The sequence below is a fragment of the Raphanus sativus genome, chromosome 8 (genome assembly GCF_000801105.2).
Source record: "Raphanus sativus cultivar WK10039 chromosome 8, ASM80110v3, whole genome shotgun sequence".
Lineage (NCBI taxonomy): Eukaryota > Viridiplantae > Streptophyta > Magnoliopsida > Brassicales > Brassicaceae > Raphanus > Raphanus sativus.
Window position 1 is genome coordinate 18,765,240 of NC_079518.1, and position 62,421 is coordinate 18,827,660.

Below are 62,421 nucleotides of genomic sequence, written 5' to 3' on the forward strand. Positions count from 1 at the left end.
TGAAAAATGTATAGTTTTACATTTTTGTTATTTACAAATATTTTTATAATTAAATTACAATATAAAAAACCAAGCATACATTATAAAAAGAAAATATTTCATTAAACATCTATTATAATATTATTATTTAATATAAAATTAAGAAAGTTAGAATAAAAAAATATACAATAGAAGAAAAAATAAACAGTAAGTAAATATACAATTAAGAAATAAAAACTAAATTAAAAATCTATCTGAAAAATGTATAGAAAATTAATGATAAGTAAATATACATTATTAGAAATACAAAAAAATATATTCAACATATATCATAATATTAGAATAATTAAATATACAATATATGAAAAACTAAAAAGTGAGTAAATATAATATAAGAAACAGAAATATTACACTAAAAATTTAATGGAATATTATCATTTGATATAAAGTAAAAGAGAAAAATTAGATTAATTAAATATATAATATCAAACAAAGAAAAACTAAATTAAACATTTATCTGAAAATATATAGTAAATAAATAATTAGTAAATATAGAATATATGAAATAAAAATATTACACTAAACTTCTATCATAATATTAGAACTAAAAATAAGTAAATATATAATCTAAGAAGCCCATTCCTTTACAGTATACTCTAAAATAAAGTTACCTTTTTCGCTACATTCGCTTCTCTCAACGCAAATAACATTTTCTTTCACTTTACTCATTCAAATATTGGTTTAAAGGTCAAATTTGGATCACCCCCTTTCATCGTTACTTGAGATGAGATGTAAATCTTTTGTTTTCATAAATAATAATTTTACATTTCTAAGCCACTAAAGATATTCTGTTCGAATTTATTACTATTGTTTATAGGTCCACTAGTGATCAACCTGCCCTATGGGCGGGGTATGCAAATAGATAGAAAATAATATATTTGAAATATATAGTTATTTTAACTAAAAATAAAATTATTTTCATATAAATTTTTATTTCTTATTCATTTCAAATATATATATTTAAACTGAAATGGATATATGTTTATTCGGAAAAAAAATTAGGGATGTAACCTTCGATTATTTGGTTTATTTTGTATATTCAATTTAGTTAGTTGATATGTTCTGAAAAATCGGTCATTGTTTGCCAAAGAAACCATAAGTCGATTAAAATTTTAATATTGACCGATTATTTTATATTTATAATCAGATGCTAAAAGAGAAATGATACAAATTATACAAAGTTATTCTTAATTTGTTTTCTAGTATATTTCAGTTATTCATGTATATTTAGTTCTATAAATATTTGGAAATAATAAAAATGTTAAACTATACATTTTCAAATATCTGTTTAATATAGTTTTTCATTCTTATATTGTATATTTATTTTCGTATTTGTATATTTACGTATTCTAATTATTTTGCTTTTATATCAAATGCTAATATTACGATAGATTTTTTTAATAATATTTCTATTTCGTATATTGTATATTTACTAAGTATTTATTTTAATATAATTTTTCCAGATAGATATTTAATATAGTTTTCTGTCTGTAGTTTTTAACATTTTACCCAAAAAAAACTGTAAAAGAATAATTCACCGAGAAATGGAAAAAAAAATAATATGAAGGCGTCGATTATAAAATAAAGCCAATTTGTTAGAAATTTATGTATATCTTGTGGAGCCATTGATTTAAGATGCATGATAAAGGGCGCCACAAGATTAAAGTTAAAAATCTTATATATTAAAAGATAACATGCAAGATTAAAGGCCGCCTAAGATTAAAGTTAAAAATCTTATATATTAATAGAGAAATATTACAACATTTTAACTATGACATCTATAATTATTAGAATACTTTTAAAAGTCTCCCATAATATGTTGGTCTGTTACATATATAATATAGTTTTCATTAAACTAATCATAAAACTAAATAATATTGTGAAATTAATTATTTTTTCTTTGCTTAAATAAAAGATACGAGATTACCTAATATGGTTAAAGTATATATGAAAATTAATAATTTTAATAATAAAAATTTGATAACAAAATGTATATCATCCATCACTTATGTTTAGTTTTATATTATTAGCAGAAAAAGCATATTAACCATATAATAGTATGAAATTTGTAGCAATGAATATAAATTACTAAAACTGTTAAAAGTCTCATCTTTAATTTTTGATCAATGGTTTAAAATTATTATTATAAAAATATAAATGATCATAAAACCATATGAATAAAAATTCTCGTTTAATATATATATATATAATTCATAAAAATACACAAATAAATTAATTTCAAAATTTTCATTGAACAAGAATTGAGAACTAAAATTTCAATTTATAAATTTGAATTGAATTTTTAAGAACAATTATAAATTATTAAGCTATTAAAATTCCCACACACTGGAAATTTTGTTATCACAGGTTTACAATTTTTTTAATAAACAAATACATATAATTAGAAAACATATGATTAAGAAGAATTATTTTATATATATATATATATATATATATATATATACTAAATATATTACATACCTGTTTTATCATCATTTAAATTCAATTGATCCATATACAAAATATATAAAAGTAATTATTTAAATTTATTTACCATATAATAATTATAAATAAACAAAAGTGATTGTTTGATGTGTCTAGGCAAATTTAATTATATATATATAATGTTTAATTATTTTAAATTATTTAATATATATTTATAATTTTATTAGTTTTATAATATGTAAAAACCTAATAATGATGTGTATTTAAAAATAATCTGTAATATACAATCCTCATCTTGCGCAAGGCGCAGATCTTAAGCTAGTTATTTAGTATTTATGTAACTTTAATAGTAACTTCAAATTTAATATGTATATTTATATATTAATTTCATATTTCTAAGGATATAGTATAATGGGTCCAAAGAAATTTAAGATCACTTTCATATTTCTAAGGATATAGTATAATGGGTCCAAAATTAAATTATTGAACTAAGTAAAGTTAAATGCTAATCTTAGCTACACTTCAATTTCGTTTAGGTAATTTTATATAACTATTCTAGGGCTATATAATCATAAGTCATTATTATGATTAAAAGTATAGGTGAAAAACATCTGAAACTATTTTGGTTAATTTTAATTTTAAATTTAAATTTAATACAAGTTTAAGTGAGAATGCCCCTTTTCACATTGAGCATAAGATCATTATATTGTGAAACTTTTTCCTTTCATTTATATATAGTATATTTTCCAATAAATGTTGAAATGTATATCATTAACAAAATATAAACTAGATACAAACTAAAAGAAAGCAAACAAAATTGTTATATTCAGAAGAAAAAAGAAATTATAGTATTGTTTATCTGTTTTTAACAACTTTTTAAACATAGTATTTTTGGTCAAAATAGGTTATCATTACAATTTTTGGGAGATTTGGCTTAATATCATTAAAACAGGTTCATATTAGGAAAGTAACAAGTGAGTGACCGACAAGGCCCAAACATTGCCCTCGGTGTAGGGATGAGATGAAATTACCCCATCCGTTTGATACACGATCCATGCTTTGTCAAAAACTATCATTGTCAATAATCATGTCACAAATTTTATAAAAATTACCAAATCTTTGAAGTTTATGGTTTATAAAAATAATTTTTAAAATGGTGATATATTGAAACTCATTGATTTGTCATAAAACTCCGCCTTTGAATTTAGATATTTGGATTTTTTTAAATTCCAACACGTCAATATTGATAATGACGATTTCCGACATAGCGGTGATGATGGCAAATTTAACCATATCACGTCAATAAGGTATCACGATATATAGTAATATTTTTAAATATTTTAATTGAATATTAAAGTTTAATTTTTAAAAATCTTAGGTTTTTTTTGAATTTTTAGAAAATGTATTTTCATTTTTAATTTTTTTGGATTTTTTTGAAAATTGCTTGATTTTTTTTTATATTTTCATTTTAATTTTTTTAATTTTTTTTTATTTTTTTTCCTGACTTTTTTCTCAAATTTAAGTCGATTTTAAAAATTTATCTTGAATTTTTATCTAATTTTATTTTTTATTTTATTTTATTAATTAAATATTTATATATATGTATGTATATATATATATATATATATATATATTAAAAAAATACATCGCCACATCATTTATTTTTACGTCCTAATGAACAGTTAGTCATAATTTTGACATGTCATACGATAATGTTGACGTGTCATACAAGTTTCAATGTTTCACATGTTCTTAATTTTTTTTTTTTTTATTTCAATAATATTTGTGTTTAATATTGATTTAATTTTGTAGTCCCTTAAATAAATGAAATACATACAGTTGGAAATAATCTCCTTCTTATTAATCAAGAAGCATTTTTAAAGAGTAACCTTTGGTTTGTAAGTTATTTACGGGTGTGCCATGCTGACGTGTCGGCACCATATTCATTCTCAGCCGATTTGTATATTTGCCCTCAACTCACTAGAATAATTACATAAGTCTCCCATTGTCATATAATATACTTTCATCGTCAAACATTAATATAATTCATCGAATTATTTAGCATTCAACTCCGATTTATCCGTTTATGGCAACGTTCATATAATTGTGTGTATGACTTACATGTTTGAATTTATTGTGTTTTGTTTCATTTGTTTATATATGGAAAACTCGGCTGGTGGACTTTAATTTGGTGTCAGATTTGGTGAGTACTATGATTTGCAATTTATGATCCTTCTATAATGATTATGCAATTTATGATCCTTCCATATATAAGGGAAATTACCAAAAATACCATTTTCATGATGCCACTTTTCAAGTTTACACTAATCAACTTTACCATTAAAAATTTAATAGGTAAAATACTATTATACCCCTAACTTATTAAACTTAAAAATATCTTTTCTACGATTTCTTCAGGTCTCAGATCCGTTTATCCGATGATCAAATCCGACGATTGGCCGATTCCGACGAGTACTCCGGCGAGATTCAACGACGCTGGTGAGTTCTTCGGTGAGATTTGACGACAACGACGAGTTCCTTAGCTAGTTCTCCGGCAAGATTTGATGAGGATTACAACCTCAAATGGTTTTCCGAATCAAACCGTTCTGGACCTTTCTTAGGGTTTGCTCGAGCTCAATCCGCACTCGAAGGATGCGACTCTAAATTGGTTTCAGTCTTTGTGAAAAGCTTTGGGTTTTTGATTCGTATCAGTTACGAACAGAAATGTGGGGATTGGAAGTTTAATTTGACTGAGAATCATCTGTTTGAAGCTTTTGTGTATAGATGTGGAAGGTGGGGATTGGAAGTTTAATTGGTTCTTGTCTTTGTGAAAATCTTATGCAGTTTTATAGATGTGGAACTTTGCATCCGAAAGGCTTTGAATTTGAAGCTTCTGTGTATTAAACTGACTAACTAGTTGATTTGTGGGTTTGCAGAGAACGAAGTTGTATCAGTGTTTGCTGTGAGATAAAAAGGTGCGATGGCGAGGATAAAACATCAGGCTCTGCTTAATCAAAGCAAGAAGAAGAAGGGTACTAGCCACATAAGACATCCAGACTATTGTCGTGTGTAATCTCGTATTGTCGTGTGTTTTATCCTCGACAATTGTCGTGTGTAATCTCGTAGTTGTTGTAGTTGTACTCTCCTTGGTTAAAACTTATCGTCATTGGTCCCAGAGGTTTTCTTTTTTTTCTTTCTTTCTTTCTTTCCATCTTTGTTTAGAAATTTATATCTATCAACGTTTAATAGGATCTTGGTTTATCTCTCAGGTCAAGAAACACACTTGAAACCAGAGTCATAGTTTTGAGGTACTGTTTTTGAGATGTTCTTTTCAGTGCTTTGTGGTTTGATTCCAGTGAACTTCTAAGCACTCTGTGTTTGTGTTGCAGGACACAAATGCTGTAGCACAACAAAATTATCACTATCTTATCTTCCTGTCCCTGGTTATGCCGTAAGTTAATCTATATCCTTGTTTACTTGCTTAGATTTCTTGTTTAATCATTGTTCTTATTTCTCACCTTGGTTATTATTTTTCTGTTTGTAGCCGTACAGTAAAAGTAGAACATCATCTGTCTTAACTCCTGGATATACACTTTTTGATAATATCTTGCTTCTATCTTCTATCTTATTTCTCACCTTGGTTATTATTTTTCTGTTTGTAGACGTACAGTAAAAGTAGAACATCATCTGTCTTAACTCTTGGATATACATTTTTTCAATAATATCTTGCTTCTATCTTCTTCTTATCTCATGTAATTTTGATTGTGAAATTGTGTCCACTAGACTGCAATTAAACTCACAAATCGTTATTTACCTATTATTAGTAGTATTCCCACATAAGAAATGGTATAGTAAGGTATGAACGTTTCTGTGTCTTACAATGAAAGGCATTGATTATTTACCTGTTTGATTTGGGGAGGCTCTTGTTGTAGTCTTGAGAAGACCTAACCTTTGTGTTCTTTCTTTTGTCTGCTAAAATGCAGCAGAGCTATGAAAACAGAAGAGATTCTAACAATCGGAGTGAGACCAGGATGGAAAGAAATGTTTAATATACAAAAATAAATGCAGACAAAATGTGAGCAATTTGCTTGCAAGACCATTGCTAATATGAAGCTTGTAAATAAAGAAGGGAAGTGAGTATAATGCATCACCTGACTGGTCAGCCAAATATTGTTGAGTTTAAAAGAGCTTTTGAGGTAAGCATTTTGTGGTAATGGGGCTTTACGCAGGTGGAGAGTTGTTCAATAGGATTATTGCTACATGAAATTATGTGCATTTTATATGATTTATAAACTCTTATAAATCTGTTGTAACAATGTTATAAATCTTTTAAAATGAGGTATACACTCTTACTATTACACATATGTACATGATGCTTTTAAATTTTCTTAAGCAATTAAATGGTTTTGTACACCCTTCTAATTTTTTATAAACTCTTACAAAACTCTTAAAATGATTATATAAACACTTATAAATTGATTTACAAACCCTTATAAACTAATTTATAAACCCTTATAAACTGACTTATAAGCCTTTATAAATGACTTATAAATTTATAAATAGTTTATATAATTTTATAAATGATATATAGAATCTTATAACGATATATAAATCTCTTATAATGATTATAAACTCTTATAAGCAACCAAATTGGTGGAGAGTTGGTTAATTTGTTGAATATCTTGTGGTTTCAGAGAAGAATAATTTATAAACCAATGAAATAGTTTGTATGGTCTTATAAACAGTTTATATAATTTACAAATGATATATAAACCTTTATATATTAGTTTATATATATTCTTATAAATGTTTTATTAACCCTTATAAACAAGTTTATGTGTTTTAGAAAAAAAATTCACAAATCCTTATATATGATTTATAAGCCTCTATAAAATGTTATAAGAATACTTCATAAACGAATTACCTTTTGAAATTCTAAAAATCCTTATAAATGATTTTATAAGCCTTTGTAAATAATTTTAAATATTATTATAAATGATTTATATATATACCCTTATAAAAAGTTTCTATATATTCATATTTCAAGACTTTATAAATGAATTGCCTTTATAAATTTTTACAAATATTTATAAATTACTGTATAAAACCTTATAAATATTTGGTATATTCTTATAAGTGATTTTATAAAGGTTTATAAGTCATTTATATGATATATATATATATATATATATATATATATATAAACTATTGATTTTTTTTGTAACGAATATATAAACTATTGATAAAGGTTTATAAATGATTTCTAAATTTACAGAGTTTTCCTGAGCATCTGATGATGTAACAGTATATGTTTTGCAAAGCCTTTTTGTGTTGATTGTATTTTTGAGCGATTTTTGAAAAATAAACTTATAATCCATTATACAGTTTATAAACATTTATAAATTATTTGTAATCCTTATAAAGCCTTATAGACTGAATTTATAATCTCTTATAAATAAAGTATACGTTAATAATTTATTTAGATATAAATTAATTTTATAAACTCTTATAATAGATACAGTAAAATTATATCATCATAACAAACATTCGATCTTCTTGGCCAGTGACCACAAACATTTTGTATTAAAGCAAGAAAGTAATTCCATCAACAGAGATATTGAATTCACTACAACAGAGTAACGTGAAATTTCGAGGACACAAGCAACACGAGGATCAAGTCCTTGTTAAAGGAATATGGTGAGCCAATAGAAGTATGCATCATATCTTAGACTATATATTCTATATAATAGGGGTGTATGTGATTTGAAGTCTAACACAAGAGGTCAAATCTGAGACAACTCAAAAGCTTCTGCATGCTCAAGTAAACATGACAAATCCACCTGGTCAATACACACAAGAAGGAAGAACAAGGATGCAAATATACAGTAAAACTCTATCTTGGATAGGCTTAAAGAACTATTCACTGTTGTCTACTTATTGAAGATCAAACAAATGGGCAGTAGATAGATGTAACCTGCACAAGTCATAACAACTTTGTGACTCTTTCAAGTGGAAAAAAATGAGATGTTTAACAAACTAGATCTAAACCTTTAACCACACAAATCTACTCTCTCAAACTAGTCTGCAGCCCAAACCATCGAAGACAGAGTGAATATCTGCAAGACTAAGAACACAGAAGATCAGGATTGCTCCCATATAAGTTGTCTTATAAGCCTTTCTAAATGGTTATAGACTCTTATAAATGTTCTAAAGACTTTCTAACTGATTCATTTTATAAGCATTTATAAACTGTTTATAGACTTCTTTATAAACGTTTATAAATGGTTTATAGACTTCTTTATAAGCCTTTATAAATGGTTTATATACTCTTACAAATAATTTATAAACATTATAAATAATTTATAAACATTATAAATGATTTATAAACATTATAAATGATTTACAAACATTATAAATGATTTACAAACATTATAAATGATTTACAAACATTATAAATGATTTACAAACTATTTAAACTGTTTTTAATAAACTTTACAAAAGCTTTATAAACCCTTATAAACTCTTATTGATTATTTAAATATTCTTGTAAACCCTTTAAATTATATTACAAACTCTTATAAATTGTGTTATAAGCCTTTCTAAATGGTAATAGATTTTTATGAATGATTTAGAGACTCTATAGAGGCATGAAAAAACAAATTGTTTACATACCTTTTATAAAAGGTTTCTAGACTTTTATAAATGATTAATAAGCCGATTTTAATGGCTTCTAAACCTTATAAAAGCTTTTATAAACTTTATGAATGTTTTATAAACCTTTTTAAATTATTTACATATCTTTATAAACCTTATAAATTATTTTACAAACCATAAAATTGTTTTATAAGTCTTTCTAAATTATTATAGGCTTTTATAAATGATTTAAAGATCTTCTAACTATCTTTTATAAACATTTATAAACCGTTTATAGACTTTATAAACTTCTTAAAAATTTATCTTCATCACTGTTAGAAAGTAAAATTTCCATTGGTCTGCCAAAAAAAAAGAAGATATGCAAGTCAAACTGAAACTTCAACTAGCCTGAAAACAAATCCTCGATTGACAAGAAGTTTGTCCAACCTCTGAGAAAAGAATGTTCTTTTCTTTGATTTGCATAACCCCAGCTTTGAGTTTGCACTCCCACTTGTTCTTTCACAGTATCTTGGAGAAACTTTGCATACTCCATCCTTGCATTCAGCCTTCTTTTTAGTGCCTCCTGAAAAAGAAACGTTCCAAGAATTTTAGTATCTAACTTAGCAAACATGAAAGAATAACTGTGAGACGACAAAGGATCAAACAAAATCATACTTTCCAGATATATATAGCTCAAAACAGTAAAGTATAAAAATGATTAGTGTTTCTTTTAGCATTATAAACTGAACTTCTTTGCTCTGCTCTTCCTAACTTTGTACAGTAGTTTACTATCAGCATTGAGTAGCCTTAGACTCTAAATAAGTTTCAAACAAAATAAATTTCAGTACTCAGACGTAAGCACGTGCTCAAATGATTTCAGTTCTTCTAGGGAAAAAGATCAAGGGCTAAACATCTACATCAAACGTGGGGCTATGACTATGTTCAGGATAATTTCAGCCACTACAAATTTCAAAACAGTCACAGCCCTATATTAATGTTCAAACTAGATCTTTTACTAACAAGAAGGGGAAAACAAGAACTCTATATGGCGAAAAGAGAAACATACCGTGGATGGAAACTGAGCATCAGTATCAATCCCACTCTGATTCTGAGCATATCCAGGCAAAGGATTTGGATTTTGAATCTGCATCAAAGGTGTGGTGGTAGGAGACGAAGGAGGAGAAGATGGTTCTATCGTTCCTTTTATGAGGTCGTTTCGAGTCTTGGTCAATAACGAGGTCGTTTCGGGACTTGGTCAATAACATCGTTGCTGATACTGATGTAGGCGTCACTTGTATGGCTCGCGTCCATTTCGAAACCGACTTGACCCTGAGGAATGCTCTGTGGATGAAGACGAAGAAGAACGAGATGGGGAAAGATCGAGATGCCAGCGAACGGTTACAGGGTAAGGAGTGAGAGGTAAGAGAAGGATTGTCGTAGTCGTCCGATCTCTGATCTCGTCGCCGTCGTCCGATCTCCGATCTCGTCGCCATCTTCGTCCGATCTCTGATCTCGCCGTCGTCCGATCTCCGATCTCCGATCTCGTTACTATAGGAGTACAAAGAGACGAGTAATTAGTTTAGAATTATGAAAGGTTATTTTTGTCTTTTGTTTGTTAATGATTTATGTATTTTTGAAAATGCAGTTCTTCTAAGTGTATATATGAAAAGTGGTACTTAAGAAAGTGTATATATGAAATTTCCCCCATATATAATGATATTGGTCTGTCCGAAAATATGAATATTTTAAATATAAATGTAAGTGGTTCATTTTATAGTTTTGGTTCATTTTAGGAGACATCCTTCATTTTATAGTTTTGTTTAGATTGCAATTATATCCTACTTATAATAATTGTTTTCAAAAATCTATACTCGGATTACTATTGGATATATCCCCTTCTTATTAATCAATGAGCAATTTTTGAGAGTAACATTTGTTTTGTAAGTTATTTACATGTGTACCATACTGACGTGGCGGCACCATATTCATTCTCAGCCCATTTTTAGATTTACCCTCAATTTACTAGAATAATTACATATGAATGTCATTGTGATACATGTGAATAATCGACTTATATAATGTAGTCTCATAACCGAATTATTCGCATTCAATTAATGATGCATCCGTTTATAACAACCTTAATTTACTGCCTTTAATTTCGTGTATTAATTTAATGCTACTAATTTATTGTCTTTAGTTTCGTGTGTACATTTATAGCAACCTTTGTAGAGCGATTTTAATTTGGTTTCGATTTTGGAAACTACTATGATTGGCAATTATGATCCGTCCATAATGATTAAACAATCATTCCTTATATTATTTATTCATTTTCAAAATAGACAATTATGCTGTCATTCAAGGAGTAGCAATTATGAGTAAAAAAATATCGGATATTAATTGCATAATACTAACGGAAATTTAAACTTGGTGCACAAGATCTAAAAATATATATAATAATAGTGGAGGTCATTCCGAACAAAATAAGTCGTGTACATGTAGGTGTGATTATATAAGGTTTCTATTACTTTTATTGCCTTATAATTCGTGTACATGTTGCTCCTTTTTTTTGTCTGATAGCAATTCGTCTAATGGTTTTCCGGGTTTTAACCAGAGCATTTTCAAGCGAGAGACTAAGAATCGAAGTGGAGCTTTATTTTTCCAATTCACAGGTTTTTGTAATTCACATTTTTTTTAATGTTTACTTTTAAGTATATTACTTTTATCTTTACCTTTCTAATTCACAGGTTTTTCTGCGAGAGACTAAGAATCGAGTTCAGACTAAGAATCGAATTTGAGCTTTACCTTTCTAATTCACAGCTTTACCTTTCTAAGTCGGTAAAAAAATACTGACTTGCTTTACTTTTCTAAGTCGATAGGTTTTTTTTTTCAAATTAGGCCACAAGTATCTTTCCTTATTTCTTTTATGTTTACTTTTAAGAATATTATATGCAGCTGTTTGTTACTCTTTGTTATTTTAATATTTTTGATTAGCAGTTGTATAATTTCGGTAAATGAATAGACTTGATTTTTTTTGAATTGTTGTTTATTGATTATTAGCTAATAATCAAGAAGTTGATAATAGTCTCATTCATGGAAGACCAACTCAGAGAAAGCAGCCATACAAGATATGTTTTATTATATGATTTATATTTGGTGTTCATATTTTCATATACAAATATGTGGACTGGCCACATATTTATTTAATTTATTATAATTGTCACACATATAAATAATATGGAGAATATATATATAGAGATTATGAAATTTAATATAAGTAGGGAACTATATATCTAGCATATTGTAAAGTCGGAAATATAGAAATTTATATCAAAGTATTTTTTCTCTATATGGAATTTCGGTTACCGTATAATTAAGCTTATCTTACTTGGTAAAACAATATATTTAAATCTTCTTCACACAAGTTTGTCAACATTAATTGGATTTTTAATTTATGGAAATATATGAATATATGGTGGAGCATTGATAGTAATACATTTACTACTCAAAATATTCTCACGAGTTTATATCTTTCTTTTTTTTAATATAAAACGAATAAATTCAATATTGGACTAACAATCTAACATATAATTATTTTTCCTTTATTGATTAATAGGTGAATACATTTATGAACAAATTCAAATTAATAAATATGTATCATCCCTTTCTTATTAATAGGGAAGAAAAGTAAAAAATAATCTTTTAGTTAATACTTATTTACCCTAATACCATGCTGACATGTCTGTTCCACAATTCTCTTCAAACCATATTTAGAAATATCCTTAACTTACTAAATATATTACAGGTTTTGCCATTGGTCTCACTTCTCTCAAATATTGGTTTAGACTATAGTTACGCATATAAATCATTTTTTCCTATTTATGACAGTGTTTCGAACACCATAAATAAGAAATATGAATCCTTGCATTACGCAATAAGAAAATTGGAAATAAGCAGTGATTAATTACTCTATATATTTGACTATATTAATAAAGAGAATAATTTAGTTTCTTATTCTGTACAAAGTAAGTTACTTATTAGCAACATTTATGTGAGATTTTCCTAATCAAAATATGAAAATTTATTTTTGCATTTAAAGTAAAGATACGCGTATTAAGTATGATTATTTAATTTGACCAAAAAGTATGATTATCTTCTATATATTAATAAATAAACATTTAAAAAGTTGTAACCTTAAGTTTGTATTAACTAAAAAAATCTTGCTTAAGTGTCACTTAATTATGATGTTAATTTTGTTTACGTGGCACCATAAAAATTAATTAAAAATTAGTAAGTTCAAAATCCAATTTCTAGGAAATATTATATTAATCCAAACATAAATGTATATGATATGATAAACTTAATACTCGACGATCTCATTAAACTAATACTCGGCGATCTCACTAAATTAATACTCAACGATCTCATTAAATGATACTTTCTTTAAATGGCTCAAGGTTGATTTATATTGTGATTCAACATAATATTTTTTTTTTTAAAAAATGTGTAAGATATAATCTTACTCCATATTACTAAAACAGAAATTTAAATCAAAATTTACTATATATTATGGTCTAAGTATTGCATGCTTTTGGTATAAAACAGAAACTAATGATTTTCTAAGTGTTGTTTTTTTTAATTAATAACAAAGAGACGCTTTGATAAAATAATAGCAAAAGAGACGCAGCTATTCAAAGTTGTTTTGTTAATAAAAGAAAAAATATTTTATAGCAAAGAGACACAATTTTAGTTTAGTTTTCAAACTTGTAATTGTCTTTTCTAATATTTTAATTTTCCATCTTATATTTTCAAAACGAAAGTAAAAATCTGATATTTTGAAAATTAGTATAACTTCAAAATCGAAAAATATTTAAATTTTATTTACTGACAAGTTAGTAAAAGAAAATATCCATATGTATCAGCCCAACATATAAATGATTATATAAACAAACAAAAATTGTAAAAAAATTCAATCATATATAAATCTTAAATTTGTCAATACAATATGTTTAATTAGAAAATAACTATTTATTTCGGATTATCTATAATCAATGTCGTTTAAATGTTCTTTTTAATTTTAATTGAGTCGAAATAGGATCAATCGTAAACTGCCGATATTATGATCATTAGAAGACAGTAAAAATCCTAATATTTGAACCAAATTTTCCTGATACACAATTTATGTATCAAACTCTTTTGGTAAGATTAAATTAATTGTTTTTATACCATATTGTTTGAATAGTTGAGAAACGTTTTGACCAAGTTAATGATTCTACCAAATTTTTAAGCTTGGTACAAAATTTTGAAGAAGTTCTATATGGTAGGTTTAATTTAAGATAATAATATACTTTGTCACCAAGTCTAAAATTTTGACAACTTAAAACAACTTTGCTAAATATGTTTGTGGTAGTTATTGAAAATTTACGTAAATATTGGTTCAATATATCACATTAAAATATGGTTTTTAGATAATTAATGCTAATTATTTTAACTTTCCAAACAATCCGAAAACCTATCTATGCCTACTATATATATATATACGGTTGAGTTTTTCCTTATAAATACCATCAAATGTTTTCATAACCCTTAATCTATGATTATAAGAATATCAATGATATCTCATTTTAATTGTTTGATTTGAGCTTCTATATTTTTTTATGTGTACCAAATATTTATACTTAATTAATTATTCTACATTGAAAAAACATAAATATCAAATATATTTTAAACACAAAAACACATGTATTCAGAAATCATGAAAGTTTACAATATGAAAACATAAATTTTAAAATAAATATTTTACCCTGCGCAAGGCGCAGGTCTTATCCTAGTATTTATTAATAGAGATATCCGTTTTTAATAGAATAAGATTAAATGAATTTTCACTATTTAAAATATTAAAGTAAATACTTATACTAACTTCATCATTTAAAATGCAATTTTCACTTATTTTTAATATGGTGTTTCTGGTTAAAAATCTGTATGTATTTGCCTCTGGATATGAAGATATGTAGTAGGAAAAGCATAGATAAGAACAATCCAACTCATAGATATTGGCTTACGTGTTTTCTACTGTATTTTCAGTGGTGTATCTATTCGGAGCGGCACATCTGGTGAGAATTCAATATTGTAATGATGTGGCACCGAAGGGATCATGTCGTAAAATCTTAGTGTATTGCTTACGTGGCGTATCTACCTCTAGTGGCCTGTGAGAACATCACGTGTTGCGCTTACAATTGCCACTGACTATATGGCTTTGCTCTTGTTTTCAGGACCTTTAAATAACAAATTTAAATAACAAGTTCAAAGTCTAACGAAAAAAAGAAAGTCAACAACAGAGAAAGGAAAATAAACATTGAATTTTTTTTGGCCAACTTAGTGTAAATACAAGTGGACATCGTCCCAGCCATTTTCATAGATTAAGAATGATTTCCAACGGTCTGTCATTGTTTGCCGATTTTAATACACATATATGTAATCGTTGATTCAGTTTAGATAATTGAGTCTTTCAGAAAACACCATAGAGTTCGCCACATATACATAGACTAAATTTAAAACTCAACACTATAAGAAAAACGATCGGAATCAAACTGTAACGACCCGGACATTGGTTTCGGAATTTGTTAGCAAACTAAGGTCCGTGCACATTCCCGAAAGCCCATTAACTTTTGTATAAATACCCAGCACATCAATTATTTGTTTCCAAAACCATTAATAAAAGAATGTTATGAAATGAGAGAAGTATTGCTGTGAAAGTTGTGTCTTTTTCATTAGCTCTTGCCACTTATATATAGTGGTTGTCACATAAGGTTTTACATCAATGGAGAATCTACACAATGAATACACTTTGACTATATTCAATACAATATCAAGACTTGGTCAAAGCTCATAGATGTTTAGGTTAAATGGGTCTTCATCTTGATGTAAACCTCCTTGGTCTTGGTTATAGGTAATCCACACAAACCATACTATGGTTTATAACACTCCCCCTTGGATGCTATAACCATATGAGTTCATAATATGCTTAATGTTGCCTCATTAAAACCTTACTAGGAAAACCCATTGGGATAAAACCATAGTTAAGGAAAAAGAGTACAACACATATTACTCCCCCTGATTTGAACATCACTTGTTGAATAGATGTTCATGGATTCTTACTTGAACAATCTTGTAATGTTCGGACATATCATGTCTCTTAGAATCCTGATGGTACTTTAGAAAATGTACCACTTTGATATCGACCACTTTAGTACTTTAGATAAAATGTACTATTTTATACTCTGGTCGTTTGATTATGGTCCTTGACCAAATCAGTCTTATATGCCTATCCACAATATTGGTCGGCTAGTACTTTAGATCCTTTATATAATATGGATCATCATTATATCAAGTATGAGCTACTTAGCTCTTTAGGACTTATGGACATGCCTTAGCTTTATGAGTATAATATTATTTGCCATAGGCAACTTTATACATAGGTCATGTCTGTTAGATCAATGATCCTTATATCCATAGTTTATCTATGATCGATCTAAGACATTTTGCAGTCTTAGTGTGCCGGCAATTCGTACACACATATATATATATATATATATATATATATATATATGGACGATTGAACTGATCTAGACCGGACACGGTCATGACATAGAATTGATCTAATTGATCCTCAAATTTATGTCTAATGACATCCATGATCTACAGCTTTATCATGGACCAAATCTTATAATATGGTCGGACCCGTTGGGTCGCATATGGACGCATAATGCGGTCCTACACTTTTTTGTTCAAAGATGAACTTTGATCTTATAGCTTATCTTTATGATAGCTTATTCATTCATACCACAGCTTGGTTGGTTCATGCTGAGAATTTTGACCAACCATAAGTATTACCAAAATTTGGCTAATTTGTGGTGATGGTCTATAACCTTTCTAAGGTTTGATGAATAACCATTTAACCTATCTTAGGCTGGTTAGTATATCACAAGAAATTTAAAAATTCCTCTATGGACTGATTTGAATTGTTCTTATAGAACCTTTTCATTTGCTTACATGTAGCAATTTAATTCAATCCATGGACAGCTTTAGGAAAATGCTGTTCATGAGAACTTCTTTTCTCATTTTATGATTCTGAGCTCAGTATATTTTGGTAAACCTTTTAGGTACCAATAATATTATTATCATCCAGTGAGTCATATATAACATACTACATCTTTTGAATTTCTTCCAGACATTATATGTAGTGACATATGTAGTATTATCCACCACTTTGGATTATATAGACCTCCCTTGGTCTGTCTCACGGTTTTATCCTTCTTTCAGGATTTATCTATTCACTGGGCATCATATGGCGTTTACATATTCATGGCCAATTCAATACGCCTTTAATTTGTCACTTTAGAAACCCCACGTTTCTTTCTTTATTCATTATTATGAGTACTCTTGCGTGGGTTCATGATCCTCGATTCATTATTCATGTGCTACATATTCGCGCTTTTTCTTATGAATGTATTGTGTCGACACATTTATATATATATGGTTTCCTTCCAACATTAAATAATTCATTGAGATCTCATCATTATCAATGCCTTCAGTACCATGAGGCCCGGCGTCCCGAACCCCAAGTGTTGATACTGACGGCATAGCCATTTCGGCCTTGTCTGGAAAGTCTATGACCTCGGTTTTTTTTTTTTGCACCTTTCTTTAATTTCCGAGGTTCCTTTTGGAACATATATTCGGTCTTATATTAGACTCTGTAGCAACTTGGTTGTGTCTTTAAGACATCAAAACCGTGTGGTGCTAAGCTGGGATGACATAGTCATTCTTTCTCGGGTCAATGTGTCTGGTATTTTATTTTGCTATCATTGTAGCATATGGACGTCTATAAATCTTTTCTAGTCCGAGGATCTTTGCCAAGACAATGATGGTTGATACCATTCTTTACCAGCTTACTACTTCTCCTTTCAAATGTTGAATATTGGGATTCATAAACCCTATGTAATCCTTGTTCCTTGGCCTATGATTAAATCACCCATTTTGGCTCAAGGTTTCTTTTAAACTTATGGAGAAAGTATATTCATAATATATATCCAACATATATTCCCAATCCTCCTTATGAGATTCTAAGATCATATAATCTTTAGATGGCACATATATTTGTGGTGGATTCATTCATAATATCTTAATTCATAATATCTTAATATGATATATGTCTGGACTCATGACCCGTATTAGTCTGAGGTGGGAATATTTATTATCACTTATATGGCCTGATATAATATCAATGGCCTGATGCAAGTTAATCTTTTATAACTCATGATGTCCCCAAGCATATGGACTTTTAGATTTTGAACCTTATAGGTAATGGTCATATCCTCATAAATTCAACCAATATGTAATATGGTTGTGGACCATGTTTCACGGATTTTAGTATGGTCATGTATCATGGGATTTGTCCTCACTCCCCCTCATGAACATACTCTAATTCGTGGTGCTTGGGTCAATAAATTCCCTTGTGCATAGATATAAATTGCACAAACGTGAGATCTTATGGGATAGCTTTTGTGCCTTTTTTAAATCTTTGCATCATAATTCAGATGACTAAGTATGGTAATGCCATCTAAGTGATAATTTTCGTGGGTCAATCAAACATGATTATGATTGCCCTGGCTATTTGCCTAATATCATATTGATCTCTAGATCAATAGATAATGTAGTCTCGACCATTTAGGCGATTTTAATTTAGGTAATTTTATTCGCTTTTGCCCATTGTTGGAAACCATATTTTCTTCTTAATTCAATGGGTCTTATAGGGTGAATATAATGCCTTTTAGGCAATGCCTTGGTCGGACCATTTTTCTTTTCTTTCAAGGAATGTCCAGTTGAGTTCAAGAGTATATTATGCATCATAATAGAGCCTAGATGGCCGAGCATGTCGTGCCATATGTTAAAGGCTTCTCTGAACTCTTTGGAAAGTGATTTGGGGTATTAACCCACAATCATATTTATCTTGGCTCAAAGAAGGCCTATAGATATAGTAGGCATAGTCTCTAGGACTTTCCTTTGGCCTTGGGCATTTTCATAAATCATAAGGAATTCTTTCTTTCCTTTGCCCATAGTTTCAATATATAGACCATTCATATGAATGTCTTTGAAACTTTGATAAATTCCACTTTGATTTATGGGGAATGTAATGCATCAGAGATTTTTCAGATGTGTGCCTTTAGGCATTATGAGGTTGGACTAGCCATGACCTTGAAAAATATCTTTTGTCTCTTAAATTAATGTGGCTTGGTCCACTATAGAGAAAAAGACAAAATAAAATGATGTCGAAATCTAATTGGCCTTTTTAAGGCAATATGAAGTCTCGTATTCAAGTTGATCATCATTCTTATGGTCGAAATTATTCTCACCATCTAGATGGACCCAATGGGCCATAGGGTTCTATCCCTTTATGCTCTCCTGGTAGAGTTCAATAAGGTGTTTGGGAGTTCTACATTGGTTGGCCCAATGGTTGTTCAGCCCACACCGATGGCAAGCAAATTTTTGTCGAGGCATGGGTTTTTAAAATCGGACTTATACCCACGGCTAGGTTGATAACCTTGGCCTCGGCCTCGACTATGGAGTGACTGTGGGTGATATCCACGCACACCCTTGCCATATTCCATGGCCTTTTACATGGCCATGGTTTGACTCTTTCATATGGCTCTTTGGCCGTATATGCCTTAGGAAATGCCTTAAAATCCAGGAGGCCTCATCTCACTATTCCTCATGAGTAACTTATTGTTTTGCTTAGCAAGCAACAAACAAGAGATTAAATTTGCATATGTGGAGGAACCCTTTTCTCGGTATTATTGCTGAAGCAAAACATTGCTTGTGGAATGTAGAGAATTTATTCTCTAACATGTCAGCATATGTGATAGTCTCTCCACACAGTTTCAACTATGAGACTATCATGAATAGAGCCGAGTTATACTCATCCACAGACTTATAGTCTTGGGTCTTTAGGTCCCTCAAATCATATAGGACCTTTGGTAATAGCACCGTATTATGGTGATCATTTCTGGATTTAAGATTTATCCAAAGGTCGAGAGGATTCTCAATAGTGAGATATTGATCATTGAGACTTTCAGTAAGGTGATGGCTTATGATTAAGAAAATCGCCTTGTATCTATCTCAAAAGTGAGAAATTTAGATTCAATCACCAAGATTTAGATTTCAAGATGATTTTCAACATCTGAATATTTAACATTGCTTTCAAGCATCAAAAATTTATATAAGCAATAGAAGCCTTAATTTATATGATTTAATTTATATGATTTAATAATGATTTAATAAGGCTTCCCCCAAATCATATAATATATTTGCTTTAAGCATTTCTAGTATGATAATGATCAATTGATCACTGCATCTAGTGATCCTTTTAATTATAATTCATATTTGGATTGATTATATATGTATATAATTTCATATAGGGTTTCCAAGCCCTTTAGAATTTTGAATAAGGATCAATCATAATTTTAAATGAGATCAAGCAATATGGATGAAAATCAATCACAATGGTCGAATGATTAATGCATGGCTCAAGAACTAATCGGATGTTCTGTCCTAAGCATTGGACCAAAAATAATATAAATGTGATTCTTAATGCATGAGGATATTTGGTTTTCAAAAAATCATAAAATAATAACCGATTCCTTCCCCCCTTTACCGGGTAAACCAAGACAAGAAAATTTATAATTTTCAGCAAATGTCTAAATCAAATTCAATTAGATTTTCTATCAATTGGTTTCAAAGCTGGTTATATTTTAATAAAGACAAGCATGCTTAGTTCTTAATAAAACTATATGACAGGAAGATGCATGGAAATGATCAGTTCATGATATGTGAATGATCTAACAATTTACTTATCCATGTTTGATCGGTTTAAACAGGTTTATAATTTCAATCAAAGCAAACATGCTAAGTTTAAATAAAAACCGATTTGGTCTAATTATATGCAAGCAGTGTGAATCATTTAGATGCAAGCAATATGAACCAATTTTAATTTATATGAACTATTATCAGGATTGTCAATGATATGCAAATAAAAAAATCAGTTTTAGCAATATGACAATTATGTATGGTCAGATTTTTAAACAATATGACAATTGCATTCAAAGTTGGTTCAAGATGATTCAAGATGATACAATTTTTTTTTTTTTACTAAACTTATGCTATCAAGTATGCAACAAGATTACTATATAATTTTAATCATCAATTTCAGGCATATGGTAAAAGATCAAGATTAACTATCAACTTATGTGATCAATATTCAATATGATATGAAATCTATTCAAGGTTGGTTCAATTATTTAGCTATCAACCTATATGATCAAATGATTTCATGCATATTTATTCTATCTTATGACATATCAATTTAAAATCAAGACTATATGTTATAAAACTTTTATAAACATTTTCAGTCAAAGATATGCAATTAATAAAATCAAGCAAGCATTTATAAAATCGATTTTCAGTTTATAAAATCTGATTTTGCATTTAGAAAAGTTTTAAAATTCTTGACAGATACAAAATAAAAATTATTGGTCAAGGATATGCAATGAATGATTTTAATTTCGATTTTATAGATGTGTTGACTGAATTTGGGAGATCTGGCCGAAAGTGGCACAGAAAAGGATTCATGGATTTTTGTTTTGGCCAGATTATACATACATGTTTATCACATCTGGTAAATTGGCCAAAGCATCCATAGGTTTAAGCTATCTCAAATAGTTTATGGTTCATAAGTTTTTATAAACAAGATTCATATAGATCTTTAGGTATTTTAATCTATTTTTGAGATACTTAAAACCTTTAGAGAATTATAACTTTTATGGATTCAACATAATTCAGAATCAAGTTTCTTATGGATCAATGGATCATAGAAACAAGATTAATATTATGGATTCATATAGATCCTTAGATTTCTTTTCAAATATAATGGTGTTCTTAGATTTTATGGATAGATTAGTTTACCCTTTTACACCACAAGAATCTGAATGGACCACCATGAGAGAGAGCTAATCCACAGATGAGCTGGTTGAGAGAGAGGTGGAGGAGCTGGCCGGAAAAACCATGAGTCGGCGACGCGGATAGTTTATGCGATTGACGACGCGTCAGAGATCGGATCGACAAGCCGTCTTCGGCAACGGATTCCTCTCGTCTTGGGCTTCAGTTTGATAGGTGAATCGTCATCTGGCTCCACAGGGTTTGAGAGATACGGCGGTTTAAAGTTACGCCTGAATTTAAGATTTTCTGGCCGGAAAAGATGGCCGGAAAAGAGAGCTCAGGTGGAGAGCACTATCGTGCTGATAACGTGTTATGAAATGAGAGAAGTGTTGCTGTGAAAGTTGTGTCTTTTTCATTAGCTCTTGCCACTTATATATAGTGGTTGTCACATAAGGTTTTACATCAATGGAGAATCTACACAATGAATACACTTTGACTATATTCAATACAATATCAAGACTTGGTTAAAGCTCATAGATGCTTAGGTTGAATGGGTCTTCATCTTGATGTAAACCTCCTTGGTCTTGGTTATAGGCAATCCACACAAACCATACTATGGTTTATAACAAAGAAAAGAAAAAAAAAGAAATCAGAAGTTAGAGAGAGAGAAAGAAAGAGAGAGAAGAAGTGAAGATTGCATGGAAAACCCAAGCTTTTGGAAAGCTCTGAGGCTGTCGCCGGAGCCACTGCATCCGGAGCCACTGCATCCGGAGCCACTGCATCCAGAGACCGTCCAGCTTCTCGCCACCGTTCACAACCACCATGGTAACCCGGGAACCGCCATGCAATGAGCTTTGTTTCCTCCGCTTAGTAAATCGTTGGTAACTCTCTAACCATGGCGAAATTCGTGCATGCAAAGCCACCATCGTGTTCCTCTAGTCGAGACGAAGCCATAGCCGCCGATAACCCCTCAATTGGAGTCCGGGTGAAGCCGCACACTCCTCTGGAAGTTTTGCCATGCACGCGCGTGGATTACACGCGTCGCCGCTAGAAATCGTCTCCACCGCTGCTCCGCCGCCGGCAGTCACCATCCTCCGTTGTCGTTGGCCGTCGTAGCCGCCGAACTTTCCGGTAAACCGTCGCCACCCTCCAATCGATTTTAATTAGATGCGGTGAGTCAACTCGGTGACTCTGTAAACTAGTGATTTAACTTTTATAAATTGATTTAGGGTTGGTTAGGTTAATCCGGTCGGTTAAAATCAATTGGAATTTGGTTTGGATTAACCGGTTATTTAAATTAACTATTTGATTAATTAATTTTGGTTAAGTAAACCGGATAGTCCAATTAGAATTGATTTCGGTTAAGGAATATCGGTTGGTTTAAATCAATTCTAATCTGGTCAAGGGTTGACTAGTTTGAATCAGAGTTGACCGGGTTGATCTTTGACTAGTGGGTCACTTTTCCATAGTAACCCGTTTTTGACCGTTCAAAGGACGTTATGATTCGAAATTTCGATCTGATTTCAGATTTGAAGTCTATTTGAGCAGCTGGAGTTCATAGACCACTTGTCTTCACTGCTAAGTTGAGGGTCTATTCCTAAACTTCTCGTACACGGCTTAGGACCTCGAATAAGTATAATTTATTTTTAATATGTTTCATCTGTGTGAAATCGAGTCTGTCATTGCTTGTTTAGCTTTTAGGTTCTTTGCTTAAACCGAAACTAGGGTGTTAGAGGATTCAATATTGATTTCTTCACATAATTGTAAATTCTTAGTTAGAATTGTTTGAGGCGGATACATAGACTGATTTTGGTATGCCGGATTGTATGGAGGTTACGGCCAACTTTAGTCGATCAGTTAAGCCGTAGCCTGGTAGCGTCGATAAATCGTCTACGGGCGGTGTCCGAGCACAAACTCGAGATGAGTTTTGTTGTTGGCCTGTTAGTGGGCAGCGAGTGTGCACACTCCCTAGAACCATTGTTTGTTGCTCGGGTAGTTTAGGTACTCTGTTTGACGTGTATTGGATTTATATTATATTTATTAAGAGTGTTATGACTGGGGCCACGGACTTCGAGGTAGCATCTCATACTTCACTGGGCGATTCTCATGTCGCTTGATATCACTCAAATTATCCCAAGGAGTGAATTACTCTCTCAAATAAGAGGTCGAGTTGTAGTACTTAGGGATCGAATTCACAGCGAGCTAGGGAACTTAATATATCTAATAGTTATATGATTAAATTAGGCTAATAGTTTATAAAGCACTAACTATAGCAATCAATAAATAAAACAGTAAACAAGATGAACAAAGCAATTGTTCAGCTTGGCAGAGAGTTGTTTGATGGAATGATGGTTTGCTAGATCTAGAGTTTCTATTCAGGTAATCAGGATTATAATGATATATAAGCTAATTGTTGTTTGCAAGATATTATAGAACTCAACATGAATTACAAATCTAACAACTTATGGTATAGACAGTCTAATATCTAGATCTTGGATCTCATCCTCCATTTATTGATCACAAGAAAGTGTCGATCGATTAATATATAGGAATATTGATCGATACACCTTTCAGAAATATCGATCGATTAATTTATTGGATCATCGGACCGATATCGAGAAAGCTTTACGATCGCGTTGAACACATGTTCACTAGGGTTCCTAAATAAACTTTCATATGCACCTAGCAATCCTAGCTCAGAGAAGACAAGTCAGATAAAAAGCCAAGCTTCCGCTTGTGTCTAATGATTCTAAGATCATGGTTCTAGTTCATGACTCTAGAACACAAGCAATAAGAATAGTCTCAATGATGAATATCACAACTTAGCAATTCTATATTTTTGGTTAATCCCTCATGACCTATCTGAACCCTAAACCTAACAGGTGGATCTATTCAGACATGAAATTTGTCACAAAAATCGTAGATGAATAGATGAAATGCATAAATAATATAAAACCAAAACCAATGGAATTCCAGGAGGACTCTGAAGGAGTTCCTCCCTTCTCACTACAAGAAAACAGGTCTTTAACGACTACAACATTAGTTGTTCATTGGTCGTAAAAGGGGTATTACGACCAATGAACAACTAATAACAATTGGTCGTAATATGCTGGTCGTAATCACTAATTGGATGGGCATTGGTCGTAAATTTACGATTAAATATATTAGTCGTAACGGAGTCGTACACTTACGATTAAAACAATTGGTCGTAAACTAGATGTAATAAATGTAGTTGTACACGGGACGTAAACAATTAGTCGTAAAGTAGATGTAATTAATGTAGTCGTAAGTGGGTCATAAATGATTAGTCGTAAAGTAGATATTAAATATTAGTTGTAACTTAGTCGTAAAGACTTTTTCTAGTAGAGGTAAAGTAGTCGTAATATAACGACTAACTTACATCGAATCTTTAATTTTAATAATTCGATTTTAAATATTTAAATTAATTTTAATAATTATATTTTACAAAAAAAAAGATTTTTTTAAAAAATAAAATATTTTATGAATTTGATTTAAATTCATAAAAACATAATAATATAACATTCATAAATTTAAAGTTTTCAAAATACAAAATAATTAAAACCGAAAACTAAGCATTAAGGTCATAAAAGAGCTCAGAACTCCTCTCTTCGGCACGCCGAGTCAAATCGTCATGCTCTTCCGGAGTCGGGTTGGGGACGAAGGTCGGACGCAGGTTCTTCCACGATGCTGTAACCGACGGATCGACGTTTGGAGTTGTCTCTAGAAGCATATCGAACATGTTAGCCATCGAACATATCATACAGTTGTCTATACACACATCAATCATCTCCGAAGGTAAGCCAAGACTATGAACAAGTTTCTGAATCTCATAATAAGATTCAACACACAAGTTATCTTCAGGCAAATACTCTTTAAACAACTCAGCCCATGCATCCATACAAACTTCAGGTAAGTTATGATCAGTTTTGATATTCATCATCCTAGCTGCCAAAGATAATTTAGAAATACCTTCTCTACAACTTTCATAGATTGGCTCATTTGCTGCTGCTAGCATTTCATAAAATCTTTTTGCATCCAAATTAGGCCCCTCTACATTTTCAACCTCCTCTATTACTGATGTTGTTTCACGAAATGCATCGGTAACCATATCATGCATTCTATCATGATCTAACATATGATTTTCTTGAATAACACTTTCAGAAGGCAAATGTGGTTCATCTCTGTTACGAACATTTTCAACATGATTACTACCACTAGCTTCATTCCTATTATCACCCTCTCCATGGTTAAACCAAATATAGTAATGTGGAGTAAATCCTCTATTTACTATATGTTTCCAAACGGTTTCACTAGCAGCAAACTTCGTATTTTTGCATTTACGACATGGACAGAACATTTTACCCGTTTCCTTTGTGAGAGGCGTCTGTCCGGCCTGGTACATGAATATCTCTGCTCCGTTCAGAAATTCGTCTGTTACTTTTCCTGTTGAATCTTTATGCGCATACATCCAACTCCGAAGAGCATAAATATTTTCAGACATTTTTTAACTATTTCCCGTTTTCCTTTTTTTGTTTTTTTTTGTGCATCATAGAATGAGGGAGAAGATCATATTTATAGAGAAATTTCGATTTTGGTACGTACAAAGTTACAACTAATTTACGTTTAAATTATAACTTAACTACCAAAGTGCAACTTTGTGCTCGTAAATCAGTTGTTAATTAGATGTAAACTATTTTGATGTACCTAAGTCGTAATATTACAACTAATTTATGACTCCATTAGTCGTTAATTAGATGTAAAATATTTAGATGTAAGTTAGTCGTAAAGTTACATCTAATGTACGACTACATAAAAATTTAGTCGTACATTAGATGTAACTTTACGACTAACGTACGACTCAACTTTTAGTTGTAAACTGACGTCGACATTACGACTAATGTTTACTTTGTCGTAACTGAGTCGTACTACAGTCCGTAATTTACGACCACCTTTTCGTAGTCGTAATGTTTGGTCGTTAGGCATGCGTTTTCTTGTAGTGTCTCTCCTAACTAAGAACAATGAATAAAAGAAAGCGTAGAAAGCGTAGCGTCAACAATGGCTTAGAAATAACATAAGTAGGTTTCGTGCATGGGCATCTTGGTAATTTTAGGTATCTTATGGGCTTTAGTCGGTCATAAAATATACTCGGTCCGCGTTATGGCATCACCGTCAATCGACACTAAGGTTTCATCATTGATCGACATTCCTTCAACTTCTCGGCAGCTTCCTCTCGCGAGGCAGACTGACCACTCTTCAGTAAAACGAGCATAGCTTCTGATCTAACTGTTATATTGATCGAGCATTGATTTTACCCATTTTTACCCATTCTTTGTTCCATTGTTTCTCTTAGGAGAGAACGGAGGAACTCCTTCAGAGTCCTCCTGGAACTCCATTGGTTTTAGTTTTATTTAGATTTATGTTCTTTATCTATTCATCTATGATTTCTGTGACAAACTTCATGTCTGAATATATCCACATGTTAGGTTTAGGATTCAGATAGGTTATGTGAGATTAGCCCCAACTATAGATTGCTAAGTTGTGATATTCATTGTTAAGATGTTTTTCAAAGCTTTTTTCTAGAGTCATGAACTATAACCTTGATCTTAGGATTGTTTATTTACTTAACATCATCATGAATCCATCATATTCATTCTAAGATTATTAGAGAAAGGTGAGAGCTGATCTAAGAACTTAGTGAACATATATTCAACTCGCGCTTAAAGCTTGGCTAGAGCTGTATCGATCGATACTCCTATAGAGTAATCGATCGACGTATCTGAAGGTGTATCGATCTATATTCCTATCGAATAATCGATCCATACTATCGGTGCCTACTGACCGCAAACATCATTTAGCATCTAATCAATAAATGAGTCTAAATATGCGACAACTGATCGATTCATTCATCAAAGTGTTGAGCTCTTTAATATCATGCATACAACTTGTTAGGCATCTATAGGATTATAATCCTGATTACCTGAATAGAAATCCTAGATCTAGCAACCATCCTTCCATCAAACAACTCTTGGATACATAAGAGCAACTACCTTGCTCGCCCCTGAAATTTACTATATTTACAGATTTATAATATATTTACTGCTTTACAATTTATTAGCCTTGCTTAATAACTATTAGATCTATTTGGTTTCCTAGCTCCTTGTGGATTCGATCCCTAAGTACTACAATTGAACCTCTTATTTGAGAGAGTACCAATCACTCCTTAGATAATTTGAGTGATATCAAATTTGGCGCCGTTACCGGGAGCTTTGATCGGCATTAGATCTTGTTTAGTTAGATTTAGTCTAGGTTTTGTTACATAGATCTAGTACCGGGAAGCAAGGAGATGAGGATTTTTGGGTTTTTCAAAGAAGGAGTCTGCTGATTCACACACGATCCGTAAGTCTACGAGGGAAGAATCGATCGACACCTTCCAAGCAACAGCAGTCGATAGCGTACATCATAAATCGATCGACATCATACACCACCAATCGATCGATAAGCTACAAGCAGCAGTAACCGACAGAGCCAACCAATCGTCAAATACTGTTCACCCGAAGTTGGTCGACACTATTCATCTTGTGTCGAACAACACTGTTCATCCAGCTACTGTTCCTCGCGGTACTGTTCATCGCGGTACTGTTCATCGCGAAACTATTCACCTCAGCACTGTTTACCCAAAATCGACCGACAATATTCATCCGAGATTGATAGACACTTTTCATCGAGGTACTGTTCATCAAGGCACTGTTCACCCGACGTTGATCGACACTATTCATCTGACGTTGATCAAAACTATTCATCCGACGTCTATCGAAACTGTTCATCAGAGTACTGTTCATCTGAGTATTATTCATCGTGGTGCTGTTCACGTCGGCACTATTCATTCGCCATCAATCGACACTGTTCATTCGAAGTTGATAGACACTAATCATTCGACGACAATCGACACGGTTCACCGAGGTAGTATTTATGGAGGTACTGTTCATTGAGGCACTGTTCATCTGACGTCGATCGACACTGTTTATCACCCGTCGATTGACACTGTTCATCCCGCATCGATCGAAACTGTTCACCGTGAAACTGTTCATCAAAACACTGTTCATCGTGACACTGTTAATCCGACGACCGACACCGCTTGTGTGGAGACAGAGAAGGTCGAAGTGCTTATACTTGAGGTCGATGAGAATGAGATGTTACGAGAAGAAGAAGGTCGCCTTCGCAACAGCACATGACAATTGATTTATGCAGAGGGTGATGTAATCGTTGATGTGATTGATGTTGCGAAGTGGGAGGACTTTGAGCTGAAAGATATATATACTCTTATGGAACAGCATCCCTTTTATGCCTTTCCTCACGAGCAAGCAATGGATCACATTAACATGTTTGAGGAATTGGTATAGTTTATCTTCAATGGAGTCAATAAAGATCACTACTTCTGCAAACTCTTCCCATACACCCTTACCGGAGATGCAACTAACTGGTTCAAGAAGCTACCACCAGGATCTCTCACTACCTGGAATGACATGAGAGACGCCTTCCTCAGCAAATTTCTCTTTGGAGCTGCAGCAAACCTATGGATTGAGATGAAATCTACGAGGATATATATGGTACAGGATGATGAACAACATGGATCTAAAGAGATGAGCAGAGTAGAAGAAGCTGATACTAGTGATCTGACCTCAACATCGATTGACACCACGAGCTCAGCATCGATCGACACCCTTACCTCAACATCGATCGGCACCATGGCCTCAATATCGACCACCACCACACCACCACCTCATCGTCGATCGACACCAGCACCTCAGCATCGATCGATACAGACTTCTGTCATCGATCGATACCACTTGAAATCCCTGACAGTTCGGGTTCTCCTCAGGATATTGCAGACTCGACATAGAAGAGAAATCACCATAGAAGATTTCTTGGAGCTGAAAGAATTCTTAGATTTAGAGGAGGGAGAAAAGCTTGAAGATTTGGATACTAATAAGGAAGCAATATGGAAGACTTTTTGGAGCTGGAGGAATGGCTTGACTCGGAGCAGAAGCTTGATGACGAACGAAACACTAAGAGAAAAGATCTGGAGACTTCATCAAAAAGGCTAGCATTGATCGACACCAATCTGATGAGATCTATCAACACCTGCCCTTCATCTTTGATCTTCACCCACCTTACGCCATTGATCGACAGCCTCCATACATCATCGATCTACATACACCGGACTGCATCGATCAACACCCGCCTACATCATCGATCGACACCCACCCTACATCATCGATCGCCACCCAACAGATAAGATTGAGCTCCACCCACTCTATTACATCGATCAATACCCATGGTTGGATGAACTTCCAGGATACATAGTCGAGCTGGAACAAGTTGAGGAGAGAGTGCACAAACCTGGGACCTCACGCCCTTCTGTCCACGAACATCAGAGACAACCTATATGTGCAGAAGGATCAGCTGGGTTTCACAAGACGGTAAAAAGAATACATGACCCTGTGAAGTTTTTGGTTCCTTGCGCATTATTTGAAGTTGAATCTCCTATCCCACCAGATAGAAGTGTGCATCTAGGTTCCTACAGTGAGTTATTTGATGAACAGGCTTCTCAGACAAGAGGGTTGAGATTTTGTGAAGCTGCTAGGTTTCATAAAAGGGTGAAGAGGATACATGATCCTGTGAAGAGTATTGTTCCATGCACATTGTTTGAAGCTGAATCTCATGTTCCACCAGATAAAGGTGCACGTCTGATTTCTTATATTGAGGTGTTGGATGATCATCAGCACGTAGAAGCTTCACAGAGAGGGTTGAGATTTAGAGATGAAGTCGATAAAGCCCCAACAGAAGAAACATCGATCGACACCGATCAGAAAACATCGATCGACATGATCACTCCACCATCGATCGACAGTAGACGTGGTGAATCAGAGCAGAATGAGTTTAAAGTGTATCAAAATCTTTTTGATGGAGGCACCACCACACGATCAGAAAATTCTGGGGGAAAGAAGAGAAAGAATTGGAGGAAGAGAAAGAATTGGAGGAAGAGGAGAAGGACCAAAAGAGGCTCCCAATTATCATTGATTCTTCACTTCTCAAATGATGTCAGGAAATCCATAGTGAAAAATTGGAAGAAGAGGAAACGAACCAAGGGAGATTCTCAATTACCATTGATTTCTTACTTCTTAGATTGTGTCAGGAAATCCAGAGTGTGGAGTAGATGCTTCTCACATCCATTTGCAAAGCTTTGAGCATTCCTTATTGCTGAGATGATAGACAAAGGAGAAGAGTCTATGATGGAAGCTTTCACACAAGAATGATAAAGCTTCAGATAGTGGACATTGAGACTTGTTTTGGAGCATGTTCTCATTCTCATCCAGACTAAACCAGATCTCCAAAGTCAAGCTATATGACTATAACAAAGCGCTGAGTGGGAGGTAACCCATTGTTAGGTTTGTTTTCAATTTGATTTATTTTCATATGTTACTCATTCATGTTTTTATTAATTGCAGGTAAAAAAAAGTGATGAACAGTAACAACGGTACTATAGCAACACACTGTAGCACGAACATGGAGCAGGAATGTAGCACGAACATCAAGCGACACTGTAGCGATATATCGAGCGACGCTGTATCAGCAAAATCGAGAGTACTGTAACAGAAATCAGGAGTACTGTAGCTTCGATACTGTAGAACGGCTACTGTAGCAGGATCACTGTTCTTCGAAATTTTTTTTTAGTTAATTGGTTTTATTAGTTATCTATTAATGACTTTTAGTGTTTTATTTATGTTAGGTAAAAAGGATCCAAGGAAAACGAGTTTGCACGGCGCATCACTAGCATCGATCAGCGCCACTTATTTATGTCGAATGACAGAGCATCAAGAGTATCGATCGCCACTTCACTGTGTTGGTTGACGATTGCCAGGCATATCAACCGATTAGAGCATGTTGATATCGATCGACAGTACATCACCTGCAGCGACTGATGGTAACTCTTTTCCATCGATCAACACTTAATCCGGTCAGATCCAAGTAGACGATTGCTCATCACACCGACCGATGAGAGCAGCTCGATATTGATCAACAGCACTTCATCTACAACGATTAATTGTCACTTCATTGTGTCGATCGACACTGAGCAGGTTATCGTTCTTACTTGTTAAATTTCGTACTTCTACTTTATGATTTTCACCTTACCACCGACTCTTTTACACTGGGGACAGTGTAATTTAAGTCTGAGTGGATTACTACTAATGTATATCTATTTTATGAATCTTATTTAAAATATTTTCAAAAAGTTTTTATTGAGTCAAAAAGGGGATGATGATCTATTTCGATTTATTACTTGTCATCTAACCACTCTTTAGACCAGTCTTAGATTTACTGACTTCAGAATTACTAGACATACTAAAGTGGATCAACTTGTCAACTATGTTTGCATTTGCTAAGAGTGTTTGAAGGAACCAAAGTTGACCTCCAACTTCATTTGACTTGATTTGCTTGTCTTGGGGCTTGGTATACATGAGATCGGATTCTTCAAACAAGTATGGAAGATAAATCCTTGTGTAGATTTATCACCAGTGGCGGATATAGAAAATAAAAATAATGGGGGCAAAACATAGAATGCAATTAAATAAAATTAAAAAAATATTATTTTATAATAAATCCAGCAAATAAAAAAATAACTATTACAAAACAACTCTACGCTCACTCATCATTTGGAATTTCATAATCACTTTTTCATTTGAAACTGAGTCAAATAACTCTTTTTCAATAAAGCAAACCATACAATCACTTAGAAACTGATCTCCAATTCGGTTACGTGCAACTGTCTTCACTAGTTTCATTGCTGAAAACATCTTTCGACACTTGCTGTGGCAACTGGCAAAGTCAGAACTAACTTTAAAAGTCTGTAAACCAAGGGATGTGCTAGATGCTTTTGATTTTTCACCATCAAAGATGAAAAATCCCCAAGATTTTCTATATTCTTAAACTTTTCATCTCTGCGTATATTATCAATGTAGATATCAAGGTGTTGCTCTAGAGATAAAAGCTCACGATAGCTAAAATCATCTGGATATAACTTAGCTAATCGCAATAGCTTCTCTTTGTCAAACCCATGAAATGAATCGGTTTGGCTTAAAGCAGCCATACAGATAAGTAGATCAGTGGTTACCTCTGTAAAACGATCGTTGAACTCTTGAATTTGCAAATCTAGAACCGTGCAAAAGCAGTTGACCTTATAATGATGCATATTGCTTATGTTGGTTCTCTTTCTTGGATTCCTAAAATCAACAAAATCTTCTTCCATGATAAGAATCTCAACATTATGTTTCTTAAAGAAAGAAGCAACTTTAGCCGTAAGGGAATCCCAACCATCATCTCTAAGCTTCTGCAACTCTCGTTTAGTGGATTCTATCAGTGACATAGCATTAAAATATCTTGATCCTTCTGTTGCAAAGTCAGTGACAAATTCCAGTGAGCCCCAAGATATGTAACATAAGATGCAAATAGAACACACAATCAAATGTGTGAAATTATTTGAAAAGACCACATGCTTGACGATTCTGTAAGTCTTCCCAACCCTCATCTTGGACATACTGAAGAACTTTAATGGTAGTAGAAAATAATTCTTCCAACCTCAACAATGTTTTGTGATGAGTACCCCAACAAGTAGTCGCAGGTCTTGATAAAGAACGTTCCTGATTTTGTCTTGTCCCAGTCTTAACATCAGCACTCTTGATTCCTTATTTTAATTCTTCACGCTGAATTTCTCGAAACTTATCTTGTCGTTTACAAGAAGCCCCAACAATATTCAACAATGTAGAAATCATATCAAAAAAATCAGCAATGTCAAAGTGCTTTTTTTGCAACAGCCACCACAACTAGCTGAAGCTGATGAGCGAAACAGTGGACATAATATGCTGAACTGCTTTCTCTAGCAACCAATTATCTCAACCCATTAAACTCACCCCTCATATTACTAGCTCCATCATAACCTTGCCCTCGCACTTTTGTAATGCTCATCCCATATCTAGGAAACAAATCATCTATAGCAGACTTCAGAGCTAATGAAGATGTTTCTTTTACATGAACAACTCCAATAAACCGTTCTTTGATTACATTCCTTTTATTAACAAACCGGAAAACCACACCCATCTGCTCTTTATGAGAAACATCAGCAGACTCATCAACCAGCAAACCAAACACACCATGACCAATTTCTTCTAAAATAGCTTGTCGTACTTCTTCTGCAAAGGCATGAACAATATCTTTTTGAATATTGGAAGAAATCATCTGGTTATTTCCTGGAGCAATTTTCAGAATAACCTTACTTATAGCATCATTTTGTTCTCCTGTGTATTTCAAAAGCTGCAAGAAATTTCCTTTGTTCGCATCCTCTTCTTTCTCACCATGATCACGAAAAGCATCAATTGAAGCATTTAAGCGAATACAATACTCATTTTCATCTTTTCATCTTGCTTAGATAGAGAATGTACTATAGATCGATGTTGGTTCATCAAATCCTCACATTTTTGGGCAGCAACAATGTGACAACTGTTAGGTGGTTTACCCATATGAGTCTGCAATCTCTCTGGCTTATTCCAACTATTAAACCCTCCTTTCGCAAATGCATCACTTCCACCTTACATTCGTATCTCATCTTTAAATAAGTAGCAATATAAGCAAAATTCACTTTCTATGCTATACTCTAGCCAAATACCACATTGATCAAACCAAGCTGGATTGAATCGTCTTGTTCCACCTCCTTTTGATATTTGTTTAAATTTGTGACCATAATGTTGACATGGACCTTTAGTTAGATATCTACGTCTAACCTCGTCTCTTTGATTTCGAGGATAATCCATTGTGTCTTTCCTTTCACCAGGGTCAAATGGCAAATCATCGATGTTGATATCAAATACTGGAGGAGATTTCCTTTTGTCTTTCCTTTCAGTAGATTGATGTTGCAAATCATCGATATTAGTTTGAGGTACTTAAAATGATACTTTTTTGTAGTTTTTTTCCATTGATTTTTTTTCTGAAAAAAAAGATGTGTGTTAGTTAAACAATACAAACGAAACGTATGAACTGTAAAAATCCACTTTGACAATGTTTACCAAGAATAGTTTATCATGATCATCGTCACATCATACTCAGAGAAACCAAGTCAACCACTCCACTTTTAAGGAGAAATTTTAGTTTATATAACTATAAGAGGTTGATTTTCTTTAAACTATTAGAATTAATTAGTAACTATGAAACAGAACAAACTAACAAAGACAAAAAAAATTACCTCGAGGGAGGAGTAGGAAGACGACATCGAACACAAGGAGAAAATTTGATTAGGGTTTTTAATTGGTAAATTAGTTAGATAATTTTAGTATAATTATCTATATTTAGTAAAACTAATAAATATATTTCTAAAGTGGGTTTAGATAGAATGGGTTGTGGCCTGTGGGGACAAAAATAAAAATTAATGGTTGTAATTTCTTTAACTAAAGAAAATAAATAAATTAAATTATTGTGGGGCAGTTGCCCCCTCTTTGAGGTATGTAGGTTTGCCCATGTTTATCACCTTCTCTCTCCATTTCGACCCTAGATATATAGATAGAGATAAAAAAAAGAAAAAAAAGAAAAGAAAGGAAAATATATGTATAGGTTTTAAGTTAGGTGGAATCCGAACAGGACTTGGTGGCTACAACCATTAAGCCTTGCTTCATAAGGATTCCAACAAAAAAAGAATTCAAACGGAACTTAGTGGCGGCAATCATCAAAGTTCGATTCATATGAAATCTTGGATATAGGTCAAAGAGAAGTGAACATGACTTGGTGGCAACCACCATTAAGTCATGATTCATGGAAGTCTGTCCAATCTTAGTCAATGATCCTGCAATGGAAGCGGACTTTGACTAAGAGAGAAATTAATAGAGAGAGAGAGAGGATATGAACTAACTTTAGCTGCAGGTCCAGATACTTGTTTGAGAATCCTTACATCTTGTGATCGATACACTCAAGGTAAAGCCCGCACTTTTATTTTATGCAAGAAATGAGGTTAGTAGAGGGGATTGTCAGACATGATCTGTTAAGTTGTTGACTAGGTGAATTTGGTTGCTATACTAGGATATTGTATAATGTGCTTCTAAGGTTATGATATTTAGGATTTGGCTTGCACTACTAGAGAGATGGTGAGTGAGTTTTTAAAATATTTTGAGTCCCTCCTGTTTTCAAACCTCTTTCAAAGAGACTGCCCATTGGTTTTGCTTGAGGACAAGCAAAATGGTAAGTCTGGGGGAGTTGATCGACCATGGAGTTGGGGGACAACTTTATGTTTGAATAGATCCACCTGTTAGGTTTAGGGTTCAGATAGGTTATGGTGGATTAGCCCCAACTATAGATTGCTAAATTGTGATATTCATTGTTACGATGTTCTTAATGCTTGTTTCTAGAGTCATGAACTAGAACCTTGATCTTAGGATTTTTTATTTACTTAACATCATCCTGAATACATCCTATTCATTCTAAGATTATTAGAGAAAGGCGAGAGCTGATCTAAGGACTTAGTGAGCATATATTCAACTTGCGCTTAAAGCTTGGCTAGAGCCGTATCGATCAATACTCCTATAGAGTAATCAATCGACATAGCTGAAGGTGTATCGATCCATATTCCTATCGAATAATCAATCGATACTGACGGTGCCTACTGACCGCAAACATCATTTAGCATTTAATCAATAGATGAGTCTAAATATGCGACAACTGATCGATTCATTCATCAAAGTGTTGAGCTCTTTAATATCATGCATACAACTTGTTAGGCATCTATAGGATTATAACCTTGATTACCTGAATAGAAATCCTAGATCTAGTAAAAATCATTCCATCAAACAACTCTTGGTCACATAAGAGCAACTACCTTGCTCGCCCCTGCAATTTACTATATTTACTGATTTATGATATATTTACTGCTTTAAAATTTATTAGCCTAGCTTAATAACTATTAGATCTATTTGGTTCCCTAGCTCCTTGTGGATTCGATCCCTAAGTACTACAATTGAACCTCTTATTTGAGAGAGCACAAATCAGTCTTTAGGGTAATTTGAGTGATATCATATATTGACCTCAGACCGGTGGCATTGAAAATCTAACTCAAAACTCTATCTTGTGTCAGATGATCAGCTCAATCGAACCGTGGGAAGGTCTCTATCCATATCTAAACATTTGACGCGTCTGTGCAGCTCTACACTCAAAAGGCTCCAAAAGACTCCAAAATCACCACTTTCCTCTAAAATGTCATGAATCTGTAAATACTCTCAATAGACTCCAAAACATAATAATTATATCTTAAAACACTTATAAACCATGGCTAAAACTGGGTAAAATCTATGTTCTATCAACTCCCCCAGACTACTCTTTTGCTTGTCCTCAAATAAAACCAACGGAAAGTCTCTCTGAAAAAGATTTGAAAACAGCCAGGACTCAAAAGATTTTAAAAATTCGGTCACCATCTCTGTAGTAATGCAAGCCAAATCATGAACATCCTAACCTTAGAAGCACATTATACAATATCTTAGTATAGCAACCAAATTTACCTAGTCAACAACTCAACAGGTCATGTCTGACAATCCCCTCTACTAACCTCATTTCTTTTATAAAATAAAAGTGCAGGCTTACCTTGGGAGTATCGATCAAGGAACACATGGACTCAACTCAAGCATGTTTCTGAACACACAGACAGTCTTCCCTGATCTCTTTCTTCCCTCTACTTTCTTCTCTGAATCTCTTATTAGTTTCAATTTCAATGAATGTTGATGCTGATGCAGTCCATCTTGTTCATCTTATTGACTTGTCTACTTTTGTAGCTCTATTTGACAAAGTGTAGCGAATACCGGGGTCACAGGAGACAGTCCTACCCCTCGTTTCCACAATGTGTGATCAATCCCTTCAGACTTAGAATAATGGGGTTACAAGAGACACTCTTACCCCTCTGCCTCTTCTAGGAAATCATTTCAATTCAAATACAGCGCATGGAACCACAATCTTCACAGGATCATGTATCCTCTTCACTCTTTTGTGAAACGCATCAGCTTCTTTTTTCCATATAGGTGGTCTATGATGTTTAGGGACAGCAAGGTGTGAGGCCTTAGACACATACATCCTTTCCTAAACTTTGTTCCAGCTCGACTATGTATCCTGGCAGTTCATCTAACCATGGGCGTCGATTGATGCGAACGGGTGCGTGTAGCTCGATGCTATCTGATGGGTGGCAATCGATGACGTAGGGTGGATGTCGATTGATGCAGTTGGATGTATGTAAATCGATGATGTATGGCGACTGTCGACAGATGGCGTTGGGTGGGTGTCGATCGATCTCTTCAGGTTGGTGTCGATTGATACTAGCCTTTGACTAACTCTCCAGGTCTTTTCTCGTAGTATTTCGTTCGACATCAAGCTTCTGCTCTGAATTCTGATCCATATCCTCAAGCCATTCATCCAGCTCCAAGAAGTCTTCCATAGTAACTTCTCTACTCGAATCAAAATCTTCAAGCTTTTCTCCATTCTCCAACTCCAAGAACTCTTCTAACTCGAAGAAATCTTCCATGGTGATCTCTTGTTTTACATCTGAGGAAGGAGAACAACTTGATACATCAGTGTTCTGTTGTGTCGAGTCTGCAATGTCGTGAGGACAACTTGAACTGTCAGGGATTTCAAATGGTATCGATCGTTGACAAAGGTCTGTGGCGATCGATGCTGAGGTACTGGTGTCGATCGCTGGTAAGGTTGTGATGTCGATCGATGCCCCAGGGAGCAGGGAACTTGATTGATTGATGCAGAGTAGAAGGGACAGCTCCCATGTCGTGGATCCAAGGGCCTTCCGGGTATCATGTTATAAGATGATTGGTAGTCGACGACCAGGAACTATATGAGATGTTGATCCCCTCTACATACACAAGAAGAGTGACTACACCGGAAGTCTGCTTGACTTCTCCACTGAAGCTGATGAGTGGACTGACCCTCCGTTTTAGCGCGCCTTCTTCTAGGGCCAAATCGTGATAAGCGGTATGGAAGATGATGTTGCTGGAGCTGCCATTGTCTACGAAGACTCGCTTTACAAGGCAGTTTGCTCTGGTGAGTGAGATCACCAGGAAGTCGTGATGATGAGACAGGGTCCTCTCATCCTCCTTAGCGGTGAAACTAATTTTGTTCATCCGTTTTTCTAGCGTTCCTCGTGTTGGAGAAAAATACTCAAGTATCATTTTCCTCTATGGCTCCGGGCATGACCCAGACCTCCGGGTCCCCGCTACAGAGTACCCGGGTCCTCACTGAAAGGAACTCGGGAACTCAGGAACTACCTCCGGGAACTACCCCCAGAAACTACCTACAAGAACTATCTCTGGGAACTACCCTCCGGGAAAATGGAAAACTTCTGATAAAGAGAACCTTCCATATTTCTGAATATGGAAGAATTCCTCTTACTTAGATCGACTAAAATCGACCTAAGGACGACTATATAAGGCGAATCTAAACCCTATAGTAGGGGATCGACTCATAAACACCTCAAGACTTAGAGATTAGACCTAGGTGGCTAGAGTTAGGGTTCTTATTCAAGCATCTTGTAATTCTCGTTTGCCTATCTAATAAAACATCTCTTCAAGTCTTTACTCCTGTAAATCTCTCTAAACTCTCAAGAAATAAAATATTGTCCTCCGTTCCGTAGTACTCCAAAAGGACCTACACAAAAATCCCCTAACAGTTTGGCGCTAGAAGGACGGAAGTAATCAAACTACGTGATGGTGATTGGGGATGAGCGAGACGAGCTACCTGAAGATACCCTGAGAGAAGCCGAGCTTTAAAGGCACTTCAACGGCTTACAAAATCAAGTTGCCGAGCTGTATAAGGCTCGGGGAAGAACCACTGACAATCCGGAGCTCTCTACAGAAGTGCAGAGCCTGAAGGAGAATCATGACAAACACTCCAAGTACCTGGAGCAAAGCGCCGAGAAGCTTGGTACGCTCGAATAAAAAAACCTCACCCTCCGAGACGAGAATCAAGCTCTCTACACGATAAGCAACAAGAAGCGCCACTCCAGAGCCAAGATCCGATCCATGCCGAATCTAGAGACACCTAGTTCCGCTGTTGGAGCTACACGTGTTAGGGTATTTCTGGTACAAGCGATTCGTGCTCAGCCTACGGAATGATAGGAGGAAGGAGATAAGTAGTCGCAGTGCTTTCTCCTGCTTCAGTGGTCGATGAACTAAGAGATCCTGCTTTTAGGATACTGCCATAAGGATATGGGCCAGTATATATCGTCAAGGCCTTCGTTCCCGCAAGGGGTATTGGTCGTTAGGTAAGGGTTGCCTATCTGTTGTGAGGCCCGCAGGGTCCATAATGAAGGACGCAAGGTCTTCATGATGTATAGTCGATGGTTCCTGGTTCTGAAGGTTCTTTCCAGGTTCTAAGTGATGGAACCATGGAAGAAGTGGGGATTTATAGCTGCATTCTACAGTGGGGATTGCCTACGTACCCCTCGGAAGGGGATCAAGCCATTCGTAGTTCATATATTGGAGGCGCGTAGCCCAGGTGGGCACGTGACCTTGTGGAGGCGCGGAGCCTAATGGAGGCACATGGCCTGATGGAGGCACATAACCTTGGGAGCACGTGGCTCTGTAGTTGATATGAGTCATCTATTGTAGAAGGCGCATGACCAGAATAGATGACGGGATCGTCGGGATGCTGCAGTGAGCATGGAGCTTCGATATGCTTCATGGAGCATGGAATGTCTCTACCGATGAGCTGGAGATTATAGCTTGAGCTAATATATAGGGTTATAGACGTGCTGCCATGAACAGGGACGTCATCTTGTTGGTGATGATCGCAGGGATTCGTCCTCCATAGACATGTCGGTGGAGATAGTATTTTAGGTCAATTCATGCTTTGGTAGCCGTCGAATTGACTATGGGGTTTATGTCCTCTGTAGATGGACGTCTTCCTCTACTGTGGACGTGCAACAATGAGTATAGAGCCTCATATATCTGATAGTAATCGCCGGGATCAACCTATTATAGGCGAATCCAAGTGGAAGGTCTTCTTGGTGTGAGATATTGACTTGGCGGCTGTAGAACTTGTGATCTCTGTGGAAGAACGTGTTCAACTCCCTCCTTTTAAGGTCTATTAACCCTTTATTTACAGTAGAAGTCGTGCCTCCTCTTTAGGATTTGGAAATATTCAATATATCCTTGGATAATAGAATATTTCCAATTTTGTTAAAAGCGGCCAAATATCTTGGAATACTTCCTCTTTCTTCTCTTGGATTAAGGAGATTCGACCATATTATGATAAATATGGATGTTTACCTTTATCTTGAAGTTTTCCTTTTTACTCAGAGGCAGAATTAATTATCTGGTCCGGGACCTTGAACCTGGGGCAGGGGTCGGACCCTGGAAGCCGGAAGCTGGGGAAATCTCCTCATGGATTATTTTTCCCCAACAGTTTGCCCCTTATTTTCTGGCTTCATGTTTGAAGGCAGGAAATAACATGACTTTCTTTGTAGGACTTCATGAGTTGCACCATTGTACGAAGTTCCTTAATAAATTCGGGATACGATGTCGGCTCGTCTCTGGTCCAATACCGTCGCGTGGTTTGGAACAAGTAGTATATTCGTCAGTACACCCTATAGGCACGATGTCGTGGCTTGGACTGATGTAGATGAAGACCAGGCGGGTCTGGTTGCTCTCTCGATTCTGATGGCCCGCATATGGGAATCCTGGTCTTGGAGTAGGAGAGAAATTTTCCCAAGAATTGAGATACACTGTCAAAGGCTCGTGGTGCCTTCTTTCATGATTAGGATGGCTCATCTGTAGGCGGATCCACTATCTTCAGACATCGAGGGAGTACCCGAGATGCTTGTGCTGCCCCTGGGACTAAACTCGGCCTTGGTTCAGGTAGGACTTCAATTTGCGTTTCTCGCGGATTCTCTGGTTTCACCAATCGTGTGGAGGAAGTATTAGTCGGAATCCATGATTTCTGAGAAGGGAAGTCTTGGCAAGGATAAGAGAACGAAGAGGTTGAATATGACCCGGATGTTGGGCTCGAATATGGCCCGCTAACTAATGTTAAGTAACAAGAAATGATAACGGGCTGCGATGGGCCCATCACATATTAAATCCTCGAAAGCAGCTACGTCAGAGCCGGAGGCTGTGAGCTGAAGATGTTCACCAAAGAGATCAAGGAAAAGAGGCAGCTCGTGTACATATAAGGAGGCGCAGGACTCGGTCAAAGGAGAGCTGTTACAAATCCCTCAAATCACGGAGGGGATCTCGGGAACCAGTTGGTGACGATCCATCGGAGCCTAAGACTATTTAAGAAGAAGAAGACCAAACAAGAAGGACACGTTCATTCTTACTATCATAGACATAAACTCTCAAACATTTCATTATCTTTGTAATCATCAGAAAAGCATCCTTTGTAACAACTCTTTTATTAACGTCATCAATACAAATCAAATTCATTCTACAAGTTCTAACGGGATTCAGCCCACGTTATCTTTCCCTAATCTTAACCTGATCTAAAATCTAGGAGGTGAGTTTAATCCCTCACATTTGGCGCCATCTGTGGGAAAGATAATCGAATCCCTTACTCTCAACACTTGAAGATGAATCCTACAGATCAGACAACGAATCCGTCTGACCCTAACCTCCCGATTCAGAGCGGTGGCTCACCGAACGATGGAGACTCTAGTCTCCTAACTCCGGAGCCTCGACTGGCGACCACCGATCCGGGCAGCAGCCTTTGGCTAGCGCTCGATCGACCCAGACCACCACTGGAATAACTAACCCAAGATCTTCCAGTGGAACTAACTCTGGGCTTCCAGTCACCGAGAATCCTCAGCAGCAAACCGCTCTGAATCAATTGGAGGCTCAGCTTTCTAAGATTCGCCAGATGATGATGCAGTTAGTAGACAAAGCTTAAGAGAATGAGCGTACAATGCATCAGCTAGCTGTTCGGCAGCAACGATTCGAAGAGATAACTAGATCTCTAACCGCTACAACCCAACCTCCGCAACGTCAAGGTCCGGGAGTCACTTTCCAAGATTGATTGACTGACCCCTCGTTCCCCCGAGGACATTTAGATTTCTCTCCTTATAGCACTGTTCCAGAAGAACAGGGACCTGCTTTTCAGACACCTCATGCTGGGACAGTTCCCGCGTTTAACCCGCCCATCACTAGTGCTATGGGAAGTAACGTAGCGACAACCAGCTCTACGCCCAATCAGATTGCTGACCGGAGCGCTCGCTTGCCACCTCCGCCACCTATTTTCAGGTCCGGAGTAGGAGTGTCCATTCCATCCGGGGGCAGAACATCAGCTTCGGTTTATCAAACCAGAAGTTCGATCCCAAATACGGACGGACATCAAAGGACAGATACCGATAACCCAAGAGCCGGTGAGCGATCTAGCCCACCAGCTGCATGGGAAAATGACCGAACCAGATTCCGTCAGGAACCTATCTGTCGGGTACCTGATAATGACCCGACTGTCCTTCCTCTAGAGGGACCTGACGCCATTCGCAGATATATGGAGCAAACTCACGCAGCTCTCCAAAAGTTGAATGCTCAAGTCCATAAGGCAACGAACTCAGCTCCCGAAATCGAGAGTTTAATTGAAGAAACCCGTGGGACTCCATTCATTGACAGAATCGCCAGCTCTTACATAAGAGACACCCGAAAAATTAGAATCCAAGAATACGATGGGACCTCCGACTCAAAGGCCTATTTGAGAGCCTTCCGATTAGCTATCGTGAAAGCCCATTTTTACGAAAGAAGAATGTGAAGCAGGTTACTGCAGGACATTCGCCGAAAACCTGGTTGGAACAGCCCTCTAGTGGTTCTCTGGTCTTGAACCAGCCTCGATAGACAATTTCGATCAGTTAACTAATGCTTTCATGAAGCAGTACTCGACCCATATCCTGAAACAAGCATCTGAGGCTGACCTCTGGAAAGTCAGACAAGGAATGGTAGACTCGCTACGAGTCTACATCGAGAAATTCGGAGCAGTAAGAGCAGTAAGTCGCCATCGAGGCCCTTAGAAGAGGTCTATGGTATAAATCGGAACTCTGGTCGGAGCTAACACTCAATCCTCCCCCGACTATCGATGATGCTCTTCATAAAGCCACCAGATATGTTACCTTGGAGGAAGAGACAGCTGCACTGGATAAACTCCACAAGAAAGCTCAGAATCACCCGAAGGGTGAATCCTCGGAAGCAAAAGGACCTCACAAAAAGGGGTACTTCCGAAACAACCAGACTCATGAAGAGCATTCTTATGCAGTCAAGGAAGATAAGGAAGAGAAACATGTCGCCACGACGACTAAAGCCCCCTGGTCAAAAGGCTTCGATAAGAACAAACATTGCTCTTATCACGATCGAGAAGGGCACTCAACTGAGGAATGATGGGACCTCCAATGACAGCTGGCAGCTAAATTCGCAGCCGGAGAAATAAAGGACGTGGACCTCAAAAAGCCACTGCCCTATCAGAAAAGAGGTTCCAGAGATACCTCTCCAAAATGCGAAAGGTCACCTGAGAAGGAGACAGATTCACCACCTCCAGCTCCCAAGAAAAGAGTCGATATGATTCTTGGAAAATTCCCCCAAGGAAAAAGCCTACAAATCGAGGCCCTCTTGAGCAAACCGTTACCTCAATCGGGCCCCGACTCGAGGGTGGACTGTATCCTTGGAGGATCCAATATGTGTCAAGACTCCGTTAATTCTATTAAAAATCACGGGCGGAAGGCTGTGTCTAACACTAGACCTAAGCCTCCCAACCCCGAGTCTAACACTAAGATTTCTTTTTGGGAAAACGAGACGTCAGACCTCGACAGGCCGCACGACGATGCCCTGATTGTCACCCTGAACGTCGCAGGGTATGAGGTTCCTAAGCTTATGATAAATACAGGAAGCTCTGTCGATCTTATTTTCTACAACACCTTGAAAGGGATGGATATAGACGACTACGAAATTATTGGCCAGAAAGCTAATCTCGTAGGCTTTTCCGGAGAAACAGCTACCTCATTGGGAACTATCAAACTCCCAATCATAGCTGGCAGAATAATGAAAATGAACAATTTAGTAATCATCGACAGACCTTCCCAATCCTTGCGATCCTTGGAAGACCCTGGATCCATAAGATGAAAGCAGTGGCCTCAACTTATCATCAATGCGTGAAATTCCCGACACCTGAAGGGATAGCTACCGTACATGGTAGCCAGAAGATCTCCAGGATCTGTTACCTGGGAGGATTCGAAATCCTCAAAAAATCCCCCCAATAGCAATTACAGATCCAGGAGGGTCGTGAGATGCAACAAAATATTTGAGGTCCCCCTAGGAACCTCACCGAGAAAGTTTGCATCGACGACTCAAATCCTGAAAGACAGGTGAGCATCGGATCTGAGCTACCCCTTGAGACAAAAAAGGAGCTCATTGACTTCCTAAAAATCAATGTCAAAACCTTTGCATGGACCACCAATGACATGAAAGGTATAGATCCGAATGTCACCACCCATAAACTAAAAGTAGACCCCACTTTCAAACCGATCAAACAAAAGCATCGCAAGCTGGGCCTCGAAAAGGCTCAAGCCGTTAACGACGAAGTTGACCGACTTACGAAAGCTGGGTCTATTCGAGAGGTGCACTACCCTGACTGGTTAGCTAACCCGGTAGTTGTAAAAAAGAAAAACGGGAAATGGAGAATCTGTGTAGATTTTACTGACCTAAACAAGGCTTGTCCCAAAGACAGTTTCCCGTTACCTCACATCGACCGCCTAGTCGAAGCGACAGCTGGCCATCGACTCATGTCCTTCATGGATGCTTTTTCAGGGTACAATCAAATCATGATGGATCCTGAAGATCAAGAAAAAACGGCATTCATAACCGAACGGGGAACCTATTGCTACAAAGTTATGCCATTCGGGTTGAAGAACGAAGGAGCCACTTACCAGAGGCTAGTGAATAAGATGTTCGATGGATGTTGGGGTCAAAATCGGTCAAGACGAAATCGATGTCCGAAAGTCTCGGAAAAACATGAAAGATGTTAGAGCAACCTCGAGAGACTAATTGTTAATCGAGAAACCTTGGAAAAATATTAAGTTCGAGATTAATCATCTCGAAATCAACAGCTAGAAATGTTTTCTACACGAGGAAAAACCTACGGAAAACTAAAAAGAACGCAAAAACACGCACAAGCCGAAGGAACCGAGCAGACGACTCCGGTCGCGGCCGTGGCCGCCGGGCGGCTAGCCCCCGTGCTGGCCGTAGCCGCCGACGACTAGCGCCCGTTCTGGCCGTGGCCGCCGGGCGGCTGGCCCCCGTGCTGGCCGTGGCCGCCGGCGGCTAGCGCCCGTGCTGGCCGTAGTCGCCGGGTGGATAGCCCCTGTGCTGGCCGTAGCGCCGGCGGCTAGCGCCCGTGCTGGCCGTGGCCGCCGGGCGGCTAGCCCCGTGCTAGCCGTAGCCGCCGGCGGCTAACCCCCGTATTGGCCGTAGCCTCCGGCGGCTAGCGCCCGTGCCGGGTGGCTAGCCCCGTGCTGGCTCAGGTTGTCGGGCGGCTAGTCTTCGTGCGTAAGTTCTAGGCCCCCGGGTCGCCAGAAATCCGTGTTTTGGCGACTTTCCGAGATCCCGCAAACAAAACTCCTTTTCCTGCTCCAAGATTTCGGAGAACCCGTAAGACATCAACGGACAGAAAGACTTCGTATAAAACGGTGGATGGTTATCTTAAAACACCATTCGCCTCAGCAATGGATCGAAGATCTTCCGAAAGACTCGACATCCAAGTAGGAGCATTCTTTCAAAGAAATCGTAGAAAACAACGGAAGTCCGGAAGACGGCCGAAAGGGACCAAACCCGATCGGACGGCCCATTTACGATTTTCTAAAAGATAGATACGACGGTTTACAATTATCTTCACATAACAAGATAAATGTTAAACTTCCGAAAGGATAAATGTCAAATTTCCGAAAGGATAAATGTCAACTTTCCCGATAAACACGAAAGCCGACGAAAATGGAAAAAGCCCAGCTCGCGGCAGACTCAGCCCATCAAGAATAGACCCTCATATGGGAGTATATAAGCAAGCTAGGAGCAGAGGAAGGGGGATCCGAAATCAGAAGAAAGAAACCACCCTAGAGCCGACATCCACCACAAAAGGACCCGAAGTCAGTCAGCTCGACTGGCGGCAGCCTTCGAAAAACCCATGACAGAAGAGGAAGAAGACCTCTACTGGTCAGAGCAAGAGAGGTTGGCTGAAGACCAGACTCGGGCCTATCGCAGCCAACGTAGACAAAGGAGCGCAAATGGCGCCAACGAGATCCATGATTTGCGCGAGTACATCGCAAAAACTGCAGCCGAGGTGAAAGCGGTAAAATCGCAGATTCACCATGCAACCAGCACTGCCCCGAGATCGACCTGCTCCTCGAGGAATCGAGAAAGACCCCGTTCACTCTCGAATCACGGATGCACGAGTCTCAGATCCCGGGAAAATAAAGCTTCCCACCTACGACGGAACCACAGATCCGAAGGCACATCTGCAGTCCTTCCAGATTGCGATGGCGAGGTCTAAACTTCCGGAGCAGGAAAAGGACGTCGGCTGCTGTCTCCTATTCGTCGAGAACCGCAGAGGTGCTGCGCTCAAGTGGTTCTCACACTTGAAAAGAAACTCCATCGGAAGTTTCCGCCAGCTTGCTTCAGCTTTTCTGAAGCAGTTCTCCATGTTCATGGACAGGGAAACTTCCGACGTAGACCTTTGGAGTCTAATTCAAAAGGAAGATGAACCGCTCCGCGACTACATAAGGAGGTTCAAACTCGTGATGTCCAGGGTAACAGGCCTCAGCGACAGAGTCGCCATCGACGCCCTGAGAAAAACCTCTGGTACAAATCGAAATTCCGAAAGTGGATTTCTTTGGAGAGGCCACGCACCATCCAGGACACTCTCCACAAGGCGACGGATTTCATCATCATGGAAGAAGAGATGATAGTCCTAGCGCAAAAGCATGGACCGCAGAAAGCATCCGACAAGAAGAAAACCTCTCGTAACGACAAGTACGTCCATCACGAAGGGGAAGACGTCCAATGCAAACATAACTACGCCGTCAATTCCGAACAAGGAAGGACCGCCGGAAACACTTGGACGCGGAACTCGTACAAGGACAATTCCAGCTGCGAGTTCCATCAGACAAGAGGTCACTCCACCGCCAACTGCAAAGTCCTCGGCGCTAGACTCATTACGAAGCTGCTTGCCAGCGAACTAGCCACAGTCAGGAGCGTGAAAGACCTGCTCCTAGATTCTGACCGTCCGCCGAAGACCGACGGAGCAATCCCGAGAATAACGCTCCTGGAACTCAATCGGGCGAAAACGCGGACGGAGACAAGACGGCGAAGGAAACAACAACAACCGCCAAAGGATCAACATGATCATCGGAGGATCGCATTTTTACCAGGACTCCGTTTCGTCGATCAAAGCCTACGGACGGAGGGCCGAAACAAGCCCCAGATGGTGTCCAGAGGACGACGTTCCCAATCACGCAATCATCTTCGAGAACAGGATACAGGCAGACTCGATAAACCCCACTACGATCTCTGGTCATCGACTTGGTGATTCAGGATCTCGAAGTCGGCCGCATCCTCATCGACACATGAAGCACGGTCAACATCATGTTCCGCGACACTCTGCAGAGATGAACATACCCTCGGAGAAGTCATCCCAGAACCAAGACCGTTGACTGGATTCTCGGGCGTCACGTCCATAACCTCGAAAAATCAGACTCCCGGTCATGGCTAAAGAAGTCACGAAGATCGTCGAATTCGCGGTAGTGGATAACCCGGCTATCTATAACGCCATAATGGGAACTCCTTGGATAAACGCCATGAAGGCATTCCCGTCCACTTACCATCTCAGCGTCAAGTTTCCAACACCGACTAACAGCGGTAATCTGGGGAAGCCAAAAACAGTCGCGACTCTGCTTCCTGGCCGAACATAAATTGCAGCAATCGGAACGCCCCAGTAGCTAACCGAAGCGAACTAAGAAGCATCTGAGTATCTCCGAGAACTCAGCAAAGAACAGCTCGGATTTTTCCGAACAGGCCACAACTCAGGATAGCGGGAAATCCTCGAGTCCATCGCCGAAGAAAGAACGGATGACCTAACCCCAACGCGACCACCGACTTAGCTGAAACAGTCAAGGCGCCGGAAATCGTGGAGTAATAGCGACCGCGATAGAAACAGAACTACGAGATGGCTTGATCCTCGCAAGAGGTACGTAGGCAGCTCGTCGCAACCCGACGAGTTCAGCTATCCCCCTCACCAAAAAGGGGGGGGGGGGGGAAGATGGGACAAACATCCTTTACTCCCGCAAAATACTTTTCACATGTACTCTACATTATAAAGTCTTTAATTCAAATTCTTACTCAACGCATAAACATTACGGAAAAAAAAATCAATATCTTTGAGGAACGCGAGACGTCGTTAGTTCCCAAAAGTCTTGATTCTCCATTCTCCTCCAAACAGTCCATCCGCGACTCTAAAAAACTCTATCAAACAGTCTCCGCGACTCTAAAGTTCATTTCCATGGATTGGCCCCGACGGAAAAACATAGAAACGTTTCACTCAATCAAATTCGTAGTCTGGCTTCTAACGAAGTCCTTGCATCCGACAAGGATACCATAGCGCGCTATACAAAAAAATCCAAATTTTGGTTAGCTCTTCGTAAAGGAAGTAGCTCGACTCGTATCCAAACGAATCATATAAGCCGATAAGCACTTCGCAGATTCTAAAACGGTACGAGTCAGGTCGAAATCGCAAACAGGCAAAACGAAAGCCGATTTGTCATCGCACAGCTTCAGTCCGAAAGTAGACCTAGGTCTTGCCCTAAACCCGGCCTTGCTGGTATCTAAGACATCTCATAGGCATAAGTATCCAGAATACGAGATTCCAAAATTTGCCTCTTATCGCTTACAAACCTAACGTTCGCTACAAAGTAACCTACGGATCAAGCGACAAAAAAAGAGATTGAATACGAAGTGACTGCACGTATTCAAACCTCTACACTTGACGAAAGTGTAAATCAAAACGCAGAATTCATAAAAGCATCATAGCAGGGATTCAAAAGCCACCAACGGCCAATCCCGAGAAACACAAAGTCACGCGACCTCCTAAGGGTCGCAACACATACATACAAACAGCCACACTTGGCCTATCACAAATTATAATCGAATGCATAACAATCGGTTAGAGATATTCCAAACGAGGAGTCGGGCTGGTCGACCTCTTCACCCCCGTCGCCTGCATTCAAACCCGCGCCTACATCCGCCGTATCTTCCGAGACTTGGATAGGATTCCACAACTCTCGAATTCTCCCTTCGATCGGAGGAACAAAGGATTCGGCGTTAGCGCATATTCTCATCGAGCCATCCATCGCGGCAAGTTCGCCGGAAAGAGAGAAACCCTCACGCTGCATCTTGTGTAGAGTACCGACCGAACCACGACTCGCGAAAATCGCCTACAAAGTCCTGAGCCTCTTTGTACGCTTCGAATTCGGTAGAGAAAATTTCGGCCCTTCGGTTCAGCTCGGCGGCAGCTCTTCTCCGCCCGCTCCTTTCCGCACGAACGAGGGCTCGAGCCTGGACCTCGGCTTGCCGGCGTTTTTGCTCCTCCACCTCCAACCGATACTTGGCGAATTCCCTTTCCGTTTCCTCCGCTTTGAACGGGCCAGCCGGGCAGTACGGAAACTTCCATCGATCGATGCGTTCCACACTCTCACGGCCTGCAAAGAAGTCGAGGTCAAATAAAAAGAAAGGGGATTTACTCAAGTTTCGAAAACAAACCTCGTTGACCAAGCGAGCACCCTCCGCAGTCACCTTGTCCCTCTCCTCGTTGTCCAAAGACTCGTCACGGGAAAACGCCGGAGGGAGTTCATCAAAGAAGTCACCGGGGGAGGAACACCCTCTGTAGTGAAGTCAGGATCGTATCTCGGCAGCTCACCATTTCCCGACGAGGCCTCGAAAGCAATCCCTTTATCCTTCCGAGATCTCCGCCTCCGCCTTGAAGGGGCAAAAACGTAGGATCCATCATTGACACAGGGCCGCGTACCGCCCGCGATCGGTGAAGCGCGACCGCCCCTCGAATCCGGTCAAGAGTAAAGGAGTTCCAGGAACAAGGCATTGTCCTAAAAATGTCTCTTGGTCGAAAGATCGGAAGGAACATGCGCGAGACACCTGTTCTCTGAACAAAAAAAAAAAAACACACACGTTCAGTACTCGCTTTTCGGATTCTAAGAAGGGGATGCGACAATCTTACCTCGTTGGTACAACCAGTCCGTCGGGAATAGGTGGAGAAAGCCTTCCTCGACAGACTCTCCATCTATCCTCACGAAAAAGAAACGGTCAACGTAATCCTTGGCGTGCGAGGTGACTCCATGGATTACCGAAAAAGTCCTCGCCTTCATGGAGTATACTCCATTGATGCTCGTCGTCTTGGAGTTCCACACCCTTCGAAGTCAGCAGGGCTAAGGTCCATCCCTAACTCGTAACTCAAAATCACAACGCAAGCCAGCTTTCCAAAGCCGGCACGTTCAGCTGGCTGATTACGATTCCGAAACGGTCGAGAGCCTGAACAATGACCCCAGGGATTGGGAACCACAGTCGGCATTGCGTCAGGAACGCCTCGTAGCAAGTAAAGTAACCCTTCGGAGGATGCTCTGAACTCTCATTCCCACGAGGAATGCGAAACATGACTCCCTTCGGAACCTCATAAAACTCTCGAAGAGTTCCGAGATATTCAGGGGATACTTCGCTCGGCGAGTCAGTTTCCTTACGCGCCTCAGAGGTCGCCGGGGAATCGGGATCACGGGAAGGGGAGCATCAGAACCTGAAGACGGGTCGCAATACGCTCTCCTGTCAATCTCTGGAACCTCGGGTTTTGGAACTTCCTCCTCGGCATGGAAACTATCCGAAGACGAGTGAGACTGCCTCCTCGAGGATTTTGATCTTGAAGTCATTCTTTTCTTAAAGGTAGAGAGAGAATTTGCAAGAGAGAGATTAACTTAAGATTCTTGGGTGAAATAAGAATGGTAAAGAATTCACAAGTCTTTATAGGCAAGGATTTGACTATTCACCCCGACCTTCGACACGATTTCGTCTCATACTTTCCTCACGAACCATACCGCAAGCTAGGACCTACAAACCCTACGGCTCATAGCTAGCTGGGGGGCTAACTGTTGGGGTCAAAATCGGTCAAGACGAAATCGATTTCGAAAGTCTCGGAAAAAACATGAAAGATGTTAGAGCAACCTCGAGAGACTAATTGTTAATCGAGAAACCTTGGAAAAATATTAAGTTCGAGATTAATCATCTCGAAATCAACGGCTAGAAACGTTTTCTACACGAGGAAAACCTACGGAAAACTAAAAAGAACGCAAAAAACACGCACAAGCCGAAGGAACCGAGCAGACGACTCCGGTCGCGGCCGTGGCCGCCGGGCGGCTAGCCCCCGTGCTGGCCATAGCCGCCGGCGACTAGCGCCCGTGCTGGCCGTGCCGCTGGGCGGCTAGCCCCCGTGCTGGCCGTGGCCGCCGGCGGCTAGCGCCCGTGCTGGCCGTGGTTGCGGGCGGCTAGCCCCGTGCTGGCCGTAGCCGCCGCGGCTAGCGCCCGTGCTGGCCGTGGCCGCCGGGCAGCTAGCCCCCATGCTGGCCGTAGCCGCCGGCGGCTAGCGCCCGTGCTGTCCGTGGCCGCCGGGCGGCTAGCCCCCGTGCTGGCCGTGGCCGGCGGCGGCTAGCACCCGTGCTGGCCGTGGCCGCCGGGCGGCTAGCCCCGTGCTGGCCGTAGCCGCCGGCGGCTAGCGCCCGTGCCGGCCGTGGTCGCCGGGCGGCTAGCCTCGTGCTGGCTCGGGTCGTCGGCGGCTAGTCTTCGTGCGTAAGTTCTAGGCCCCCGGGTCGCCAGAAATCCGTGTTTTGCGACTTTCTGAGATCCCGCAAACAAAACTCCTTTTCCTGCTTCAAGATTTTGGAGAACCTGTAAGACGTCAATGGACAGAAAGACTTCACATAAAACAGTGATGGTTATCTTAAAACACCATTCGCCTCAACAATGGATCGAAGATCTTCCGAAAGACTCGACATCCAAGTAGGAGCATTCTTTCAGAGAAATCGTAGAAAACAACGGAAGTCCGGAAGACGGCCCGAAAGGGACCAAACCCGATCGGACGGCCCATTTACGATTTTCTAAAAGATAGATACGACGGTTTACAATTATCTTCACATAACAAGATAAATGTTAAACTTCCGAAAGGATAAATGTCAAATTTTCGAAAGGATAAATGTCAACTTCCCGATAAACACGAAGGCCGACGAAAATGGAAAAATCCCAGCTCGCGGAAGACTCAGCCCATCAAGAATAGACCGTCATATGGGAGTATATAAGCAAGGCTAGGAGCAGAGGAAGGGGGATCCGAAATTAGAAGAAAGAAACCACCCTATAGCAACTTAGAACTTAGGCTTTTATTTCCTTTTTAGCGAGCTGCGACTCAACTAGGTTAGATCTAGGTTTGAGACTAGCGACGATCGACAGCTCTTGCGGCCGAGATCTCAACCTGTTGTTCAAACGCTCTCCGCGAATTCGGAAATAAGATTCTTTCTTTGCTCTCTTTATTTTACGCATTTATTCCCAAACTAAACTCGTATTAACTTCGTCGTGCGTGGCCCAGCAGATAGCCGGGATCCTCGGGGAAAACTAGGTCAACTTAGTTTTCCTACGTTTAAACTTAACTAAAATCGACAGTGCGAATTTCGGTTCCCATAATGGACAACTCGGAAAAACCATGGAGGTCTAAACTGACGAAGTCCTCAGCTGGAGAAGACCATATCTCCCACTTAAGGGAATGCTTCGATATCCTTAACAAATACGATATGAAGCTCAATCCCGCTAAATGTACCTTCGGGGTACCCTCGGGCGAGTTCCTCGGATACCTCGTAACCGAAAGAGGCATTGAGGCCAACCCGCAGCAGATAACGACCTTCCTGGAAATGCCGTCACCTAAGACAACCAGAGAGGTACAGCGATTGACTGGACAAATCGCAGCATTAAATTGATTCATATCCAGGTCCACCGATAAGTGCCTCCCGTTCTATAAACTTCTAAACGATAATAAGAAGTTCTTATGGGACGAGAAATGTGAAGAAGCATTCAAGCAATTGAAACCCTACCTCTCTGAACCTCCGATCCTGTCCAAACCAGTAATAGGAGAACCATTGTATCTATACCTCGCCGTATCAACCGCAGCGGTTAGTGGCGTGCTGGTACGAGAGGAGCAAAACAAACAGAGACCTGTCTATTACACCAGCAAGAGTTTGATAGACGCCGAAACAAGGTACCCTACTATGGAAAAGTTAGCGCTAGCGGTCGTAACAGCTGCCAGGAAATTACGACCCTACTTCCAATCGCACTTGATCGTCGTAATGACTTCACAACCATTACGAATGATATTGCACAGTCCCAGCCAATCAGGACGATTGGCTAAATGGGCCATAGAGCTCAGTGAATATGACATCGAATACAGACCTCGAGCAACAGCAAAGGCTCAGGTCCTTGCCGATTTTGTCATTGAGCTAGCATCTGAGCAATTAAACTCGGAGCCTGTATGTCGACGGAGCCTCATCAAAACAAGGATCAGGTGTCGGACTAAGGCTAACGTCCTCAGCTGGAGGACCATCGAACAATCCTACAGGCTCGGATTCAGCGCTTCCAACAATGAAGCCGAATACGAAGCACTAATCGCTGGCTTAAAACTCGCTCTAAGCCTCGGAATTCGAGAGCTAAACGCTTATAGTGACTCGCAGCTAGTAGCTAGCCAGTTCCACAGTGAATATGAAACGAGGGACGAAAGAATGGGGGCATATCTCGAGGTGGTCCAGAACCTCACTAGGCAGTTCGACAAATTCGAGCTAACAAGGATCCCACGAGGAGAGAACTCCTCAGCAGATGCGTTGGCTGCTTTAGCCTCCACAACAGACCCTCTCGTAAAACGGATTATACCCGTGGAAGGAATCGGAAAGCCAAGTATCGACATAGCTACTAAAGCTGAGATAGACAGCAAGCCAAAAGAGCAAACAGAGGGTAACTACCCTGAAACGGTAGCTACCCAAGTTCTCACAACATTCTGGTTCCCAAAAACCAAAATACGCAGCTTTAAAAAGCATACGTACGAGAACAACGACAAAAACGAAGGTATTCCCCGAAATTCAGACTCCCTGGAGCCAAATCCCACGAATACCTCCGGGGGCACCATCCAGACCTCGGACCCACTCGTCTGCAGAGTCAAAACTAGAAGTCGCTCCGCTCTTGAAAACTCATCTGGGGGCACCACCCAGACCCCGGAGAACAAAGAGGGAATTGGAGATATTCCTCAGAATTCAGACTCCCTGGAGCCTAATCCTGCGAATATCTCCGGGGGCACCACGACACCAGATCCTGAACAGGAACCTCCCTCGTCTCTTCATAACAAAATTGTAGGGAGAGAGGACTGGAGAATACCAATCATGCAATATATTCTAGAAGGAAAAACTCCACCCAATAAATGGGAGGCTCGAAAACTCAAAGCATTAAGCGCAACATACTGCATAATCAATTCTGCCCTCCACAAACGAAGTGTTTCCGGACCTTACCTAAAATGCGTCCATGGCCTCGTTGCTATGAAAATCATGAAGGAAATGCACGACGGCTCCTGTGGAAACCACGCCGTGGCAGAGCTCTAGCTATCAGAATCAAAAGACAGGGCTATTTCTGGCCTACCAGACTGTGAGGTCTACTCTTCATCATGCGACAAATGCCAGAGGCATGCACCGATTATACACCAACCTGCGGAAAAGCTATCCAACATATCCACTCCTTACCCATTTATGAGGTGGTCCATGGACATCGTAGGACCACTAGTAGTGTCAGGAAGTGGAAAGAAGAAGCTACGCTTCCTCTTAGTCCTAACAGACTATTTCACGAAGTGGATTGAGGCTGAAGCTTTCCAACAGGTAACAAGATTCGAAGTCGAATGATTTGTGTGGAAAGACATGGTGTGCAGGCACGGCGTCCCACGGTGTAATTTTGGTGACTAATCTTAATCATAAATTTTCTCTTTTCCGTGGGATTCATCTGAAGGAGTTTGAGTAGTTTTTCGAAAGTAAGATTAGTAGACAAAAGTCGAGAGTCCGCAACGAGCGAAATCTTAGGTGTCAGAAAACGTCTTAGCAGTGAGGGATACGATCTCTCGTTTTGGCTTTGTTTAGTCTTCGTTAACCGTTTTAAGTTTGGAGTGATTTTATAGAAATCACTCTACAGAGTGGAGACAAACCACATTCGCAACGGGAGTTGCTCGGAAGAGTTGTTCGGAAGAAGTACGGTAATGGTATCGGTCTTCAAAAGGAATCCCAATTCCTTGTATAGTTAAGATGATTAGTGTTTTAGAGTAACCGTAATCGTTTTATACGATGAATTGCAATCCATTCGTCAGCCGGACCTTCCGAGTTTTTCCGTAACTTTCCCGATCGTTCTGATCGAAAAGAAATGGGTGTGGCTTCGAGCGAGGATGCAAAGTATGTGATTGGACTAGTGGTTTCACAAGGAATCGGCCGCACTCGCTGATCGACCCGCAGCCCGGCGCCTAGGACCGTGACATCGGTCTGGCCGTCCGGCGTCATCGAGTGACAGCAAGCCGAGACGAGTCCCACTTGTTTTCGTCGTAAAATCTCAACGGAAACTCCGATTGAGACAAAACGAAAAGCGTTTCGAAGAGTAATCAAAGGAGAACACAAAGGAGGAATCCTTTGAGGCCTGACAGGTCGCTATAGCGAGTGAGGATGTGTCTCGGTCGCTATAGCGAGTGGAAGGGAGCCAAGACGAGTCCAACTTGTTTTCGTCATAAAATCTCAACGGAAACTCCGATTGAGACGAAACGAAAAGCGTTTCGAAGAGGAATCAAAGGAGAACACAAAGGACGACTCCTTTGAGGCCTGACAGGTTGCTATAGCGTGTGAGGATGTGTCTCGCTCGCTATAGCGAGTGGAAAGGAGCCAAGACGAGTCCAACTTGTTTTCGTCGTAAAATCTCAACGGAAACTCCGATTGAGATGAAATTAAAGGCGTTTCGAAGAGGATTCAAAGAGGAACTCAGAGAAGGATTCATCTTGGGGCTGGGTCGCTATAGCGACCAAGATTGGCTCGCTATAGCGACTGAACTTGTCTCAGTGCTCGGTCGCTATAGCAACCGAGCTTATCTTCGAGCTCAGTCGCTATAGCGACCGAGCTTGGCTCGTTGCTCGGTCGCTATTGCGACCAAGCTTGTCTCTTAGTTTAATTTTCTGCGAGTAACCTAGGGTTTTCCCGCCGTGATTGGGGGAGCGAGTTTTACTTTTCCAAAATGTTTTCGAAGAAATCGTCTGGGTCGAACCCTTATGCGCCGAGATTTTTCCAACTCGGAAATAAGAAGAATTTCACAGGGTTGGAAAGATTTTATTGTTGCCCTTTGTGTTTGGAGGAAAAACCACGAGCTTGTTTTAGTGCTCTTCTTGTGACGGAAGGTTACGACTAAGTTTTCGATTTTGTTGAACACTACGGCGTTTGCCTAAGCGTTGACCATTGGGGAAGTCAGTGCTGCGAGTTTGTCTTTTATATATCTGTACGTCTTTTTGATCAAGCGTTTAGTGGCTATGAGTAAGAATAATCCGTGACCCCTTCCTTCTAGCGCCAAACTGTGGGAACCAAAATTCGCACCGTCAATATTTCGTATATTTTAGGAAAGTAGGAAAACTCTAATTTCCCAGATTCCTGGATTTCTGAGAAACCACACGTCAAGCATATAGAACACGACAATAACGGAAAATAAAAATAAAATCGTAAAAAGAGAGCAAGAAGGATTTTATTCCGAATCTGCGTAACAACAACATGATAACGTGCTTCGGCTACGAGAGCTGTCGGCGAGATCCTAGTACTAATACCCGAAGGTGGCTAAACCTAATTGAGTCGCAGCTCGAAAAACGAAAATGAAAAGTTGCCTAAAATGCTCTAAGTGCTAAGTTTGCTCTGGAAAAGTGATGCCCATATGGCTAAACCTAATTGAGTCGCAGATCCTAGGACGATTCCGTTTGATCGAGAGATCAGGAAATATTTAATCGCGGAGAACGACTATACGGAGAGTCGAGAATGCATAGTTTTAAGTCGTATCGTCGTTTCGGAAGACTTCGGACGTTTCGGAAAATGATCGATATACGCACGGTCGATTGCTATAGCGACCAAACTTTGTCCCTATTTCGGTCGCTATAGCGACCGAGATCTATCCGCAGCTCGGTCGCTATAGCGACCGAGCTTTGTTCGGAGCTCGGTTGCTATAGCGACCGAAATGTAATCAAAGCTCGGTCGCTATAGCGACCGAGCGTGATCTCGTGATCCGATCGCTATAGCAACCGAGCTCTTGTTCGTGACCCGATCGTCATCGCGATCGGGTTTGTGCCGTGGACTGAGGTTCGTTGTCCGAGTGTTTGAAACTATTGCGAAGCTACGATTCTCTTAGTATGCTTGTTTGCGGATGTTTGGACCATTGAAAACATCGAGGCCCTCGCCGAGACGGGTCGGGTGAGCTCGGTCGCAATAGCGACCGAGCTTTTCCAGTAGCTCACTCCCTATAGCGACCCAGCTTTTCCGTAGCTCACGCCCTATAGCGACCCAGCTTTTCTGTAGCTCACTCCCTATAGCGACCGAGCTTTTCCTGTAGCTCACTCCCTATAGCGACCCAGCTTTTTCCGTAGTTCACTCCCTATAGCGACACAGGTTTACTGTTGCTCACTCCCTATAGCGAGTGAGCTTGTAGCGAGTGAGCTTGTAGCTAGTGAGCTTGTATTGAGCGAGCTCTCGGTATTGAGCGAGCTTCGTATTGAGCGAGCTTGTTCCGCGGATTGAAGTCTTTGTTTCGAGAACCTGTTGTCCGAGTATTCAAGCTTCAGTTTTACGACAAGAACATGATCTTGTCGAAAAGTTCTTCGTAGAGATTTGAATGCTTGGATACCTTTCGCAAAGACACTGTCGACAATTCTTACAAATGATTTGATGCTAACTTCGTTGTCAATACGAACCAGAGCTTGTTTCGACGCTGCGGATAAATCTATTCAAGAATTTTATCGTAAAAATTAGTTTAAGTAATTTTTACGGGAATTATCTTTTTGAGGAATATTTTCGAACGTTAATTTTGTTGTTACCGTTTTTGACCCAACAAGGAATAAATGAAATATCCCTTCCAACTATCACCATCGTCACGTAGTTTAGGACTGCCCCTCCTTCTAGCGCCAAACTGTTAGGGTATTTTCTGGTACAAGCGATTCGTGCTCAGCCTACAGAATGATAGGAGGAAGGAGATAAGTAGTCACAGTGATTTCTCCTGCTTCAGTGGTCGATGAACGAAGAGATCCTGCTTTTAGGATACTGCCATAAGGATATGGGCCAGTATATATCGTCAAGTCAGACCGGAACCCTTGATGAGGACCGAAGTAATTTTTCAGGGTTCGATCCATGTCGTAATATGGATACGCTATCGTGAAAAAGGAAACAAGGAGAAACCCTAGCCGCTATGCCGATAGCCGTTGACGGCTAGATCTCCTTGACACGGTTTTGGAAATTTTCCGGAAGAGGAATATAGGAGATTTTCCGATTTTCCCCTCCCTTCCTTTTTCTATTGATGAACATTTTTTGCCGATTTTCCTTTCCCCTTTGGTGATTAAATGGAAAATCCTTCCAGGTATATATATGAATATTCCGGCACCTTTCAATGACATAGATCCGAGTTAGAACCATCACCCTTGCTCGAGAAAAATGTCGAACGATCAGATCCCCTTTGGAGCAATTCCAGCTTCTCATGTCGATGGTAATGCTAGGCCTCGGTACCTATTCGGTGATCCTTTCGCCTCACCTATTCTGACTCCAGGAGCAGCTTCGAGAGTGGGTAGTGAAGACGTTCCCATGGCTCCTTTGCGACAGCGTCGGTTTTGCTCTTTTGGTGATGGGGGCGAGGATGATCCGATATCAGACATCAGGCAGGGAGACCTGATGGGGATTCACAGGAAGTATTCTCTTCCTGACTCGGTGGAACTACGATGTGCGAGTGAATTCAAACGCGCTCATGATGGATGTACCGACGAGATAGCCATATTCGAGGCGTACCTAGAAGCAGGCTTCAGGGGGGATATCCCTTCCTTGGTCGTGGAAGTAGCGTCTTACTTTGGGGTCTCTCCTTCGCAGTTCACGCCGGAACCGTGGCGTACCCTGATGGCGATTCAAGTGTTGGGTGAATTTCACAGTATTCCGTTTTGACGCGCTGCCGTCTTTGGTTTCCGATTCCTGAGATTATTGTCCGTGTACTGGACCGTTTCAGGTTTCGTTAACCCAGCAGAACCCCACGAGTTTCGAGATCCTTATCGGTCTCGTAATTCTGAGTTACGAGCGCAGGCTATCCCTTACTGAAGACCATTTTGAGGCACTTCTGCGGGTGCAATACAACAAGGAGTCGGCCTGTTGGCGACTGACTCCTCGTACCATGATGCTGGTAGTAAGGGGAACTGTTTCCAATTTTAACAATTTGAAACAATTTTTCTTCTACGTCCGACTTAACGCTGCGTCCGTCGCGGAGGAGTTTATCCCGATGTTCCGGACGGTTCCAAATCCCCTTCCGCACATTAGCGTGATCCATCCCTGGCCTAGGGACATTATTGAGGCGAGAGACGCGCTTAGGAGAAGTGATCATTGGTTGACCAGTTTTACTCGTCGAAGGGTTCGGAAGGGGATCCAAATGGTTCATTCCGATTTCGAGGCGGAAGGTGACGTAGATTTTGCTCCTGTCGAGCATCTCCTGGAGCGTGTTCCGGTCGAGAGGTCGCCTGAGTTGCCGCGAAAAGACATCGAGGTCGAGGATCAGGACTTTCCCGTTGACGATTCTCCTCTTCCAGGATGGGATCCGTGCTTGGATTTGGTGATGGGAGCGGTTCGAGTGATGCGCCAATGCCCAATTTTGAATACTTCTTTTCTGGTCTTCCTGATCATCCTAATCCGTCCCCCTTTGTGGAGGAAACGGAGAGGCCTGAAGTATTGGCGGAGACTTCTCGCGTGGTAAACGGGGTTAGTCTTTACTTCTTCTTGTATTATCCTTATTATTTGATCGTATTTTTATTTTTGTAAAAATAAAAATTCTATTTTCAAAATTTCCAGGCGATGAACCATATCGGCTTGGCGTTGGTGGATAGCCAGAGAGAGTCGAGGATTTGGCGCTTCAAAGCAGAGAAGAACGCGAATGATTTGGCGCGACTCCAGGAGGAGACCTTAGAGCGGAATTTAAGGGTGGCTGCCAACCATGCTAGAGAGATTCGCCGAGCGAGGAGGCAGGCCAAGCGGGAGATTGCCGCCGAGATGCAGAATCGGGCGACGCGGTTCCAGGAGGAGTATTACAATCTCCGGGCGGCCGATGCTGCTGTAGGCAATTTTAAGTGTCGCGGATCGGTCGGAGCTCTCACGAGGACTCAGCAGAGGGATTATGTTTACAAAGAGGAGTTGAGCCTTATGCAGGGTGGCATGAAGGACAATGTTCACGCCGAGTCGCTTGTAACCCCCATCGAGGAAAGGATTTGGGGACTCTGGGAGCCGATCCCTGTTTCTCCGGACACGGTGGAGGTTGTGACCTAAGCGGAGGGAGGTGAGGATGAAGTGACTTACCCGACGGAGTTCGGAACTTCGTCGTCGGATGATTTTATCCTCTACTGAATTTGTCGGGAAAATGTTTTTCCCCTAGCTTTGTATTTCCGTGGCCAAGTGTGTCTGTTTTATCTGTTTATGCCGCGACCGTAGTAGGTTGTGTAATTTTATGTATTTCGGGACTGGCCTTTTAAGGCTTTGAATCCCTGCCGTCTTTGTGCGGCTTTTTATAAATATGAATTAAGTTTTTCGATGATTTATGCTTTGTGGTATGATTTATACTTTCGACAAGTGTAGAGGGTAGAATGGGAGTAGTCATTTCGTATTCTAACTCTTAATTCGTCGCTTGGTCCGTATGCTACTTTTTAGCGAGCGTTTTAGGTGTAAGCGATAAGAGACATGTTTTGGGATCTCGTATTTGATACTATGTCCGTGAGATGTTAAGTGCCAGCAAGGCTGGGCTTAGGGCAAAACCTAGGTCTACTCTCAGCTTTAAGGCTATGCGATGACTGATCGGCTTCCGTTTTGCATGTTCGTGATTTTGACCT

General features: G+C 38.7%; 1 pseudogene; it reads right to left on the reverse strand.

Annotated features, from left to right (window-relative positions):
• Positions 1 to 32,810: 32,810 nt before the first annotated feature.
• On the reverse strand, positions 32,811 to 38,725 carry LOC108820181 (uncharacterized; annotated as a pseudogene).
• Positions 38,726 to 62,421: the final 23,696 nt, after the last annotated feature.